This window comes from Lotus japonicus, chromosome 2 (assembly GCF_012489685.1).
Source record: "Lotus japonicus ecotype B-129 chromosome 2, LjGifu_v1.2".
Taxonomy (NCBI): Eukaryota; Viridiplantae; Streptophyta; class Magnoliopsida; order Fabales; family Fabaceae; genus Lotus; species Lotus japonicus.
In genome coordinates this window covers 62,860,806-62,928,597 of record NC_080042.1, presented here as the reverse complement: position 1 = coordinate 62,928,597, position 67,792 = coordinate 62,860,806, and the positions used below count along the sequence as shown (strand labels likewise).

Below are 67,792 nucleotides of genomic sequence, written 5' to 3'. Positions count from 1 at the left end.
CTAATTGAGCTATAATTTATGGAGTATTTGCCATAACTGTGAACTTGATTAGTTATGTTAAAATTACATAATTTATTATTTGTTAGTGAATGTGAGTAATTTATGTGGAGCATAGATAAGCTTTTACATTATTTATTATTATGCTTATCCATATGATACGAGTTCTCACCCTTCTGTTGGAATGATGTTCTATGCGACATCGCTCAGGTACCGAAGATAGTGGAGCTTCTCGCGAGGGTTAGTTGGAGGAGCTAGTCTTTCATTTACGGTTTAGTTAGGGGAGTCATGCTCTGTTATGTAACACCGGGAAACGTTTAGTTTTGTACCTTGATGTTAAGAGTTACCTATGAACTCTCTTTATGTTAAATTTTGGAGTTGAAATAAATCCGATGTGCTATGCATATGTTGTTGCGACATTAAAGTTGGAAAATTTATATATTTATTATGAGCATGACAGGTGTTTTGATTTATGTTTCTGGAGAATAAGTGTGACACCCTCTGTGTTATGCATTTTACTCTGATTTATGATATATTATTATGCGGGGTTTAGAGGGTGTTACACATTCAAGATCAACTTTGATATTCATACCTCTGTGCAATTGGTTCCCAACAAGGATATCAACTTAAGCCCTTACTCTTTTGTGCCAATCTCTGATATAATGTTTAAGGACCTTGATAATATTTAATATGTAAGTGGTGATTTATCTTACAATTAATTTCAATTTTCATTTTATTAATAGGAAAACTGATATGGTTATTCTTTTAATTGTTGACAGCATAAAAATATGTCAAGCAGTTTATTGATCATCTAATTTGAAGGTTTATTGGCGTTTCTATAAGGTCTGTTTAACATTTTCAAAGTATACACAATTTATATTTGTATTGGTTACTGATTATTACACATATATAATTTTTTTCCTTTGTAGGTTCTATAGCTCAAATATGCTTGATTAACAACAAGATCGGTTATGAAGTTTTTATCATTAATCATGGACTACAACTTCTAATAAGGGTTCATGTTGTTGTCATTGTTATGTTTATCTTATTTCAATTTCAATGTAATTCATTCCTTAAAAACTTGGTTCTTAAGACTGGATTGGGCGAGACCCCAGGGTCCCTCGCCCAGGGACGCTGGCTTAAGGCGAGGAGTGCATCAGGGACTTGGACCTTTGTCCCGGAGGCCCAACTGGCCCATTAGGACGATTTAGAGGCGCTAGGCCCAACTCCCCCACCTATAAATAGGGGACGGTTACCAATTGTAAGGGACTCTTGGCTCATTTGTGAAATAACAAGATTGAAATTCAGTTACTCTTTCTCTCTCCAGCGGTTAGAACTTCACTCTCTAAGCATTTATATCACTTTCCTCACACATTGGGTACCGTACCCCTATTGTATGTTCTTGGATAGAACATTTGGCGCTGTCCGTGGGGATCGGTAGATTTCGATTCCCGGACTACGTGGATCATGATTTAATTGAGTGAAGCTCGTTTTTCTGTGCGATTTTTCTTCAGTTTTCTTTGTGGATCGTGACTTGGTTCCCGCATGATTGCAATTTGATTTCGAGAAGTTTGATTTTCTGTGATATTTTCTGCGATTCGAAGACTTTTGGTTGAATTCTCAAATCATCAACAGAGCCTGATGGAGCCGTCTCGCCAACGACGTAGCAAGGAACCGGAACGAAGCTACGTTTCTTCCCCGTGCACCGCGAGGTTAGATAGGCATCCCCGTGCAGAAGCACGTCGTGCTCTAAGTGGCGACTTAAGATTGCAAAATGAGTGTCTACATGAGCAATTGAGGTACTATCACCTTCGGCAGTGGAATCAAGAGAAGGAGGAAGCTGAGGCAGCTGCCGAGGTTAAACCTTTCTCGGCGGCAGTACGAGAGGTGACCGTACCGGACGGTATGCCAAACCTCGTGTTGGAAACGTATAACGGGAAAACCGATCCGAAGGATCATTTGCTTCGTTTCATTGCGAAGATGGCGATGAGCGCGGTTTTCGACGCTGTAAAGTGTAGAATGCTTCCATCCACATTCCGAGGTGCAGCTATGGACTGGTTTATGGCTTTGCCTCAGGGATCCATAGCCAGGTTCCGCGACCTCTCATCAAAATTCCTCGACCATTTCTCCGCGAGAGCGATCGAAGATCTGTTTGATATTCGGCAGGGGGAGCGTGAAACCTTGAAACAGTATATAAAGCGATGCAGTGCCACGCCCGCGAGGTTCGAAGAATTGGAGCCACGCGTGTGTGTGCGCTTTCAAAGGCGGTCTGTCCCGAGGAAATTTTAGCTGCGAAATGAGTAGGGAGCTAGCATGCTCAATGACGGAAGTCCGCGCCCGAGCGCAAGACTACAGCCTAGAAGAGGAAATCGAGGCGCACAAGAGGAAGCACGAGAGGGCAGCGAAGGTGTCGCTGGCGAGGAAACAGATACATGATGAGGAAGCGAGTCACGAGCAGAGGGTCAAGGAAGCTGGTCGATTTGTTAAGAAAAACAGGGGAGGGCTATCCAGTTCGGGAAGAAAAAACGTAGGGTACCAGCGCTCTCGGCGAACAGCTGAAACGAGCCGGCGAATGAGAGCGAAGGGGCGCTCAAGTAAGGAGTTGGCAAAATTACTTTTGGAAGCAGGGATTGAGGACATGGACAGGGAAGGCAAGTGCAGAATGGATCCAGGGCACGTGGCGAAGGATCAGCCCAAGTGATGTGAGTACCACAACTTGGAAGGCCATAGCACCACTTACTGTTTCATGCTGAAGGGTCAAATCAGGCAGCTAATCAAGGCGAGACAACCACAGGCGGCGAGGAGGAAGGAGGCTGAGGAAACTGACAGCGGCGAGAGCAAAGGGACGGTTGAAACAGCTAACACAATTGTTGGGGGTTTCGAGGGTGGCGACGGCATATCGACTGCAGCACGAAGGCAAGTAAGGGTAACAACATCGGTGCAAGAGTATCAAGCCCCATTTGGGTGCCAACACCCAGACATAGTAGTATCGTCCGCGGATTTTGAGGGAATCAAGGCCCATATAAATGACCTGTTGGTGGTAATGGTGAGAATTAAAGGTTTCAATGTGCAAAGGGTGCTCTTGGACCAAGGCAGCTCGACAGATATAATATACGGGGACGCATTCGAGCAGTTGGGACTGACGGACAAGGATTTAAAGCCATACACAGGAAACCTGGTAGGTTTCTCGGGAAAGCAAGTTCGGGTACGCGACTGTGTGAAGTTGGACACAATTTTTGGAGTGGCCGAGGACGCCGAGCTTTTGAGGATTAGATATCTGATCCTACAGGTTGTGGCAGTTTATAACGTCATCATAGGACGAAATACTTTAAATCGCCTCCATGCAGTGATATCCACGGCTCACCTTGCGGTAAAGTATCCGCTGCTCTGCGGAAGGGTAGGGAAAATAACGGTAGACCAAAAGGGGGCGAGGAAATGCTACAACCATTGCCTTAACTTGTACGATAGGAGGGGAGCTGGCGACGGACACAGGTGCCATGAAATTGAGGTAGCCGAAGGCGAGCAAGAACACCTACATTTAGCAACACAGAGCCAGGGCGACGCGGGCGAACAAAGAAGGCAGGTCGGCAAGCAGGTGAATGGGACGAGGAAAGGGAGAAGTCAGGACGAGGAACCCCGAGAGGCGAGGGAGAGCGGATCCATTACTCGAACAGATAGTGAGTGGTATGGCGAGAGTCGGGACATGAATGCAACCAGTAGAGGCATATTGGCGATCGAGCCCAGGCTCACCATTGAGCAGGAGCGACGCCTAAGTGAGCTGGTAGGGGACAACATCGACCTCTTTAGTTGGGAGCAAAAAGGAGCCACTTCCAGGGGGCTACCCACATTTAACTGGCCCTCTTGGAAGGTTAAAGGAAAGGATAAACAGTGGCAGAGTCGTCAGGATAAGAGGAAATGCGAGCAACTAGTGGATGGGAGTAAGAGGCCAACGAAGTCAGCCCGGCACGCCGAGCGGGAAGATGAACAAGGATGGATTCCTTTTTACGACAAGGGGGTCAAGCAGGGCGACGATGATGGAATACCGGGTGTGATACTTTGACCAAGGAAACAACCAAAAAGCTAGGACTAAAAATAAAGATGCACTCTTTTTCTCCGACACGGGAGTTTTTTAACGAGGCATCCTTCGATGTAAAAATGTATGCAAATCAAATACAAAAAGGATATTCTCAGCAATACTCCTAACTATTAAGACCGAGACGGCAGCCTGGTGGGAAAAATTCTTTGAAGGTGGCGATCCCAACACGACCTTGATGTCTAGGGATCGCTCCGGAAAGTCCGGCGCTGACCGTAGCCCCTGCAGGCGACGTGTGCGGATGAGCTTCCCGTCGCCACCCGTTGGCGGCGTGCACGAATAAGCTCTTTATCCAAAGAACCTCCCCGAAATATGGGCGAGTCGAGTCTTCCTGAAACGCGGGAAGCATTTTTAACTAGGCAAAAAGTCTCGGGTAAACTCATATGGTCATTGGGCCCCGAGCAACTGTAAGTCCTCACCTAATAAGGCTGGTGGGGCCACACCTGCTCTTACGGAAAATATGCGTGTGAACAAAAGCCTCGGTCAAATACCGAGCGGAAGTCCTAGTTATACGCAGCACACTCTCGAAAAATTACTCACGCAAAACTCGGAATCCAGCACTGAAAACACGTGCTAAGCGTCGAACAACGGAAGGCAAGATAAGTAGCGGGCCGCCCGCCTCGCCCGCTTATCTATCCTTCGCTTATTTAATTATTCATTTATTTGCTCCGCATCATTTTACTGATTTGTTGCTTGCTTGCTTAACACATTCACGATGGCACATTTCTAAATCATTCAGGAAACAAAACTTTTATTAATATCATTGCATTACATTTTAAAATGGAGGATTTCTCCTTATAAGCCTACATTGACGACGAAACTCCCTTTTCTCAAGTTCCAGGCGGTGCTGTTTGTACTCCAGTCGGGCCAGGTTCCGGCGAACCCCCTGCTTCTCAGAACTCTTCTCCATGGCCTCCAAAGAAGCCTCCACCGCATATATCTCGGCGTAATTATCCAGCTCCCGCTGGAAGAGATCCTGTAGTTCCTCCACAAAGCTGAGGAACCATCTGAGGATGTTGTCCATCTCTGGACTCAGATCCATCCCCAGTAGCTGATTGATCAGCTGGTAGATTCCAGGATCCTCTGGATGCCTAACATTGGTGTAAAGATCTTCATCAAAGGCTTTTGTCCTTAGTTCTTCGATGAGGGATATGTAGGATGTCATTGCAACATAGATTTAAGAAGCAAATTTGATGTGAGGACTATTATACTTTAGTCACTATTTATAAGCCCAGTTCAGTCTCTGGAAGTTATTGCTGAAGCAGTTTCTCGAGGAGTTTTCCTTGAAAAGGATGTGACTCGCAATAAAGGCTTAAGTACTCATGGCCGGTGGTCAACGATAACCGTTGGAATTTGGAGGGAAGCACTTAAGCAAACGTCAGGATTCTCTGGGGAAAACAACTCGCATGATTTACAGCCTAGAGCCTTCTTGGCGGGGAGCTTATACCTGAAGTTCGTGACAAGAACAACGTCGGCGGAGATGAAGGACATAAGCTTGATTGGATTTTCAAGAGAAAAATAGAATAAACATAGAACGCAAAAAGAATTTGGAGTTCTCATTTAAAAACAACAGGGAAATCAATCATTAAGTACAAAGTTGATCTAAGAATCGCTAGCATTTTTCGGTTTGCTCTACATCTTCTCCGGTCAGGAAACGCTTGGCGATGAAGCCTGGAGGATCGTCGATCCCAACCAACCCTGTGGGGGTAACCTTTTTGATCGCCCCCATTTGGTCAAGATCGATCTGGGGATAGAGGTGCTGAACTTCGGCATTGGCGAGGAAAAAGCCACGGCCACGCTAAAAAACGGCGGAAGCAGCGGCGTCTGACCTCATTTTTTCCTCCAAGTCCTTCGCGTCGAGCTGAGTTTGTGTCCTCATCATGGATAAAGCTTCATCCTTCTTCGCCAGTTCAGCACGAAGGTGTTCGAGTTCAGTCTCCATTGAGGAAAGGGCTTGATCTTTGGAGGCCACCAGCTCCACTTTTGCTTCAGATTCCTCCTGAGCCTCCTGCCGAAGCTTCGCAAGGGCCTTCTCCAAATAAGAGATTCTTCTGTCTCGGAACTCCAGGCTGACTTCAGCACGGCTAGTTTGTTCGGCCAACTCTTTGGCAAACGAGGTCTCGTTGGCGTTTAATTGGCGAGGGACGCCTTACGCTCCTCAACAAATCCAGCGTTGAGGGCGCGGAGGCGCGCCACCTTTGATCGCAACACCTCGGCACCCTGGGCGGACCGCTTATAATGACGAAAAGCGTGGAACGCCATCGCCAATGCACCTTCTGAAACCCTGTCCAAGCCTTGCTACTTGACCACTTCGTCCATCCTCGCAATCTGCGCTGGTGTCAGGGACAAGGAATATGGAGGCTCTCGATTTACAAAGCCCTGGGGCGGGGCGGAGCTATGATTGGGCGGTGAAGCACTAGCAGATAGCATTGAGTTTTGACCAGAAGGCGGTAGGATAACTTTTGCACTGAGGACAGGCTTGACGAATGAATCACCTCGGGTGCGAGGCGAGGAAACCGGAGTCGCCAGTAAAGGCTCGCCGGGCTGGTTCGGCTTGGGAGTCTCCTCAGGCCCGCGAAAAGCTGCAGAGATGACATGGGTTCTTTCCCCGCCGGAAGACGACGTAGCGGCCGCGGAGTGTGGACTGTTTGAGGATGGGCGAGAGGCCTCCTCGGCGAGAGGCCTCTTCCCACTCACTTTTAACAAGGACGTTTTGTCGCCCTTCAGGTTGACTCGGGGGGGGGATGAGATGTTTCCTTTCTTCTCAAAGGCGGTCAGAAGGCTCTCGCTGACTTGGCGTATTTTTCCTGAAGCAAAGAGCGGCAAGGGTAAGCTAGCAGAAAGCGGGAAAGACGGAGTAGGTAGTGCAAAAAGATTTACCGATTACACGAGTGCAGTCCAAAACCGGGAGTCTAGCCAGGAAGCTGATGACAGTTTTTTCCTCAGGGGTCATGGAGTCCTCGGGCACGTCAATTACTTGGCGCACTTCCTGGGTCCAGTAGAGGGGAAATCGGGCGGTGCCGTCCCTATGGGTGAAAACCTCGGGATACTCGTGGGACACCACGACCCTGAAGAACTTCCGAGCCAAATCGACAGCAATGCTGGGCCAAAAAGGGTTGAAGCGCTGACGCCCGGGTCTGGCTTCCAGGGAAACCCAGTTACGTGGCGGCGACGGCTGGGCGGACACGCGATAGAAATAGAAGAAGTGGGAAGGTTCAGGCTCTTGCTGAATCACGTCGCAAAGGATTTCAAAGCATCGTAGGAAAGCCCAACTGTTGGGGTGAAGTTGGCTGGAAGCGACATTGATGTTGTGAAGCAGGGAGCATATGAAGGAGGAAAAGGGAAACCTAATTCCCAAACTGGTGAACATGTATCCATACACATAGAAGAAGTGGGGAACACCCACGTGGTTGTCTTGGGGACGGAGCCAAGGACGTTCGGCGGTTGTGCACACGCCTTAACTCATGAGGTTGTCAAGAGGTTTCTCATGGCAAAACCCACCGGATTCCGAAGAAATATCGCAAATGGATGACCACTGATCCAAGCTGGATGGTTGGTTGGGCATCGTCCCGGCGGGCAGAGCCCTAACGGCGGGAACCGACAAGGATTCCCAGGTTCTCGTTTGGAAGGCAACGATGTCTTTCTCTTCAAGCGGAGCTCCCTCTGGGGGGGGCAGATCAACAGAAGGAACGCACCGCAGAGGAGTGGCGACGGTGACATTACGCTTGGAATTTCTGGTTTGGCGCTTTGGCGTCATTATGAAAAGGGTGCAAGAAGTGAAGGTTACTCTGATGCTGTGAAGGTTCGCCGGAAGAAAGGCGGTGCGCAGGAAGTCGCAAAAGCTAAAGCAATTAACTGTGGAAAAGGTTCGCGCAAGACGGGAAGCAAGATTGTAATCGTGAAAGGCTTAAAAGAATGAGTAGGACAACGCCTTTGTAAACGGGAAATATCGTTTGGAAGGAAACGTGTGAAGAAAAGCTAAGGGAGGTTGTTGTAAAATGTGGAGGAAAAGTGGGGAATCATGCCCCATGACGTCAGGAAATGATATGATGGAAGTTGCGGGATTTTGGGGAATGGAGAGGACGCATTAAATGAAAAGGTACAACGGTTGAAGCTGATTGGTTTAAATTCAAATTGTTAGGCTCAACCATGATTTGAAGGGACGTTTCAGGGGAGCAGTTGAGATTTTGTAGACCTAGGCTGCCACGTGTCGTAGGCCCAAAGGCATCAAGATCTCAAGGTGCAAGACGCGTGCGTGGCCACGACGGGGCGGGCAAATCACGTGTCATCGCCACAAGCTGGCTTGTGGACTCAAGCCGCCACTAGACTCAAGCTGCCAAGGGAACGCGACGAGGCGTTCGAAATTTCAAATTTTTAGGCCTTAGATTACCAAGCCATGTTGGCAATTGCTCTTTACTTTTGTGCCGTATGTTTAGCGTTAGTTAGTTTCTTACGTCTATCGCCTTGTCTCTTTTGTTTAAAGACACACTTATCTCTCATGCTTTGAGCTCGGTGTCTTGTGGACTGGGCGAGACCCCAGGGTCCCTCGCCCAGGGACGCTGGCTTAAGGCGAGGAGTGCATCAGGGACTTGGGCCTTTGTCCCGGAGGCCCAACTGGCCCATTAGGACGATTTAAAGGCGCTAGGCCCAACTCCCCCACCTATAAATAGGGGACAGTTACCAATTGTAAGGGACTCTTGGCTCATTTATGAAATAACAAGATTGAAATTCAATTACTCTTTCTCTCTCTAGCGGTTAAAACTTCACTCTCTAAGCATTCATATCACTTTCCTCATACTTTGGGTACCGTACCCCTATTGTATGTTCTTGGATAGAACAATTACTATTTAAATGTTGACATTGTGAGGTCTATACAACCTCATCAAATCAATATATTTACTATGGTCCATTCATCTACATGTTTGTAACACATGTTCGGTTCCATATCTGTTCTACTTACTAAAAAGAGTCTAAACTAAGTCAAAACATATTGCTACTGATTTATCTTTACAATAAATTTAATCGTCGTGCAACGCACGGGTAAAGAACACTAGTACTTAATAAGTTGAACTAGTATTGCCCATAAATTATAAAATTTGACCTAATAGTAAGTAAATTGGACTTGTCACTAAAGCGGTGTAAGCACTAATGAGGTTCGATTTTCAAATCGTGGCTGGATTGGTAATTATAGTTAAATAATATTTTTAAAATTATTTACTCGATCTAATATGTACTCTACACCCGGAGCCAATCTCCTATCGATCCTGCCACCACGCCGCATAACAGGAGCTCGTGTGGAACCTTTGATTTCTGGCATAACAGCGGTCGAACGTAAAAAAGATTACGGTCGCGTAACATAAGGGCCGGAGGTACGGTAAACTCGGCCAAAATATGACGCCCGAAGGGAGGGCCCGGCGCGCGCAATCCTATCCTCGTCCGAGTTTACCCCTTGCACTTCGGACACCTTCGTTCCTATTTATGAGAAAAAAAAGTTTAATTCACACAATTTAAGAAATTTAGTAAAAGTAATTTAGTGCATTAATTTTTTTTCAATTAATATTGAATTTTCGAAATTGCCCTTAGTTCACTTAATTTTCATGCATTATGCTTATGATAGTGAAAAGAGAGAGAAAATTCAATTAAATAAGGGTATTATTGTCAAAACGTAATTAAGTGCAGTTGAGTTATGGATATGAATGAATTTTCATATAGAATCATAGGATGCTAAGTAGTTCATTAGTGAACTCCAATTCCAACATTTTTCTCTCTTTGATATCACTCCTTTTTCATCTCACTTTGTTTACTTTATATGTGCATGTGATCACCAAACAAACATCAATCTTCTGAAAATTCATTGTTTGAGTAGTCTAACTAGAGAATGACATTTTGTTAGTAATTCCTTGCGGATACAACAAAAATCCTTTACTATACTAAAATTGAGTCTTGAGAGATTCAAAACTAGAGTGGTATAAAATCCTTTCAACATAAGCCTAATGTCTAGGAATAGAATTAGGATTTGCTAGTCATAGAACACTTAAACTTCAAGATAATGATCTTTCTTAATTATGTGAGGAATCCATATTTATGAGTAGAGAGTTATTGCTATCCACTCATGTGAGGAACCTATGAAGCAGGGTCGAACTGGTGTAGATGAATCATATGCTTAGGCTTTGTTTGTATTTGAATCACTAGAACGCAAAGAGATCATTCAATGAAATCTAATCCCAGCAAATTCTCACACATGTTTCTCCATCATGTTACTTGTTTTCCACTTATTTTCATGTATAAACAAACAAACAATGTCTAGTGAAACCATCATTTAAGTTTGTTAGATATTGAACGAGATAATTATTACACCTTTTAGAGGACGATAAAACTCATATCTACTTACTATAATTGAACCTTAAGAGTTTATCTCCAGAGCAATACAAACAAGAAAAAAACCTTTATCACGCCGCTAATATTTTCTCATGCAAATCATCACATTACTTGTACTGTTATTTATTAAGTTTAGTGTCTATTTATGATATACCATTTATTTCTTATTGCAAGGTTACTTATCATTTTAATTTTAAACACAACTTTTTCAATAGAACTCATTCATCAATTGTATCTTTCATTATAAAAGAAAATATAGATTCCATAATAGTTTCATTTATTTCTTTACTCACTAATATGACCCTTATCATAATGGTCAAATTAAAATATTATATAACTAATGACTTTGATATTAGAATGCAAGTGTTAAATAATTATATAATCCATTGGATGAGAAACGCTAACAATACTTTCTTTTTGAATGGTTAAAATTCAAGTAGATCCCACCACATTAAGAGTGATGTCATATAATTTGACCCTACATAAATTTTGATCTATTAAAGAGAGTGTTAAAAAAAGTGTGTGAAAGAGAGCGTTTGTTAGCATTTCTCATCAATCTGTTTTCCATTTTGATTAAACAACATGCATGCTATATACTTGTATACTCTTCAAAACTTATTTTCATTTTCCAGTCCTTCGGTTGGTAGCTTAACACACAGAAAACATAAGGATGAACATGTAGCTAGCCCTCTCATAATCGATGTATTGTTGGTACTCTCTAATATGTCTTTATAATTTTAAGAGGTCCTCGCCCAGAGCATAAACTTAGCTATAGAGTTAACTAAGTTTTTGAATTGATGTCTTTGAAGTCTCAATCAACTTTTAAAAGATTAATATGTTATCATCAACAGACCTTAAACCAACTCTGTCTCACTGTGCAACACATTCATGCACCCTTACAAGTTGCAGGTGTTTTTTCCAAATCCATCAGTCCTACAATTTTTCTTGAGCATATATAGGGACATGCTCATCAAACTTGAAGTAAATCCTCCTTGAACTTGCAAGAGGTTTGATAAAGTAGCGTGTTGGTTAAGAAATTATAGTAATAATTAATTATCATGTAAACTATTATTTAGTCAGTTACTTAGTACTAGCACCCAATGAATTTTCTTATAAAGTCTAACGAACTTCAGTTAGGATGTTATATTTACATTTGTGTGTATGAACCCAAGTAATTGTAATTAGTATTATTATCAATGAAAATCACTTTCTATCTCTTTTGAAATTACTTTAATTGTTTTCTTTCGTCCCCAAATGATAGCGTAAGTGGTAAGAGCTAGAGACATATGAGTTAGGAATGAGAAGTTTCATGGATCAATCCTTGAAAAACTAATTTAAATATTTTCTGGTTTAAAAAAAATTGTTTTCTTTCAATCTATACAAAGAATTAATGGATTTTCTAGAAATAATCAAACATTAGTTCAATGGAAAAATATGATAGAAATGCATGGTATGAAACGAAAGTTCTTGAAATAGATTCATAATTCTAATTAACTTGAGTGATAATACAAATATGCTATAGTGAGTTGTAGTTGAAACTTATAACGTATCTCAGAGATTGGAAATATATAATATCTCCCTTATTTTTTAATCCAAAACTAAATGAATGTTCTCCCATGTTTTTTCAACTTGAAATGTTGAAGAGAGATTAAAACTAAAACTTAAGAAGACCTTCTAGCACGTCCGGAAGGAATGTTGTGGTAACGAATACAAAAACAAGAGAAAGCAATTTGTTGATGCCTTATTTAATCTTAGAACTTCATTTATAAACAAATGCATAAGTATGCACTAAATGAGCTTCTTTTGTGATTACTCGAAGCTTACCCGTGCATCATAGATAGGTAAAATGTGAAATGTATGATAAATAAATCACCATAGATTACCAATTTATTGTTGAGCGGATCATACAAAAATGATTATTGAAAAAGTTCACTTAAATAGTTTAAAAGGTTGAAGCTTTTACCCTCTGATGCATGGGTACGGCCAAATTGGCCGCGTACCCGTACCGGGTACGTACCCGGTACGCATACGCGTCGGGTACGCATACGGTACGTACCCAGTACGTACCCGTTACCAAAAAAAAAAGGGGGGGTTACGGGCCAAAACGACGTCGTTTTGGCCTTTAAAAAAAAAAAAAAAAGAGAAGCAGAACCCTAAATCGCGTGAAAAGAAGGAAGAAAAGAGAAGCAGCCACGGCTTTAGTAAATAAAGAAACCCTAAACTGGATTGCTTGTTGCTTGATTTCTCCCTTCAGTCTTCACGGCTTCCTACTCGAATCAATTGCTCCCTTTCTCTTTCTCTTTCTCTCTGAGGTAAACTTTCTTTGACTATGTCCTCTGGCTCTGTTGATCGATTGTGACTTTGTCCTCTAGCTCTGTTGATCAATTGTGACTCTGAGTGTTTGAGTGAAGAGGGTTGTGTAATACTGTGAGGGCAATGGGTAATCACCTGAGTGAAGAGGGTTGAGGGACGCTGTGGGTGAGGGGGTGAGGCGGTGCCCGGTGGGTGAGTCAGGAGTGAGTGAGTGAGTGAGTGAAGAGTGGGTGATGCGGTGGGTGAGTGAAGACTGAATTTGAGTGTGTGATGTGTGGCTGTGAGTTTGAGGGCGTGAGGTGAGTGAGTGAGTGAAGGCTTGAAAGAGGAAAAAGTGACAGAGACAGAACCCTGAAGGATGAGTGTGTGAGTGAAAAAGTGGGTATGGCATATGTGGCATTAAGATGAGGTTGCCCACTTGCCCTGTATTCAATTTGGTAGCAAACAACCAAAATTGACTTCAAATCTGAAGAAATAATTAAGATAGGATACACATGTATCTAACGTACCCGTACCCCTGTTTTTTCAAAAATCGCGTACCGCGTACCCAATACCGTACCCGTACCGGGTACCGTACCCGTACCCGTACCGGGTACCGTACCCGTACCCGTGCAACACAGCTTTTACCTGCTATTACACAAACAAGATTTGATTTGTATAATAGAATAGAATAGTAAATAAACAATACGTTGCTACAAATTTTTTCGAATGAACCTGTAATATAGACCTCAAGATCAGGGCCAAAAATGTCTTCTACAAAATGAGCTACAACTTCAATAAGCTTCTTTCTCTTTCTTTTTTCATATCATCCTGCCTTGCGTCATTAATAATGCATAATGTTTTGAAGTTGAGGCTGTAAATCTATAATTCAAAAAAGATCTCATTAGATTGCAGAATGAAAAAATAAACATAAAGGAAAAAGAAATGCATAATTTTGAAAGGTGCTACCTGGTCCCTTCTTAAAACAGGAAGAAAGAAATTAATTTACCATGACTGAAGCATGTATAATATGTGACATGAGTGCTTTATTATTAAAATTAAGATTAGGGAATTGTTATTCAGACCCCATAACTATTCAGACCCCCTTAAATGTGTAAAAATACTAAAATGCTCTTAATGAAAAAAAATATAAAAAATTCTCACTCACATTCTCTCTCCTCTCTCCTTACCTCTTTCTTCCACCACCACCACCACCACCACCGCCCACCACCACCTACCAGCTCCGCCGCCACCACCACCGTCACCACCACCACCACCATCACCACAACAACAACCTCCATATTCTCCTCTTTCCTCCACCACCACCACCACCGTCACCACCACCTCTGTCACCACCACCGTCACCACCACCACAACAACAACCTCCATCTTCTCCTCTCTCTCTCTCTTCTTTTCTACTGTTAAAGTGTCGTTTTTAGAATTGCTGTTTTTTTCTGCAACCTAACCCACTTTGAAAGTGAGACAACACTTTCACGTGTCGCACTTTGAAAGTGAGACAACACTTTCACCTGTCGCACTTTGAAAGTGAGACACAAAGTGAGACAACTGTCGCACTTTTAAAGTGAGGGATGGGTCGCACTTTCAAAGTGCGTTCGACAAGGGTATTTTTGGATTTCTGAAAATGTTTTGGGTCTGAATAGCTGTGTGGGGGGTCTGAATAACAATTCCCTTAAGATTATGTACCTATATCACTCAGGTATCGAAATAAAAAAACAAACTCCTAATTTGAGGAACCTAAATAAGTTTGAATGTGTTTGAATCATATCAATTGAAAAAAAAAAATCAAATCAAGAAGAATATCCAATATATATCATTTTTGTGAGCTCATCTTTAAGCTTATATATTATACGAAGATAACTGAGTTCTACACATGGTAATAAGACCACTTTGTTTACTCAATATATTATCTACAGTAAAATTTTGGAGCAAATGAAACTAACATAAATTGGAAGAAGTAAAATAATTATAATACTACTTTTTCTACATATCTATAAATATATCTACAGATATAATAAATTTTCCCAAATTTACTCGTATGTATAACTTGCTCATAAACTTGTTTCTAACTTCCACCTCTAAAGGCGTCATATTTATGTTTTTATCTTACATTTGAACTTTATATAATGTATCGTCTTAATAATTGAGAACTATTTATTTTATTCTTTTACATTTTCATGTTGTTATACAAGGTCTCTAATCTTGGTTTATTTAAAATGTTCTAAAGACCAACCCAATAAAGTGTTAAGTTCAAACATATATTTATATCGTTTATCATATTTTGAATGTTAACAATTCAAAGGCATAAGTGTAATAGTTAAAAATTTCATAAGACTTGTATTTCAGGAAATAATACTTATCGTGTATGACCTCTATCGTCCATCAAAGTTGAAAGTCAATTTCTCTAGACAGTTTAAACAAGAGAAGAATCTATTGACTGAGTGTTTCTATCATCTAGCTCCAACTGACTAAAAAAAGACATTGTCTAGAGAATTGGCGCCATCTTCTATTTAGGATCTCTGACAAGCTTGAAGAGAAAGTCAAGTGCAAAAATCATGTGATTTTCTACAAAGCACATTGACCAAAGAAACAAATACAACATTGTCACAATCAAGTTTTCATTCTCTCTCTTCAGAAGAAAGGAACAAAGTTCAAGTGCTATCTACCAGCTGACAAGATACACCTTTATGGCAACAAGTCTTCGTCAAACAGTACCATACATTAAATGCATCTGTCACAAGGATCGCTTGATCAAACAGCTAGAACATGTTATGCTCTACACGCTCCAACGACTATCAACACTCTTACAAGCACTTGAAGTATAAAAGGAGGACTTGAAGATTTTTCAGAACAAGGTTGGCCAACGCAACAACTCACATTCTGATTCAAAAATCTTCATCAAGCAAAAAGGGAAATTTCCTCACATCGTTTGAGAGATCAAAATCTAAACAGTCACATCTCTTAATCTTTTCTCTCTAGATCTAGAACTAAAATTATATCTTAGAATCAGATCAACATCAATACTTTATAGTTTCCGAGCTTAGAAACTTTATACTATCACTCTTATGAGAAGAGAACCTTGTAGAAGCAAACGATATTGAAAAAAGATTGTAGGAGAAGTCCTTGATAATACTTGTAAATGAGAAGTCATTGAGAATACTTGTTAAGGAGAAGTCCTTGATACTTGGTGGATAGAAAAATCTTGGTAAAGTCAATGACTAGATGTAACCCTATCGTTTAAGGGGTGAACCAGGATAAACGATTGTGTCTCTATATCGTTTACTTACACTGTTTACTTACCTGCTGCACTAAACGATTGTGAAAAAAAATTATAACTAATAATCTTTTGAAAAACCATGTTTTGAAACAACACAATTCAAACCTCCATTACTTGTGTTATTTCATTACATCTCATAAAGAACATTCATGAAATAGTGCATTTTCTATTAGGAGAATCATTATAGCTGATTACTTTTGAAAAAAAATGTGTTTATCTTCTAGCTTACAATAAATATAAAATCAAAGCAAAATTCATTCAACACAAAGTTTGTCCAACCATTAACAACAACCAATAACAAATAGATAATCATTCAACAGTACAATCAACCTAAGTCATCTTAAAACATAATCAAATAATGTATCATATATAGATTTTTGTATGAAATGGAAATGAATTCAAGAAACATGATTTAACACAAATTCATATCAGTAATTTGTTGTTGAAGAACTTACTCTTACTGAGGAGAAACCAAGGTTTCAACGTAATTCACAGTAGAGGACCAGCATATTTTATTTGTAATCCTAGCTTCCTCTGCTGTATTATCTCTCATATTAAAGAGTATTGCTCGATCATCATCAGAGTCTACCAATATCAGTGTATGACCATTATAAAGTGTAATTCAGGTTCCCTCTGATACGATTGTCCTACACGATGCTGGGACAAGAGGTTCGACAATCGCTTAACAATAAACAAAACTTAACAACAAAACAATAACACTCAGAAGTTGTTAACCCAGTTCAGTGAAAACTTTCACCTACGTCTGGAGGGTTTGCACCCAAAGAAAGGAAATCCATTATCTCAAGATTCAGGAATTACAGACACTCATGAACACCTCAGTTCATAGTTCACTTCCTAATCTACCCAGTGTATTTCTACTTAGAATCTCAACCTAAGTATGAGAGCCCCTCTCACTTTCTCTCAATCACTGCCACAGTGATTGGTAAACACAATGAACAATCAGAGTTTGAATGTAATCAAACAACACAGAACCCTTCTTTGCTTTATAGAATCAGTGAGCAAAGAGGATTCACAAATAACAAAGAACGAAGCACACTAACAAATCCTAAAACACACGATCTCTCTCTATCAGCTTCGGTAGACTTCACGTTTTAGGTCTTCATCCTTTTATAGACTTCAGCAGCGGTAGCATGGGCTTTAGGGTTAGCACGGGCTGAAGAAACAGATTCCAATAACAGCAATTTGAAAACGCAATCTTGATAGATTCGGTTTCTTACTGCACAAGTAAAGATAGAAATCAATCTTTTAACAAAGATTGTTTCAACAAATAACAACCCAACAACTAAACCCCTTCTGAGATAGTTACTTGCTCCTCAAGTAACTCAAAACATATCTTCAACAAATCTTCAGAAGGCCCATAACAGAAACACAAGCTGAGGACTGATGTCCTAGCCTCACGAGGTCAGATGCCACGACATCTGCTTCGACAATCAGTTGTTTTGACAAAATGCAAGGCAACATGTTCCAACAATCTCCCCCTTTGTCAAATTTTGTCTAAAACAACTCACAATCAGAGAGGATAAAAAACTAGAGAGACAATTCTCCCCCTTAGTCAGAGCTCCCCCTCAAACTGATGCATCTACACAACCAACTACCATACTTCAGAAGACATAGTCGGAACAACCACTTAGCAGCACAAACACAAAACCAAAGGTACAATCAGCCTTAGCACATGATGACACCAAAATAGATTAGCTTGAACATCATCGTATCAGAAATACTACCATCTGAAGCTGGCAGCACATACCCAGAAGTACAGCTAACAGAAATACTGCTTATCAGAAGCACCGTCAGAAATACCGCTCATCAGAAGTAACATTTCAGAAAACAAACATAGCCATCGTCTTGAACTTGTCTTCAGACCAGAGCTAACACTTTCAGAACACACATAGCACAGTAGAAACAGAAGCAACTTCACCTAACTTCTGAGAACATGAACATCTGAACCAAAACAAACTTCTGGAGGGTTGTAATCTGCGAACATCTGAACAGAACCAACTTCCACTAACTTCTGAACATAAACAACTTCTGAACCACAAACTTCTGAACATAAACAACTTCTGAACCACAATAAACAACTTCTGAACCACAAACTTCTGAACATAAACAACTTCTGAACCACAAACTTCTGAAAATAAACAACTTCTGAACCACAAACTTCTGAAAACTCAAACATCTGAAAACACTGTTCACACACTTCTGAAACTTCAAAAACAGCTGAAAAAATCTGTCACTTAAACATCTGAACAAAACACATGCATACTAGCAACTACTCCCCCTTTTTAGCACAAATTTGCAAAGGGTGCACGAATACAGCAGAAACAAAACAAACTAGTCTTCAGAACTGGAGTCCTTTCCTGCACTACACTCTTCAGATCCTTCCTCCTCTTCATTACTCACATTCGGAGCAGCAGCACGGTGTTCACCATCTTGACGTTCTTCTTCCTGTAGCTTGAGTAGCAACGCATCAACTCTGAGCTTCCTGGCAGTGCTCACCCTAATTGTCTCCTGCAAGGCCTTGGAAACCTTCAGTAATTCAGCAATGATGGCCTTAGCGTCAGATTCAGTCACAGGAGGAGCAGATGTCCTGCTGGTTGGTAAGGCAATGTCTAGAACATGTGACTCCATAAACAAACGGTGATCCAAAGTGATTGGAACTCCACGAGACATAGCCACATCATCTGCCCTCAGAATCTGAGGATGTTGCTTTAAGATTATCTCAGTAAGAAGTGAAGGAAATGAAACAGGCAGCTTCACAGCACAAGTATCAGCATGCTTCAATGTCTGCTCAAACACAAAAGTTCCAAAGTCAAAAGCCATAGACTTGCCAATCCTATAGATCAATTTGGCAAGCGTTGCAGAAACACCAGAAGTATGTTGAGTAGGAACCCAATTCACAGCACCAATCCGGTTAAGAATAGCATACTTCACACTCAGATTTCCAGTGGACAACAACTTTTTGCTGGGCCACTTCTTCACATGACCGGCAGTAAGCTCCTTGGCAACATCATCCATGGACACTTCTTCATCAACAAATTCAATAGCACTCCGTCCAAGTGCTTGATTGATCACAGCAGGGGAAAACAATACACATTCAGCCCGTACATAGACTTTTCTGAACTCTGCACTATCAGGAAGTCCCACATCAACAGAGAGATTCACCAGGAACTCTCTCACAAGCTTCTCATAGCACCTTCCAACATTCTGAATAGTCTTCATCAGACCTGCTTTCTCAATAAGTGCAATAACATCTCTGCATTCAAGAACATCAGAACCAACATCCCTTTCCTTGGCCATTCTTCTCTTGCAAACAAACTTCCACTTCTGAACATTCTCTTCTAAGTGGAAGGACACTCTATCAATAGGGACAGCAGGAACATTCTGAGGAACACGCTTACTAGAAAACTTCTTTTTATCAGAAGATCGAATGTCCTGAACACCGACTTCAACATCTGACTCAGAGTCTTCAACGTCAACTGGAATCTTCCTCTGCTTCTTCTCAGTGGGAGCCTTTGCTTCCTTTTGCTTCCCCTTACTCTTCACACTGGCCTGTCTGGATTTCTTTGATGGAGTAGGTGTGATCTCAGGAGAAGAAATCCTTCTTTTCTTCTTCATTCTCGCAGCAACACTATCAGCAAAAGTCTCAGTCAGAGGAACATCATCAGAAGCATCATCAGAGATGTTCTGAACAGAGGCTGGATTAGCATCCTTCGACGAGGATGAAACAGAGATATTAGGCGTGGTAGCATCGCCTGAATTTTCATGAGAAGTGGAATCCTTTCCAGGAGTTTCTTGAGCAGAACTTCCCTTAGACCCAGTTGTCTCAACATCAGCCACAACATCAGGCACAACATCAGGAGGCGATTTCACTGGAGAATCTTCATCATTGATTTCTTCTTCGTCAAGAACATCCTCAAGGATAGGAACATTTGGAGCTTTGCTATTCTTGACCTGTGATTTGTAGACCTTACACGTTGGGTTTCTTGATCGCATCTTCTTGGAGGCTTTCTTGGACACAGAAGACGGTTGAGAAGGATCACTCTTCAAACCCATACACTTGACTCCTTTAGCAGTTCTTTCAATCTTGGCCTTGACAGATTCCTTCTTTCCTGAACTTTGAGACATGACGAATCGAGAGGAAATACAAGCAAAGTACAGAACAATGAAACAGATTTGCAAATCAGAGATGATGAGTCTTGAAGAAGATAGATGCACAAGCGGTTGAGAGAACACAATTTTCCCGTTGGAGGTAGTTATAGGAAATGTGAACCATGAAGTAACTTTCTCTCTGCTGATGTCACAACGGCTGTTAATGATGACCAAGAATAAACTAGCCGTTGACACACTAGGGCACGCTAATTGCTATGCATCAGAAAGACAAATCCCTAGACTTCCTCTTAATTTTTCAAAAGTGATAGCATCAAGGGGTTTTGTGAAAATATCAGCCAACTGCTTGTCAGTTGTCACATGCTCCAAGTTGACAATTTTATCCTCCACCAAGTCTCTAATGAAATGATGTCTAATATCAATATGCTTGGTCCTGCTATGCTGTATGGGATTCTTGGAAATATTGATTGCACTGAGATTGTCGCAGTACAATGTCATGACATCCTGTTCAACATCATACTCTTTCAACATTTGCTTCATCCACATGAGTTGAGTACAACTACTTCCGGCTGCAATATACTCTGCTTCAGCTGTAGAAAATGAGACACAGTTCTGCTTCTTGCTAAACCATGAAATCAAATTATTCCTAGGAAGAAACATCCACCAGATGTGCTCTTTCTATCATCTGCACTACCGGCCCAATCTGCATCACAGAAACCAACTAAAGAAGAATTTGTATCATGAGTATAGAGAATACCATAGTCACTCGTGCCATTGATGTACTTGATAATTCTCTTGACTTGTAGCAGATGACTAGCCTTAGGAGCTGCTTGAAATCTTGCACATACACCAACTGCAAAGGTGATATCTGGTCTGCTAGCAGTGAGATACAACAAGCTTCCAATCATGCTTCTATAGAGACTTTGATCAACATCTTCTCCTTGCTCATCTTTGGACATCTTGATGTGTGTAGCAGCAGGAGTTCTCTTGTGACCAGCCTTTTCAAGACCAAATTTCTTGACTAGGCCTTTAGCATACTTACTCTGAGATATGAACATAGAATCCTCCATTTGTTTGACTTGTAGTCCTAGAAAATAGTTCAATTCACCAACTAGGCTCATCTCAAATTCAGATTTCATTTGTCGGACGAAATGCTCCACCATTGAGTTTGACATTCCTCCAAAGACAATGTCATCCACATAAATCTGTGCTATCATGAGCTTACCTCTGTCATTCTTCACAAACAGAGTTTTATCAATTCCACCCTTGTTGTACCCATTGCTTACAAGAAATTCAGTTAACCTTTCATACCAAGCCCTAGGTGCTTGCTTCAAACCATACAAGGCCTTCCTCAACTTGTACACATGATCTGGATGATGCGGATCTGTAAATCCTTTAGGTTGTTCAACATAGACTTCTTCATTCAAATAACCATTCAGAAAAGCACTCTTCACATCCATCTGATAAAGTCTGAACTTCAAAAGACAAGCAACACCTAACAAGAGTCTTATAGATTCCAGTCTAGCTACTGGAGCAAAGGTCTCATCAAAATCAACTCCTTCTATCAGAGTATATCCTTGAGCAACAAGCCTTGCTTTATTCCTTGTGACTGTTCCAGCTTCATCTGATTTGTTCTTGAAGATCCACTTAGTGCCAATGATGTTTACTTCTTCAGGTCTAGGCACTAACTCCCACACTTCATTTCTTCTGAACTGCTCTAGCTCTTCTTGCATAGCATTTATCCAGTATTCATCAGTGAGAGCTTCATTAACATTCTTGGGTTCTATCTTAGAGATGAAACAACTGTGAGCAATTATACTTCTGGATCTGGTAGTCACCCCTTCTTGAAGATTACCAATAATGTTTTCTTGAGGATGATTCTTCTGAACCCTGATTGATGGAGCTTTGTTTGTTGTGATATCTTTGTCTTCCTTTTCATCAGCACTTGTTTCTGACTCATTGTCGAGGGCGGTTGCTGGAGCATTAGCTGGAACATCAGCACCATCATCATCTTCATTCAGAACTGCTTCTTCCTTCTTGCTTGGTTCATCATCCACAGTCACATTCACAGATTCCATCATGGTCCTTGTGCGAGAGTTAAAAACTCTATAAGCTTTGCTGTTCATAGAATACCCCATGAAAATTCCTTCATCACTTCTAGGATCAAGCTTCCTCTTAGGATCACGATCTGCAAGAATATAACATTTACTTCCAAATATGTGAAAGTATTTTACAGACGGCTTTCTACCTTTCCATAGCTCATATTGTGTAGAGGATGTCCCTGCCCTGATGGTGACTCTATTATGTATGTAACAAGCAGTACTCATGGCTTCAGCCCAGAATTGGTGTGGAATCTTCTTAGCATGTAACATTACTCTAGCTGATTCCTGGAGAGTTCTATTTTTCCTTTCAACAATTCCATTCTGCTGTGGAGTGATGGGGGCAGAAAATTCATGGCTAATACCTTCAGTTCCACAGAACTCCAAGAATTTTGAATTCTCAAACTCTCTTCCATGATCACTTCTGATTCTTACAATCACACAGTCCTTCTCATTCTGAAGTCTCAAACATAAATTCTTGCATATTTCAAAAGTCTCTGATTTTTCTCTCATAAATTCAACCCATGTATACCTTGAAAAATCATCTACACAGACAAACACATACCTTTTTCCTCCCAAGCTTTCAACCTGCATGGGACCCATGAGATCCATGTGAAGCAATTCCAGAACCTTCGTCGTGGTCTGATGCTGGAGCATCTTGTGTGGCACCTTGGTTTGCTTACCAATCTGACATTCTCCACATAGCTTTCCTTCTCCCAAGCTCAAATTGGGCAATCCCCTTATTGCTTCATCAGCAATGATCTTTTGCATGCTCCTGTAGTTGAGATGTCCTAGTCTTTGATGCCATACATTCACCTCATCTTCTTTAGTTAACAAACATCTGGAAACATGAGCTTTTTCTTCTGATGTCCACATGTAACAGTTGTCCTTTGATCTGACTCCTCTCATCACAACTCTCTCATCGTCAGTGGTCACAACACATTCTATCTTATTGAACTTCACATCATACCCTTGATCACACAGTTGACTTATGCTGATTAGGTTGGCAGTTAAGCCATTTACAAGTAACACATTGTTCAAGTTAGGAGATTCTGTGCTAACAAGCTTTCCTACTCCCTTGATCTTTCCTTTAGCTCCATCTCCAAAAGTGACATAGTTGGTGGAGTGACTTCTGATATCTTGCAAGAAGCTCTTGTTTCCTGTCATGTGCTTTGAGCAGCCACTATCAAAATACCAATCTTCCTTTGATGATGCTCTGAAGGACGTGTAAGCTACCTGACATCTGACTTCACCCTTGGGCTTCCATTCCTTCCTCATCTGAACAGGTTTTTTATCGTACATCTGAGGATAACCATATAACCTGTAACAGTAGGGCTTTATGTGACCATTCTTACCACAGTAGTGACACTTCCAAGGTACAATCTTCTCAAGCTTGAGCTGGGATTTCACATGTTGAGGTACATGTCTGGGCAATGAATCTGACAACTGATAATTTCTAGGCTTCTTGAATTCAGTTTGTTTCGCAGCAGACACAAATTTCTTTGAACCTTTCTGATTTTCTTTGTTTGCAGTTCTATAGTCAAAGCCAATTCCCTTCAAACTCCCTCCTTGCTTGCTAGTTTCCTTCAGAATTTCATCAAGCATATCAGAACCACTGTTCAACATTCTAACAGATTTGTGAGCAGCTTCAAGCTTTCTTGTCAGAGTTGCCACTTCCTCTTGAAGTCCTGCATTAATCAACACTAGATTAGCCTTTTCCATAACATCAGCATTATTAAACTTACTTTGCCATTCCTCCAGATCTTCCTTCAGCTTTGTGTTGAGCTCTTTCAGCCTTTCATTCTGAGAGACAAGTTGTTCTATCTCACTTTGCTTTTCTCTCACAAGTTTACATGCTTCTTCCCACTTGATGTGTAGCAGCTTGTAAGTCTCAGCCAGTTCCTCATCTGTAATGTCCTCATCACTTGTATCAGACTCATAGACAGTTCCAGAGAAAGCATTGACTTTGTTTGCAGATATCTCCTCCTCATCTTCAGTGTCTTCATCTGACCAAGTTACCATCATACCTTTCTTCTGCTTCTTTAGATAAGTGGCGCATTCAGATCTGATGTGACCATATCCTTCACATTCATGACACTGCACTCCTTTATTCTGACCAGATTTTTCGTCTTCTTTGGTCTTCCTCTGTGAATTAGTAAATTTGGGTTTGTTATCGAACTTCATGTCCTGGACATTAGGCCTGGTTCTTTTATCAATCTTTCTCAATGCTCTGTTGAATTTTCTTGCTAGCATGGCCAGAGCCTCAGTCAGATTTTCACCCTCACAATCTTCATCATCACCTTCATCAGTGTTTGACACAAAAGCAATACTCTTATTCTTCTTCTTAGATTTTCCACTCAGTTTCAACTCAAATGTCTGCAAAGAGCCAATAAGTTCATCAACCTTCATGTTCTCAATGTCTTGAGCCTCCTCAATTGCAGTGACTTTCATAGCAAACTTCTGAGGAAGAGATCTCAGGATCTTCCTTACAAGCTTCTCATCTGACATAGGTTCTCCCAAAGCAAATGAAGCATTAGACAAGTCACGGACACGCATGTGAAATTCTGAAATAGTCTCTTCTTCAGTCATCATCAGATTTTCAAATTGAGTAGTAAGCATCTGAAGCCTTGACATCCTCACTCGAGTAGTTCCTTCATGTGCAGTTTTCAGAATTTCCCAAGCATCCTTTGCCACAGTACACGTATTGATCAGCCTAAACATATTCTTGTCAACTCCATTAAAAATAGCATTTAGAGCCTTTGAATTTCCAAGTGCAGCTTCATCTTCAACACTGGTCCATTCTTCTTCAGGTTTTTCAACAACAGTAGTAGAGGTGCCTTCAACCTCAGCCTTAGTGGGGTGCTTCCAACCCTTGACAATAGCTTTCCAAGTCTTGTTGTCAATCGATTTGAGAAAGGCTGTCATGCGAACCTTCCAGTAGTCATAGTTAGTACCATCCAGAATGGGTGGCCTATTGACTGATCCTCCCTCCTTGTTATCCATGAGAACTTGAATAAACTCCCTGGAGCTCACCCAACCAGAACAGGGTGCCTGCTCTGATGCCAATTGTAATTCAGGTTCCCTCTGATACGATTGTCCTACACGATGCTGGGACAAGAGGTTCGACAATCGCTTAACAATAAACAAAACTTAACAACAAAACAATAACACTCAGAAGTTGTTAACCCAGTTCAGTGAAAACTTTCACCTACGTCTGGAGGGTTTGCACCCAAAGAAAGGAAATCCACTATCTCAAGATTCAGGAATTACAGACACTCATGAACACCTCAGTTCATAGTTCACTTCCTAATCTACCCAGTGTATTTCTACTTAGAATCTCAACCTAAGTATGAGAGCCCCTCTCACTTTCTCTCAATCACTGCCACAGTGATTGGTAAACACAATGAACAATCAGAGTTTGAATGTAATCAAACAACACATAACCCTTCTTTGCTTTATAGAATCAGTGAGCAAAGAGGATTCACAAATAACAAAGAACGAAGCACACTAACAAATCATAAAACACACGATCTCTCTCTATCAGCTTCGGTAGACTTCACGTTTTAGGTCTTCATCCTTTTATAGACTTCAGCAGCGGTAGCATGGGCTTTAGGGTTAGCACGGGCTGAAGAAACAGATTCCAATAACAGCAATTTGAAAACGCAATCTTGATAGATTCGGTTTCTTACTGCACAAGTAAAGATAGAAATCAATCTTTTAACAAAGATTGTTTCAACAAATAACAACCCAACAACTAAACCCCTTCTGAGATAGTTACTTGCTCCTCAAGTAACTCAAAACATATCTTCAACAAATCTTCAGAAGGCCCATAACAGAAACACAAGATGAGGACTGATGTCCTAGCCTCACGAGGTCAGATGCCACGACATCTGCTTCGACAATCATTTGTTTTGACAAAATGCAAGGCAACATGTTCCAACATAAAGGAACAATGGAAACAATTGATGAATATAGCCAGGGACTTGAATTTGGAGATCTTGGTAACTAATCTTCAACAATTGAGTCCAAGAGTTTTCAACCCCAAACTCTTTCATTTGCCAAATAACAAAATGAGTTTTTTTCCAATCATGACAAAAGCACAGGCAGTCCATAAAATCCCCCAGACTTGGCTCCACACAGGGAACTTCATCAAAACCCTTAGGCATTGAAAACTGGGTGTATGTCTCTGTACCCAGATTAAGCGAAAGAATTAAGAAGTTCTCAAGAGTAACAACCATTGGAGCATAAAAAATTATGGGACTATTATGAAGTGCAATCCAGTTAAGAGTACCACTCAAATTCACTCCATTAGATGGTTTCTGGAAGCCATCGTCAAGAGTAACCACATCAACAGGTAAACTTTGAATGTTCCTCCAAAGATTATCACCCAAGGTGAAAGCTTTCACTGGAGCTCCCTGTGATTCATTGCCAATTTTTCTTTTACCATTCTCCAATTCAAAAAACAACACCTTGTAAGTGCCATTTGAATTATCATAACCAAAGGTGAACTTGGAAAATTGGTAATTAGCACGAAAATAACCTAACTTTTTAGATAAAAACCTGGTAGCCGGGTTCCAGAAATAAAGCCAATCCTCTTGGAAACCAATGTTGAAAGAATGGAAGTGTATGCAGATCAAGCCATTACAAGAACCGACCAGCCAGTTGCTCATGATCCCATGATCTGTAATGCGATGATGGGGTTCATCAGGTAGTGTGGTCAATGGGTTCTCAACTAAACGACTTACGGGGAATGATGTGAGATTGCGGTTGTGGCTATAAATGTCATCCCATTTGAACAAAAATTGGGGGTTTTGTGCAGCTGATCTTTGACGGTGCAATTTGATGAAGCGAGCATCAGAGGTAATAAGGGCTTTCCAGATCTTACTCACGCACCTAAGTCTTATGAGGGTTTTCACTGGAAGCCATGACAGGACCTCCGCAATGAGTTCGTCAGGAAGGAGCTGCTGATACAATGACTCCGGTGGAGGAGGGATGTTCATCGGAGCGGAAAGTACCATTGGAGTTAGACAACAGGATGAGTAGATTAGATGAGGTTGAAAATTAAACCTTAAGACAAACAACTATACAACCTTGCTTTTGCCTTTAGCAATAATGCAAAATTAATAAATTGATAATATATATTTCTAATATTATATAATTTATGTATGTATTATTAATTAATAATATTATAAAATTAAATTTTAAAAATGTATATATATTGATAATATCAAATATACAAAATTTATGATTTCAAATTAATACTCTTATTCATGAATTCAAAGTTTCTAAGTTAACTCACTATTAATTCTTTCATTAATATCTATTTAAATAAATTTTACTTCTAAATATATACATATATATATATAGTTAGTACATATAAATATATATATATATAGTAGATAATAATTATATATAAATATGCATGGTGTAATTAACAATAATTAAGTAATCACTACTAAAATACTATTTAAAAATAAAATTAGTTAATATTTTTTAGTGACAAATTTTGGTACTTGAGATTAATACTATATAAAATTTTGTACTTAATAACTCACATTTAATATTTATATTTAATATTTATAGTATCATTGAGTTATTTTCAATTATTTGAGATAAATACTATAAAGAGGAAATATTGTTTGAAAATATTATTAAAGCACTAATCGCCTATTAAAAAAAAATTAAAGCACTAATCATTAATACTATCTTGAATCCTCAATTGTGCTCATTATCATATTATCAAGCTCTCTCTCAGTGAGAAATTATTAGGGCTATTAGCCATCAGTCTTGATACCAATTGTTATAGTGTGATGGGGTATACCTCACGATTATAGCATGAGTTAAAGCTTGGAGTAAACCACGTTGACAAAGTTCACGATATTTATCACCCAAAACTTAAGATGATGAGTGTGTGAGTCATTTCACTTATATATTATTCAACACTCTATATTTGACTTAATATGAGACTTGTTTATTTATTACTTATTTATGGTCACTTATAAAATATAATGGTCAAATTAAAAACTCTCTATGGCACTCTTGTGGGTTTTGGTTGTTGGATCTTTTCTTTTGCTCTTGGCTATGTCTCTGTTTTGTAGGTGTTGTGCAGTTTGGTTGAATTTATTATTGCCGTTGTTTTTTCAACTTCAAATGAGGTCTTTCGTGGTTGTGCAAACACATGGGTTTTGGTTTGGCTTTTAAGCATCTTGTGGGTTTTTTAAAAGGTCTTCAGGAGGTTTTTTGCTGTAGCGGATGAGATTTTTCCAGCTTTTTATTGGTTTAGTTATTGTACTCATATTGAGAGGAGTTATTTCTCAACTTTATATATTTAAATAAATCTTTCTTTTTCCGAAAATAAAAAGTACTTGCTCATTTGGAAAAATATATGTCTAGAAGCACAAATAATTCTATAGAAACAATTCTACTTTGTTAAAATCAATCCTATTCTATTGTAACTATTTAGACGCACTAGAAAAGTTGATCTCATAATTGATTTGAAGGGTCAAGAACTAAATCTATTGGTCACAATAAATAAAACTTTTTTTATAAATAATAAATATAACTATTTATACGTTAAACATAATTAACTTTAATATTTTACCACTAAATTTCATAAACTTAAGTATCCAAACATAAACTAAATCATTTTAAGATGTATATTATGCACAACTTTAATAGAATTAACTCTGCCACACAGAGTCATGGAGGCCTAGGCTTCCGTAGGGCTCCCGATCACAATACAGCTCTCTTAGGGAAAAATGTTTGGCAGCTAATGCATAACCCTTGGAAACTGTGGGTTAGTATCTGCAAGGGAAGTATATTGGGCATTATAATCATATTTTGCATGTGGCTTCAACACCGGGTTCTTATGTGTGGCACTCCATCACTAAGGCGAGGGATGTTCTTCGAGAGGGATTTGGTTTCAAGATTGAAAATGGTCAATCGTCGTTTTGGTACGATACTTGGTTGGGGCAGCCTAAGTTATGTGACAGAGTTGATTTTGTGGCCATCCATGATACTCAGATGAGGATTTGTGATGTGACGGAGGATAGCATCTGGCGGCTGGAGCGTCTCACTACCATCATGCCTAGAGAGCCGGTTGATGTCATTCAAAATGTCCCTGTCACTATTAATGCAGGTGTCCCTGATTGCTTTGTTTGGAAGGGTGATTTATCTGGGGTTTACTCCGTCAAATCCGGCTTTTAGTGGATCACACAAGAGCATCCTATTCAAGCTCAGTCTTGAAGCTGGATTTGGAAGGCTAGGGTGCCATACAAGTATTCCTTCCTTGCATGGCTAGTATGTAATGATGCGATTCCCTAAAATGCTCTCCGATTTCACCGTGGGATGGCTTAGTCCCAGTTGTGTAGTCGGTGCCAGAGTTGCTCGGAGACAACGGTCCACTGCCTGAGAGATTGCGTGTTTGCCAGGAGAGTTTGGGTCCGTGCAGGTCTGCATCCTACTAGTGGAACTTTCTTAGAACATGATCCCTTCATTTGGTTGCGTAAGCTGGTCCACCAGGCCCCGGCGGCGTCGTTGGCAACGCTCTGGTGCATCTGGTGCGATCACAACAAATGATGCATGGAGCAGAAGCAAGTCCCTTTTGAGGTTCTGGTTTCGTAGATGTTTGCTGCTAAGGACGACATCATCCGTTTTCAAGCCAGGTCGTCGCCGCCTCGTGCTCCTCGAAAGGTTTCATGGATACTGCCGGTGGCTCCTTTTGTTGCTGTAAACGTGGAAGGTAGCGTGTGCGAGCAACCGCCTCGTGCCGGGTTTGGAGGGTGCTTCCGAGATCCAAGCGGAGCCTGGCTGCTTGGTTTCTACGGGTTAGGCGGCGATTCAAATATCCTCCACATGGAACTGTTGGGTATTTGGCATGGCTTGTCCATCGCATGGCAGCAAGGGTACCGGAGAGTTGTGTGTTATTCCGACTCTTCTACAGCAGTGGACTTAGTCGAGAGCGCTCCATGATGACCCGAGGTTTATTCTATCTTTGTCGAGTCATTTTTCTTTCTTTCTTTTCCCTTTTTGAGTCCTTTATTGAGTTGTTAGTCAAGTTAAGTCCCTTTTTAGTTCATAATTGCATCTGCATAAGTTTAGTTTTTTTAATCTATTTATTTAGTCTTTTTATTAGTTTCTATTAGTTTTAGTTTGGGATTAATTCTCTGGTCAGGTTTGAACTGAAATTTTGAGAGATTATGAGTGTTGATGAGCTTTTGGGGGTTATTGTTTGGGCAATTGAATGTGAGATTGAGGAAATATCCATTAATGAGAAGTTTTCAGAAGTTACATGGTTGTTATCATAGAGTTTTTGAGATGTTTTTCAGGTTTTGATAGACTCTTGATGGCTAATGATGATGGTTGAAGGCAAAATAATGAGCAATGATGATTGTGGAAAAGGAGGTTACAAAGCTGCTGAAAAACTGCTGAAGACCACGCATGTGCGCCCCTCAGGCCACGCACATGCGTGGTGGTTCTGTATGAGGAAGGGGCTGGAACGTGAAGACCACGCATGTGCGTGGTGGAGACCCCGCACATGCGTAGTAACAGACTCAAAGGCTGAAAACTGACAGATTGACCACGCATGTGCGTGGTGGAGACCCCGCACATGCGTGGTGAACAGACTCAAAGGCTGAAAACTGACAGATTGGCCACGCATGTGCGTGGTGGAGACCCCGCACATGCGTGGATTACCGCTGGAAACTCTATAAATAGGGATTTTGTTATTTCTTTTAGGTATCTTTGTATTTGCTGAGCAAAACTTAGAGTTATAGTTTCTTGGAGCTTGTGGGAGGCTTCTTGGCACTCTTGATTCAGGTTTTTGCTCTCTTAATTTGCATTATAAATTCCATAGCCATGCTTGGCTAGTTTCCTTTGTACTTTGGGTGAAGTGAACCTTAGTTTTGATTATGTTTTGAACTTCTGAGTTTCTTATATGAATAGAGTTTCCTTTCTATGTATCTCTTCTCTGTTTCAATATTCTCTTGAATGCATGCAAGTGTTTGGCTTTCTCCTTGCACAACGGTAGTTGGTAAGGATTAAGGGACCATGAGATTAGATTGATTTGTTTACTACCACTTAGGTATAAGGGTGGGAACTTATTGTGTTGGCCTGAACTTATAAACTTCATTCTTCAATTGAATTGACTAGGCACTAAGGAATTAGGTTTGGCAAATGAAATTGAATGTTTTACTTGATTAAGGAATTAACAAGTAGAGGTAAAGGCTATAACATCATGGATAAGGATTCTGAACTTCATATAAGAATTTGATTTGAGAACCATAATTGGACTAAGTGGAGCTTTGCCCAGGGTACTTCTTTTCTGAATTATAATTCTAAGCTTTTACTCACAAGTGTTATTCACACAACCAAACTTCAAACATATTTTGCTTTTTCTTTTTCACTTTCTGAACACAAAACTCTTAGAAGCAATTGATGAACAACTATCCCTGTGGTTCGACAATCTTTTGTATTACTTCGATCAATCCGTACACTTGCGGAATTGCTATCACTCCACCTCCCCAACATCGGTATGCCTCCCTCCTGGGCAATATCCGCGACTTGCTAGGTCGGGATTGGGTGCTGCATGTTTGTCATACTCTTAGAGAAGGCAATGCTTGTGCGAACTTTCTTGCCAAGCCTAGGGCTTGCGAGGATGCAGCTTTGCAGACCATTCAGGAACCTCCGCCGGAGTTGGAATCTTTGTTGTTTGCCGATGCAACCGGTACCTCATATGTGAGGGAGTAGTTGCGTCGTGTTTTTCCGTTTTTCTTTTTCTTTTTGGGGCCTAGCCCCGCACAAACACCAAAAAAAAACTCTGCCCAAAATCAATTTTGTAACGTTGATCCAAACTCACTCTCATTCTGTTTTGCTTTCAGGTAGATTGCCGCTTTCCTTGTAAGTCCTTTTCAATTCAAGGTGTCCATCGTGCATTAGCTGACTTGTACTTAAAGCATGTCACATTATTAAGAAAAAATTAACTAGAAAAGTTAATAACATATCAACTAATTAAGTAGAGGAACTCATTATTTACCTGGGATAAGAACAAAGATGAATGGGGTAGGAGTTGTAAAATTTGTTCGCGTATTGCATGTTCGTGCATCGCGTCGGTATGTCCACAATGTGCATCCTTTTGTTAAAATCATTTGATTAAATTAAAAATTTAGAAATTAAACCCCAGCGCATCGCGCGGGTATAATCCTAGTTAAATTAAGAAAAAATGATGTTGTTGGTTGTGTGATGAGTTGGGAAGAAGATAGAAATAAAGAAAACAATTAAATGCAAAAAAGAAAAATGGCACATGGATGAGAAAAGGATAGATAAAGAAAGAGAAGAATATATAATTGTCAGGAGGTAGGGACAGAGGCATATGGAGCATGTGATTGGCGAGTCTATTTGACACGCGACGTGAATGTCACTGCTTGCGGCTTGGTCCCCACGTGACGATTATAACTAAATAACAACAACCTCGTGGCCCGTGGGTTCTCCATCATTATGACTTATTATTTATTCACTTATATTTTCTCACTTTTGATGTTGATCCGACCAACTTCATTAGTTTTTTTTTTAAATCGGGCAGATAAATTGCACGTTTTAAGATTATTCATAAACTTATTTTATCTCAACGTATATGTTTCTTAAATCTTACTACTTGAACTATCATTCTGAAATTAACATTATTAAATTAGACTGATTAGTATTATTATTTAATATCTATTATTGAAATGAATTATTATTATTATTTCGAGTAATTATTATTTTTCTCTCTACAATAAATTTTTGACTTAGGTACATTTTTAGTCTCTTATAAGTAATAAGTATTGTAATTGTGTGATTTGACTTCTAATTTGTGAAAACCTTCAAAATGAGTGATTTGAGTCATGACATTTCTAATTTGTGAAAATCAGGTTCTCTATTTAATCTTTGTCAAATTGATAACTGAAATTGCATGTGTGTCACTCATTAAATGACATGAATCTCACATTAGACTCCACATAATGTCATGTAAATAAATAAATAAATAAATAAATAATTAAAACTAACTAAAAAAACCCTAAAATTCCCAAATCAACCCCACCACCTTTCTACTTCATCTATTAGCACTCAGTGGCCCTCCTAACGTTTGGATAAAAGATGGCCAAATGGTTTGATACTAAGATACTAACTTTGTTGCCTCTTTCAAATAAAATAAAATAAAAAACTTTGTAGCCTATTTTGACAACCAATTTGTACTTGCTTTCATTTGTTTAATTTTTCATCTCTAATCGCAAAAATATAAATATAGTTCTGTAAAAACTTAAATTGAATATATTTTTGAAAATGAAACGGTGTACTTTTTAGTTTTTATCATTTTATTTAACAAGGAGGCACAACCCGAATCCCAAGGGATGACACAAGTGATGAATGTGCATTTTCTTAAGGGATTTCGCCTAATCTTCTGGTCCGGATTCGATCTTCTCTAAGGTAAAAAATAATACATTTATGGTCAGGGACATTATTACCGTATCTCGAGTCATATTAGTCACGTAGGACCCTAAAACTCCATGGAGACTAGTGGTCAAAGGAAATAAAAATAAAAAAAGGGAGGGATAACCGCTCGATAGACAATACACTCGTTTTTTTTTTAGGAAGGCAGACAATATAATACGCTAGCTCGTACACTCAATAAACTCAGGCTCAGCAGCAAGTGGACCCATTCTAAAACAGAACCTCAAGCACTGGCCTCTTTCACTATCTCGACAACCAGCTCCATTATTGCTCTTGATATGACCGAGCCATGCATCCACGTCAAATTTGTCCAACCATGATCATGTGGACTATATCCAAGACTTCTATGATAAGGATTAAGCACATGTGAATTAAAACTATCAAACCTAACCCCGATATCAAGTGTTTCCATGCCTTTTGCATAAAAGATAGAACTCCCTACTGCTAAAATCAGCCCAAATTGGTCTACACACTCCATTATGTTCATTTGGGACATTAATCACAAGGATCTCCAAATTAAACCAACCTCCATGGGTAACTAAACATGCTTCTGCACCGACTGCACTCCTTTCATAATCTAACCTGCATGCATATGTCATCCTCTAATTAAAATCCACCGAACCCCCTGCCAGATATATGATTCTATCTGCTTACATCAGGGACGATGCCATTATACTACACAAATAATTGCTTCTTAAAACTCGGAAACATAGGTCATCGGGTTTTTAATAAGTCCCTAGCCAGTCTTCATCAACATAGCTTTATTAAACTCATGAACTAAGTTTTTCTAACAGATTACGGACGATCAAGAATCCATAGGTATAGGCCTCGTCAGTAAAAAAATTCTGTTAGTACTTGAAATAAGCATATGGACACAAGATTAATTGGGGCTTAAATTGTGTCTTAAAAGTATTCGCAAAATTTGAAGGTGTTAGACGATGTAGTAAAGATATTTTCAATAAAACCCTTGTTAATTGCAGCAGAAAAAGTAAATTTAAAGAGAAAGGTTAAGAGAAAAGAAGCAAAAGATTCATACTAATTCACCCTTAATTCTTAGGCTACCTGCAGTCCTTGACCACTACCAAGTGTTTCCACTAATATCAATTATCAACAAGTATTCTTATAAGGACTTCTCCTCACAAGTATTCTTCCAAGCCTTTTTAGGCTCTACAACCTTTACATTGGTCAAAAGATTCCCTATGAAGTTTCTCCATAAGAGCGAGTAGTAGATGGTGTAAGCTCGAGGGTCCTCTTGTGTTTTTTACTAAGTGCTTAAACTCAAGAACAAGATATAGGCTTCTACAAAGATTTTCAAGAAAGAATAAAAGACTTAAAATTGGTTTGCGTGTATGAAAGCTTAAAATGAGTTACTAGTCTTTAATCTTCTTCATCATCACCCTTTTATAGCCCATTTGAAATATTAGCGTTGGGATTAGGATTACGGTTCTTCATCTTCAAGCTTCTTCTTGGTTCAAACAGTCTCCTGCTAAGCATTTTATGCATATGGTCATTTGTTGGACAAAGCAGTCAATCATAAGCAATCATATAAATAACAGAATTCGCAATAAAGCATGCAAGTTTCTTCCGGATCAACTTCGATTATCTTAATCTATTTCCCAAATTCAATCGATCTCATTTAAAGCAATATGTCATCAAATTGGGCTTAGGAGTTGCATCTTAAGGGAAGGCTCTTTGACCAAAGAAAAAAAGCGAAGAAGGTCTTAGGAAGAGAGATTGAAAGTGTCAATGTGATGTTAAAAGTAAAGAAAAACAAAATAAAATTACTTCGCAACCTAAATTCAACTCCATCTTGACCTAAATCTGGAACGATATCAGAATAGAAAAGAGTAAAATAAGAAATATGATGAACTAGAATGGGTATGAACATATAATGGGCATTAGAAATCAAATTTATCCCACAAAATGCTGTCACTTACCATGATTTAATTAATAGATTTATACAGGGGGTGATTAGATACAAAAATGGAAAAATCTAGCTCTTCCATAGAACCATGCAAGCCAAGTGCCTAGAAGAATTCGACTTGTTACCTAAATGATTGAATATGCTAAATATTTCAGCTTTTCAATTTCATTGCTTCAGATTTTATTCTATTCTTTTATTGTATACATGCAACATGAAATTTTGTTGGAGTGATACCTACGCATTATACTAAACTTTCTTTTTTGTGGTATTGCAGGAAACTTCATATTCATGATGTACTTTTTTTGTGGTCAAATGATATATATTTGCAAGTGAACTTTCCATTTGTGGGATTTCGAGGTCGGTCAACTAACCCAAGAGGTTGGTGGACCCATAGAGTCGACTATGTCACCATATTTAATTAAAAATAAGATATTTTTGTAAAAATATAAAGCCCATGTGCTAGTTTTAACCCACAGGGCTTTCTAGGCGTTCAGTCTTGAGTGGGTTTTTGTAGCCCTGTGGGCTTTAGATTTTGTTCATACCAATCAGTCTTTTACAATTTAGTCTTTCATAATAGTGTATAGTTAATACATCAGTACCAAAGAACAGCTTTGCATCACACTATCTAAAGTCAAATAAGAAATTAACATGAGCTGCACCATATCATTCATAGCCACTCTCAATAATGGATAATAAACAAAACTGACAGCATACAAACTAGACCCACAGTTGACACATGAACAGAGGCATGCAATGCAACTTGAGTGTTCTTAACTGGTATCAGACTTGTCCAGAGCTGCAACAAAATGGAAGATCAATACAATCAAAATTATTATCAGAAAATTAATAGGCACAAAATGAATAATAGAGTAATGAGAAATTACTGTTGTAATTCAGCAGCTTCTCAATGAGGTCAACGTGGGTCATAAGCATGCGCCTACAACAGTATCGAACTAGCCCCAAAGCATCCAGTGCATCTCTGTAATCCATCATTATGTTAATACTATGATACTAAAACTAACATTTATCAGGAGGTAGACACTAAAACGCCAGCAATCAAGTATATATACACAATGGTGCCTAATATATCCCTTGAGGGATGCAATTGGAACAGAGCAATATTATGATCACATTTTGAAAAGTTATGCAAAATGCAGATAAATTCTGTCTTGGATCACTTTTTACGCGAAAGAACATGTGCTATCAGTTCATTGAGACATTGGTCATCAGTCCTAAAAAGTTCATTTGCAGCCAAATCAGAAAAGTTGCATGTATAAAAATGCTTGTTGAACTGAGGATTAGATTGAAAAGGTAACTAAGTGTGAATTTCAGCACTCAAGTAATGAATATAGTATCCAGCAATTTCAGTAAACACTTAATAAGTTAATGATCATTGAGTTGCACCTCACACACACAACAAAATTACAACAAGCAAATAACTTCTGAATAGATCAGACATTGAAAAAAGAATTGTCCACCCTCCATTCGTATACCTACAACCTCAAACCAGAGACTAGTGATCATGCTACCACATATGAAAACATAACTAAAGCACGCTAGCCACAATTCAATATGTTAATACTATGATACTGAAACTAATATTTGTCAGGAGATAGACACTAAAGTGCACACAATGATGCCTAATATCCCTTAAGGGATGCAGTTATGACAACGATAGGAGGATCACTTTTTGAAAAGTTATTCCAAATGCAAATAAATTCTTAGTCTTGGATCACTTTTTTCGTGAAAGAACATGTGCTATCAGTTCATTGAGACATTGACCAGTCCTAAAAAGTTTATTTGCGGCCAAATCAGATGAGTTGCATGCATAAAAATGCTTGTTGAACTGAGGATTTGAAAAGGTAATGAGTATGAATTTCAGCCCTCAAGTAATGAATATAATAGTATCCAGCAATTACAGTAAAGACTTATAAGTTAATGATCATTGAGTTGCAACTCACACATACAACAAAATTATGACAAGCAAATAACTTCTGAAATACCTCAGACATTGACAAAATAACAAAAATCGGCAACCCTCCATTCGTATACCAACAACCTCAAACAAGAGACTAGTGATCATCCTACCACATACCAAAACATAACTAAAGCATGCCAGCCACAATTCAATACAAAATACAAGATGGTGAATAAAAAGAACTTAATCATGAAAAACTAACACACAAGACTCCACAAAGTAACTCTCTTTTCAACACCAACAGAAACCCCAGAAAAAATTCCAGTACCATAACTCTTTTCTAGTAAATAAAAGCTATTCAGATTGAAAAACAAGTACAAAACCCAATTCAAATGGATAAACAAGTAAAAAATTGAAACTTTTGACAGAAATTGGAAAAGAGAGGGATTGGGGAAACGGACCCTTCACTGTAATCTGACTGCAGAAGATCCAAATATGGATCCCATTTGTTTCCAATGACCTAAACAAGAGAAATTAGGAAACAGATTAAGCATAAATTAACAAAACCCTAAACCCTAAAACCGTGAAAAAGTGAAGAATTTATTGATTTTTGATTCACGAGATGCAGTGAAAAAGGGGGCGAAATTGAATAGGGAGGTGGGTGCAGAGTGCAGACCTTTCCACAGGTGAAACAACGGACGGGGATAATCATCTTCCTCTGCTCTGGCGCGTTCTCTTCGCTGCTCACAGAGAACTTGGCGCTTTTTTTTTTGGTACAAGGAGAACTTAACCCTTCTTCAGCTTTATATAGAAGTCAAAAATATGAAAAGAAAAATACTACTTATATAACAAGTTTTTTCTATAATATATAGGCTTAATTTCAGTTTGGGTCCCTGATGTTTCACAAATGTGCGGTCTGTACCCCCTGTGTTTAAAATGTGCGGTCAAGGTCCCTCATCTATCTAAAACGTGATAACGAAGCCCTTCCGTTAACTTTCTACTAGTTCTGTCTGTTGACCAAACGGAAGTGTCACTTATTTAATTGGTGACGGAAATAATCCGTCACAAAACCCGTCAACCAACTCATTCGTTCACTCACATCTCTCCCTCTCAATCTCGTGTTTTTCTCCTCTCCCTCACAATATCATCTTCTTCATTATACTTTACCCTTTCCTATGCAACCCAACACACCATGGCAGCACCCTTCTCCTCTATTCATCACCCTCATCATACTACTTCTCCTTCCTTCATTGGCTGAACCACGACCTCCACGCACGCAACAACCACTGTTGGCCACAACCATGAAGCTCTGCCCCTGCAAATGGTCCAACGACCACCACCTGTCAATCGCGTGCTCCTCCCCCTGTCCCAGCGAACACCGGCCTCCAACACCACCTCCCGATTCGAAGAAAATCGACACAAAACAGAGGAGATGAAACCCTAGCCGCCGCCACCTTCTCGTCCCGATTCCGGCGCCATCCGACCTTCAATGGCAAAATCAACACCACGGTTAGACTCCCTTTGAAGCCAGCTTCAAAACCCCTCAACCAATTTGATGATCTGCCGCCGTCACTCCAACGACCGCCGTCGGCGCCGCCACCGGCGTCTTCTCCGGCGACCAATATTATGAAAATCAAGGGCAGGTTCTGGAAGCTTTCGACCTCCTCTTCCTAAATCCAAAGTCAGATCATTGTTTAGAGGTGATTCTCTTTGTCAATTTTGAATTCCCCTTTCAAAACCCTAAATTTCTCCTCTTGTCCACCTCCAAATTTCATACTCGTTATGTGCTTGTAATGAAGAAGATGGCATTGTGAAGTAGAGGAGAAAAACACGAGAGTGAGAGGGAGATTTCTGTGCTTAAATGAAGAAACAAACTAGTCTATGACACAAGCAGGGAGATGACACTGAATATGAAATAGTCAAAAGATGAATAGAAGAAGTTGAAGGAGCTGTTGGGAAATTAGTTGATACCAACGATCAACTGACAAAGGATGTCAATGAGATTGCCCCATGTTGAACAGACTTTAGTTGAGATGAAAAAGAGTATACACTTCCAAAGAAAAAGAGTGACGGAGCAGGTGTCAAAAGGTTTCGAACATATAGGAAGATTGTAGTTTAAAGTGCAGTGCATCCAATATGTTATGTTGAAATTGGCTGACGAAAAGAAGACTGCTGAAATTGGCTGACGAAATAGGGGAAAAGTAGAATGTTTGGACACTGAGAGGTGTTGCTGAGGGACTTCATTCACCATGGTAGGAGAAGTGGGAAAAAGCACAGTAAAAGGTGTTTTTGTGGATGCTCAAGGCCTTCAACTAAGAAAGTCTAGAGTCTTCTTGGAAAAAAATAATCTAGAGTCAGTATGTTGTAAGTACTCTCTTGGGATGTTTCTGATCTAGCATATCAATTTTCTATTTTAGTTGTTAAGAGGTTAGGCTTTATGGGTCATAGTAAACTTATTTCAGATCTATATGCATTAGTTTTCAAAAGACTTTGTACTGTGCCATTTTAGCTTATGAGGGTTTTGTGACGGATTATGTGCTTGTAGTAATGAAGAAGAAGGGTTTTGTGAAGGATTATTTCTGTCACCAATTAGTAGCCTATATTTTATGAATTAAATAAGTGACACGTCAACATTTCTGTTTGGTCAACTGACAGAGATGGACGGTGTAAGACCTGGATTTGCCGAACAAGTTAATTTCCGACTCACGCGTAGAATCAGTGTAAGCGTGACAGGAGTTTGCTGTTTGTGAAAGATTAATGAAGAAGAAAGTTCAGGAATTGCTTGAGGAATGTTGCGTAGTCGCTGTAGGAATTAGTGCGAGTCGTCTGCACACCTGCCTTATGGCGAGCGTGTCCAGAATAGGCTAATTTCGCTTTAGAGCAACGTTTTACGTGAGATTTCGAATCCTTGGAAAATTTAAAGGTTCTCTTTATTTTTCCTTCGACCATCGTTTCATTTCGGAACTCTGGACTGTACGCACGATAGTATTCACTTTTCGGAAGTCCGACGACGCTAATTTCTTTGCTTCGAAACCCTAAATTCAAGCGCTGGATGAAGACTTTTTCTATTCGGGACTTCTAACGAAGTTTCCGTCCGCGTTGCCAGATTTGTTTTGACGTTTCCAATCTTTCTTCAGAAGGAAATTTTCTCATCCGACATCAATTGAAAAAAGTAGTTTTGCGGTATATTTTGAAGCATACTGCGTTCAAGCCATTTTCTCACTTAAATGTGCCCGATGCAAGTATCGCCCTTTCTTGGATCGATACTTAGATTAATTGCATAATATGACAACGTCATATTTGTTGTAATTGTCTAACAGTTATTCTTTAGCTCAGTTTTTACTCATTTTCTAGTCGATGGATCGTTTTATTTTGCCCAAAGTGATCCAAATTTATATTTTATCATTTCATAGAGTTCCTCTTAATTTTTGGGATAATAATATATCACCCCTATATTTTTCTCTTAACTCTATGAGTTAAATCATTCGGTGTCTAAATCAATTTGTACTAATTTTAAAAATATCTTCTCAAAATATCCTGAATAAATATCTCACCATCCTTATCCCTCCACCTCATGATTTCTCTCTCCTCACCCATCAGCAAATCCGTTCCCTTCCTCTCTTATAGCAAGATTCCTTCATTCCATTGTCAATTTTCTCATCCTTTGAACGTTGCTTTCTTTCTTCAAACATTCATTCATTTCTTTTATTTGTCTTTCCTCCTCACTCACCCTCTCTTCGTTCTTCTTGCTGAAGCACACCACCACCAACATGAAACCACGTGGACAGCACCACAACACCACTACAATCATGCCATTTTCTTCTTCTCGGCCAAGGCTATTATTAAGCCTTCTCCGCTTCCAATTATTTCCAAGAAGCCATGCACGCAACCAGCCTTCATTCTCCCCTCTGTTTATCACAGCCGAGAGCTCCTCCATGAAAAAAAGGGGACAATCACTACAAAGAGAAGGAGCCACGATAGCATAGGCACATTACCACCATCATCTTCATCTTCATCTTCTCATTTTATGGTAAAACTCCTCCTAGTTTCTTTGATCATGTTTTTAGTCAATGAAATTTATTCTCTTAGTTTCCACACATAGTGTTTTCATTAAAGTTATGACTATGGAAATGATTCATTAAACTATGGTTTTTGTTTCAAAAAAAAAATGTTGAGTTCTTGTCTTTGTAAAATTTTCAATTAGAGCTTTTTCCAAAGTGCTTTTACAAATGTTATTCCCCATCACCGGATCTATGGATTTCACCATTTAGTTTTCTTAAAACTTGTTTTTTTTAGTTAAGAGATTTTGGGATTTTAAGAGCTTTAATTTAAGTCTTGATTAGTTGTGTTTAAATGTTACAAATGGATTTGGAAGTGATTTGGGGAAAAAGGTGAATTTATACATAGTTATGTAGATGTGGCCGAGCCTATGACATGTGTTTTGGGTTTGGAAAATCAATTATGAAACTTGTTTTTGTTTAGTGAAAATCATAAGTTAAGTTTGAGGACTAAAAGTTTATTGTGGGAAAACTTTAGGATTAAAGCACAAGAGGCTGAGAAGTTTTGGGTTAAACCAGAGTTTTAAAAGTCTTGGGGTTTGTTTGATAAATTTATAAAAGATTGAGGGTTGAAAAAGAACTTACTTTTATGTGAGGACCTTTTCGTGATTATGTGCTTATCAAGGGACTAGGGTTAAATTATTTAAAAATTGAGGAGTTGTTTGCGAAATGTGTTTTTTTAAGGACCTTTCTTTAAAACTCACAAATATTTTATCTTTGGACTTTAGTCCTTGAAACATAAAGTTTGTGCATTTAGCCTAAGTGAGCTAGAATGATTGGCTAAGTTTGTTCTGGAACTTTAGATGTGACTTTAGAGGCTAAGGTTTAGTATGTGAACTTGTGAAGGGTACGAAGGACGGAAGCGCTTGACGACGAAGCCAAAGAACAAACGGAAGTGAGCCAACACGGGAAAGCAAAGATATGACTGGATTTGATTTGAGTCGCAACTTAGTAAGGAAAGCGCCTAAGGTTAGGGCAACTTACATATTAGCTATGACTGCATGATAGGCGTCGATCAACTTGACTTATGCTTTATCTGATGTTGTTTATGATGATGAGTTGATGTTATGATGTTTTTCCATAACTTGTGATACTGTGATATTGTTGGATTGTGCGTTTTGACGCGACTTCGGAGTGGAGATTCATTGATCTGGTGATCTTTGATATTTCGGGTTGGATGAACAACCCTAGGCAAGTCCAAACGAGGGGTTGAGACTTAGCCATTTGTTGGGATTCGTTTGAATACTTAGACTTTCCCCGGGAAACTTCTTTTGGGTGGTTTGTCTTTGGAAAACTTAGAATGATTAGAATTTCGAAAACTAGAGACTTTGGGAGACTTAGATTTTGAGAAATAAACTCATAACCTGACTAATTCAATTCGAAACGTTTTTACTAAATGAATAATCATAGGAGAATTGGAGGGGAAAATATTTACGAAAGACGGGGAAAAGTCGACTTTTGTTGTGGGTTTGGAGAGTTTTGGAATTGGGAAAGCCACTAAGGTGAGCTATGGTGATGATTGAAAGTCACCGAGTACTCTAGTACTCTTGGGAGTGTTGTGGAGCCGTGTTGTATTGACCGACACCTAGTGCTCTTGTTGTTTGGGTTGTGTTGTATTGACCGACACTAGACCCTTGTGTATTCTTGTTGATGGAGTTGTGTTGTATTGACCGACACTTACTCCGAGTTGTGTTGTATTGACCGACACTAACTCATGGTTCTGTTGAGGTTGGGTTGTGAGCTAAACACTTTCGTGGTAAGGGCGATTCGTTGTTTGGCTAACCATATTGCATCAATCGGGTGAATAACGGGAATGGTTCACCTGTGCATCTCATGGTGAATAACGGGAATGGTTCACCTTGCATTAATGATGAATAACGGGAATGGTTCATCATATGGTGAATAACGGGAATGGTTCACCAAGGATGAATAACGGGAATGGTTCATCCAGGATGAATAACGGGAATGGTTCATCCATAGTGAAGAACGGGAATGCTTCACTTGTGGCGAACGGGAACGCGTCACAAATCCGGATTCATGATTGCATATCACGCATACATTCATTCTGACTTGAACTGTGTGCTGTTTGGTTATTGAAGCAATGTTAGAGCCATAACATGCTAGGATTGTTTATATATATATATATCAACATATATCTATACCCCATATCACATGTTGAGTGTATATCTACTTATTTCTGTGAGTTGACCCTAGCGCCTTGGCTTTGGTTGTATGTTTGTGTTTGGGCGGTCGGCCTGCTGCCAGATGTCGACGGTGGATTGGGTTTCGATGGTCTTTCCCTCGGGGGGGATCAGATATGAGTTGGTGGACCGTCATGCCCCACCGCTTGGGTGATCTATCTTGTGGGTCATCGGGCGACGTACCGGGGAAGGGTCATGGAGGACCGGACTGACGAGAGTGGACGTCTGACGAAAGGAGCTTTACGACGCATGGAGCTGAGCTTCAACTTGCCAACTTCAGTTCGCAGTGGACTTGGTACTGGGAGGGTAGGTTTAGGCAGGCGTCATATTTTGTGTAGAGCTCTGATTCGCTTTGCTATTGGGACAGGGTAGGTTCCCAACGCATGACTTTTGTGTGGTTCTCTTACTGAGGGATCACAGTGAGTCAGTCGGACCATAGGGGTCTTTGCTTAGGCCATTTTGAGGCCGACTTTCTCCTAGTGGTTTGTAATTATAATTTTCTCACTTACACTTCTGGGTCTGTATATATTTTCCTAAGGGCACACTACTTGGGAGTCACTGCGGGTTCGCGTGACGTGGAGTGCAGCTGAGGCTGTACATGTGTATATATTGTATATCAGTTAGTTTAGTTGTTTGGTTTTGTCTTTATGTCCTTTATCGCTTTTATTTAAAGGAATCAATCGAAAAAAAAATTACCTGTTTTCCGCGTAAAGTTTATTTTTGGTTACTAAAGTGACACCTGGAAATCGAGGTGTTACAGACGGAAGGGCTTCAATCGCCCGTTTTAGATAGATGAGGGACCTTGACCGCTCGTTTTAAACACAGGGGGTGCATACCGCACATTTGTGAAACATCAGGGGCCCAAACTGGAATTAAGCCTAATATATATAAAGGACAAGTGCGCTGAACGTGGGCGCGAGGGATTAGTCTCACAGTTGTCGGCTGTGGAGATACCTTGATCAAGGCCAAAAAAAGGAGAAGCAACCTTGAGGGCAAAATTGTAATATAAATGAGTGGAAATTCACCCATGGTCATATACGTAAATTTGTGAATCGTTAAATATGAAATCAATATTGGTCATTCATTGCTTCTAATTATAGTCGTTCATCATTTTCTTATGAAACCTTTGTACAACCTTTTTCACATTCTTGGGCGTTCTATTTGTTCTTTTTGTAACTCATGATTATTGATTATGGTTACAAAATCAGAAAGAGTTTCTTCCTTTTTCTCTCATATACAAAACATCTTCTCATTCCCCTTTCAAATTATTTTCACCTCTCCCATATTGATCTTCAGCACATTCATTCATGTGCAAGAAATCTCTCTCGTCTAGATTCTTCAAAAACACCATTCAAGCACAAGAAGATCTTCCATCAGGTTAGAAAAAATTCTTCTTCATCTCTTATTTTCCATTAGCCACTTCTTCTTCATCGCTTTTCATTCTCATGCATCAATGTTCTTCTCTGCTTGAGGTAAAAGAAGTTATTTTCGATATATTGATGAAAATCATGGCAAGGGAGCAGAAGCATCTAAGCCTAATCATTTGGATAGTAACCTATATTTTTTAAAATCATTTCATTTCATGCACATTTCGTACTTTCATACTATTGTACATTTCATACTTACACATTTCAAATTAAGATCAGGGTCCAAACATTGGTATGAAATTAAGCCACAACAGCATAACCCTTTTTGCATGTTTAAGGATTGAGATTTGGTAGAGATGAACAGTATTGAGGTTGAGACCTATTAGGCTAAAGGAAGATGAAATTGTAACTAGCTATAAAGAGGGGAAGAACCACAACTCAACTTGTTGATTTCTTAGGTATCTGATTTGTATATCTAAAAGTGTGCGCATTCTGCAATGTTGTTGTTGAATCTCTTTGGAAGAGATTCTCATAGAATGGTATATTTTTTCCTTGATTCGAGATTGTCTAACAATTGAAGGTCTATTGTTTGTTTCTCAACCGATGTAGTTTGCCTTTTTTTCTCTTATTTATATGTCAATTTATGGATGGAACAAATTGGTGATGCATGAGTAATTATAAGGTTAAAGTTAACATCTTTATGTCTATTTTGACATATTTCTTTTATCTATTTCTTTAAACCTCTTTTTCAAGGAACTAACAAATAAATTTTCCTAATTATATGATTCAAAATTTCTCAGAGAAAGCATGGAATGAGATGCTTGATAGGTGAAAATTTGATGATCCATCATTTATACTTGAACCAACTTCCTATAGGTTTCAATGAAATCATCAAAATCAATCGGCTGAGGTTGCTAATTGTTCCTTTATGATTTGAGATTTGTTACACAACTTCCTATTACATTCAGACTTTTTGAAATATTTGTTTCCAAAAACATTAACCACCTTTTATCCATAAGCTTGACTAAATTATAGGGAAATTAAAAAGATAAAGTCTTTATCCTTTTGTAATGCCCTTCCAAAGGTACACGTGATGTTTGGAGTGAGATTAAATGATAAATGCTGAAATGCGGTGAAAATCGTATATTATTTTATAACAATTTATATTATAGGTTAATGTCCATCTTTAATTATGATAATTTTTTTATGTTTTTGTGCAGGTGTGACATGTTGAAGACCACTCATTAATAATGTAGGCAAGAGGTACCTATTGTAGGTCATAGAAAAGCAAACTTAATTAGTGGTACAACACCGAGTAAAGGAAAAACTACTAGAGTCTATTTAACCATTAGTTTGGGAGCTAAAAAGGTTTGTAGATTTGAATTTTAGGCTGAAGATGTTAATGTAAAATGCGGCAGACTTTATAAAATGACGAATATGATAAAATTATTTTGCAGCGTTTATAACTTTATACAGTGTTTCATATTGCGATATTATTAACTTTTTAGCTTTTGTTATTCTATTAGTTATTTCAGTGATCAAATTAGAGTTGAATGTGTTCTTCATTGTAAAACATAAACATAAAAAAAATTTCAAGGGTAAAACAGTTTTTCTGATTGTGGCTAGAGAAAATTGAGTTAAAAAACACACAAACAAAAATTGCGCACCAACAAATAGTGCACATTAATGAGTAACTAATTATTATCAGTTAAGTAATTGCATATAAGGTGATTAAAATGCAATTTCAAGTGGATGATGATAATAAAGTGTCTTGAATAAACATAAGTAATTATCACTTATAAAATATGTATTATATATGATAGAATTTGAATAAAACTTGCAAGTGTATAATACTAAATTACTAATACACTAGAAATTATACCCGTGCATTGCACGGGTTTATTTATAATTTTTTAAAAATTATATATGATTATTATAGTTTTTATAAATATATAAATATTAAAATATGTGTAATCATAAAATATAATAAATTAAATAATAATGGAGGTGAGACATTTCATTGAATAGAATTCGAGTTTACTCAAATTTAATAATTGATATTTTTTTTAAAAAGAAAACTGTATTGAAACACAATAAAAATGAGAACAACCTTCTCATTTAGATAATTGCATTTGATCACAACATACCCATATCTGTTGTTCCCTACCACACCCTTGATTTGCCAAAAAGTTTGTCAGAGTGACGCAATACATGCACCACACCAACACACTGAATTATAGACATCTAATGATCTATATGATTAAATATATGTTCCAATTTCCTTGACCTCCTATCTTCCCTAGACACTCATCCAACCCTAAGGAGGAATCACTCTCAACCACCACATTTGAAAATTTAAATTGCTGGAAAAATAACAAAGCATGTAACACTACTTGAACCTTTGTCAAAAGCCCACAACATTTTAGTTCCTTTTGCAAAGTAACATGAAACCTCCCCTTCTTGATCCCTCAAAACCATGCCAATACCACTCACCATTGGGTTCCCTTTCGACGCCCCATCCACATTAAACTTCAAAACAGTGGCTGACGGTGACTCCCAATACATTGTTCGTGGCATCTTTTGTTTTCATGGCCATTCAATACGCTCAAAGCCTCTAGCAAACTGTTCCAAATCATATCGACAATCATTCCACTTCCCCTTGACCCACCAAAACACACAAACCAAGCAATAGTCTCATATATGTTGAAGAGAAATAACTTTGTTATTAAACACGCGTGCATTTCTCTCTAGACTCTAGTAATTGATATTAAATAATTAGTATTGAAGTAGTCTTAATATTTTATTCATTTGAAAATATAGAAATTCATTATGTGAATTTGAATGAATTTGAAATATATTCAAGTACTAAGTTTTTAATATCATAAATAATTTATAATGACATATTTTTTACACTTTATATCCACAATAAAATAATTTTAACTTTTTATAATAAGAAATGATTTTTTAGTGTAAAGAATTATTTATTAGACTTAAATTTATTCAACTTTGGTCATAGTTATTTTACTATGTTATTCTTTCTCAAGACATTTCTACTAATATATAATAAATAAAAAATTATATTTTAAGAATTTTTTCAACGAATACACCCACATTATAGTTAACGGTAAATACCGATAGAGTTCCACTTTTTATTTAAAGACTACTTTTTCTTAATTATTTTTAATAAATATTATTTTATTATAATTAATTTTAACTCTCAATATTTTTTGTATATCAAAATATTACTTAGTTTTATATTAATTTTTTCCCCTTCAATTTATGATTGATAACTAATATTCTAATTTTTCTAAATTAATATTGGATAAACTATTTTCTTATAAGTAACTGAAATTTATAATTAATCGATAATACAATTAACACAAACATGAGTTTTTTATTATTTAATGTATTTTCTATTTTTACTATTTAATATATAGTACTGCCATATGATTTAATGTATTTTTTTTATACTTGATGATTTTTTTTCCTGAAATAAAGAAATATTTGTATTATTTAGTATAGGTAGCTAAATAGTCTTTAGTTAATTTCTTTCAGTTTTCAATCTTTATATTTAATGTATTTAATAAAAAAATTATAATTTAATTCAAAGGTTACATCATATTGGTATTTGTAAAGTCAAAAAAAAAAAGATTGAGATGTTTCAAAAGTTACATTATATTGAAAGTTGAATAGAAATTTAATTTTTTTAACTTTATTATTTAATGCATTTAATACTTATAGCTCAAGTGAGCTTTACATATATATATATAGATGAGTTACAGCAAAAGGTTTTTTGAATAAATATATACGAGTTCTCAAAATTTATTTTATATAGACATTCAAGTTTATCTTCTTTATGTTTGAGATGTAAATTTGTAATGATTTACTGATAAATTAATATAGTGAATTCCAATTAGCTATTGTACTCCAATCAGCTTTCAAGGGAAGAATTTATTTCGAAAAAGCTAAGTATTTAAGTGGTGATATTTTCCATAGAGAAAGACTTCTTATGGAATGCAGTGATGAATACATTTTCAATAATATAACACAAATCACAAATCTTGAAAATAATACACAAGATAAACAAAAATGAATAACCCCATACATCACCCGTGTAACCATACTATAGTATAACATATTAAACTGACCTTCAATATTAAAATGGCTATTTAAATTTTTTTACTGGGTAACTAAAAATTTAATGAGAATTTTTTAGTTTATACAAAATGATAACGTCCATTATTTAGTCTTCAGTTTAAGAATAGGATAGTTATATGGAATTTGAGTAAATGTGGCGAATTCATTGAAGATTAATGATTGGAGGTTAATGATGATATTGCAACTCTAAGGGAATATTAGGGTATTAATATTTCAGATTAATAATTTTTTTGTCCATAAACTAATGTTAATTGTCCATAGATCCCTTAAATTGAATTCTAAGTTATTATTTTAGCTCATCCTAAGAAGATTGTTGATAATTTGAATGAATGCATGATGTCGTTGTTACTTGGAGAAGAGAAAACTTATTTCAGTGTCGATAACACATGTTCATCAAACAACAATTATGACAGCCCATATAATATTGATGACGGAATTTAGTCTTGTTTTTAGGGTCATTTCTTTGTAGGTTTTGAGTCTTTTTGTTGAGTCTCATGTAGTGTTTCATGCATTCTCATGCATTTTTATCTTTATTTGTGTTTTTGCTTCATTTAGGTAATTTCATAGTTTTATAAGGACTTTAGTTGCATTTTATGTTAGTTTAAGAGGTTATTGAAAGTTCCACTTGTTTTGAGAGCCTTTGTGCAAAACTGACCTTTAAGTTTCTAGATATTTTCCAAGCTTGTTCATCAAGGTTTCAGGTTGAATCTGATGAAGGAAGAAGGTCAAGAGGCTTGGAGAATTGAAGGGAGGCTTAAAGAGGAGTAAATAGGAGTTTTAAAGGTTTTCCAGCGTGCATAGAGCGCCTAGGCGTGCTCCATTGGCGCCTAGGCGCCAATTGATCTGTTCTAGAGATTTGGAATTGGCGCCCAGGCATGCTTAATTGGCGCCTAGGCGCCAATTGCCTTCCAGAAGCCACTTTTTCACTTTGAATTGGCGCTCAGGCATGCTTTATTGGCGCCTGAGCGCTCAGACTCGTGTCTTTTGCCTATAAATTGGTTTTTAGTGGTTTTCTTTGGTAATTTTTGATATTCATTCCATTTTTACATAAGTTTAGAAGGAGAGGAACATCTAGGAGAGTGAGAAAAGGCTTCCAAGCTTGTAATTCAGGTTCTTAGCCAAGCATGGCTCTTAGCTAATCTCTCTTCCATTGCTTTGGTTTTCTTTGTAAGACTTTTTATATTTGAGTTATAATCTTAAGTTCTTTCCCACATGTTCTTTTTCTTCCCTTGAATCCCATTTTCTAAATTTCAATCTAAGCTTGTATGCATGCTTGTTTTATGCTTTTCTATAATCATAACAGAAGTTTGTTATAGATTAGGGAACCGATTTAGGATTACCCCTTCTATCTTGGCTACTAAGAATAGAGGAAGAGTTGGGGTTTGTTGGCCTGAACTTTATAATATTTATGCTTCAAACAAATGTTTAAGTACACAAGGAATTAGGCTTATCTTTTAGTTTGAAAGAATTATCTATGTGAGACATCGATAGGTAGTTGCTTAGGCTATAACATCAATGAGAGATTCATGAGAACATGTACATAGAATGATGTGCTTGAATTGACTAGTAGAGCAAGAACCCAACACATTTTCTTTTCTGAATTGTCTTTTTATTTTCCTTTTTCCTTTTTACTACTTCGACGTTTCATCATCTCAATAAAACAAACCTTCATACTCAAGGCTTGAACCGAATTCATTCACTCACAATCCTTGTGGTTCGATATTAAAAACCGGGTGGATTCGTACACTTGCTGATTTACCAACAAATATCTACACACCAGAGTTTTAAAGAAAATAAACTCTTCAGGTTTAGCCAATCATCAATTAAAGCTAAAAATTGGTGCTCCAATAATGCATCTAAAAAACATCGACCAATCAGTTGGATTGTGCAATGATATGTTGGATATTTGACGACAAACAACAACCTTGACAACAACAACACCACGGACAGAACCTACAATAAAACAAGCTGAGTCGCGAAAATCAATTCGCTGTCCTTGAAGGTTTTATCCCGAAATATCCAGAACATCTCTGAAGGATTAAACAGCTTCCTTCGGCGAAGTCGGGTAACAAAACTGATGAGAAACAAAATCAAAATGTGATTACTCAGAAACTGGAATAGGTTTGAGATCAAGGAAGAGGGTGAGAAGAGATAATTATGCAGTTTAAATATCAACCCTCTATATATAGGGAAAAATCCGTTAATTCCAAAGTAGTCTTCACAATAAATTTTGGGTGGTAAAAAATTGGCTTTGTAGTTTCAAGATATGCAGGCACAGTCAACAAAAACAGAGATTTCAAGGCTGGACGGTGGTGGACGATGAACATGTGAAAAATAAGGATTTTCAGGTGAGGTTAAAAAATAAAATAAAGTTTCAGCAAAAAAACCAGCTCGGCCCATGTGTGACGTGCGCGCAGGGGGGAAATTCTGCGATTTCCACTACATTGGGCCAACGAGGCCCAATGTCATGCGCGTGAGGGCCTCCTCTTATTATGTTCTTTAACATCCACAAGAGAGGTTTGGTATACAAACCTTTAGAAAGTTTAATGCACAAGTAATGTGGGACTTGGAACTTTTGAAATATCACTATTTTCCCAACAAACCCCCACACATTTCAAAAGTTTCAAGGTAGGGTTAAGGAGAGGTTTTCTGGGCAATCACCGAGAGTGCAATTTTTTCGAATATGGTGCCTTTTGGGCTATGAACCAGACCTAGACCAATAAGACTTAACACACAAGTGAATTCGTGGAGCAAGCTCTATGAACCAAGACGCTTTAGTGTGTGTTAAAGGCCTTATTAATCATCATACCCCCACATTTTCTCTCTGTTATCGCTGTGGTGCGCTAAACGGTCATGCACGTGCCTGGTATTCTTTGAGTGCTCTAGAGATTAGCCAAGTCTCATGCAAGCGGGTCCACTTGACACTCATATAGGTGATTCCATCAAGTATATGCCACACTTCATATACCACCCATAAGTGTAATGGAAATCATTAGAAGCTTAAGAGCTTATCCTCTCTAAATGCAGCACATCACTTACACCCTAGGAATGGACTATACAATAAAAAAATTAGTGTTGTTAGATCAATATGAATAACTTGTTCTTCCCATATGAACCTTCTTCATGGGATTTCCAATCACAAAGTTTGGGTTACCATTATTCGCCGATTCCAATTGGCTCAAGTCCCATTCCCCTCGATGTAGTTAGAGGATCGGCCAAATTTACCTCTGATTTTACATAATCTATGGAGATAACTCCATCTTTTCGCAGTTTCTTTACCACATTGTGTCTCAATCTCAAGATTGGTTATCACAATGCATCGACACTGAGGGTGTGGGTTTCATTCCCAAAGGAATATTAGCTAGTAATTTTTTCAACCACTCAGCTTCACTACCAGCCGATTCCAGAGCAACAAACTCTTAATCCATAGTGGATCTAGCAATAATAGATTGCTTAGCTGATTTCCAAGCAACCGCACCACCACCAAGTGTAAATATATAACTACTAGTGGATTTCGTCTCGTCTTAGCATCACTGTATCCTTCAAGTTCAGAGGGAAATCCACTATATTTGATACCATAATACATGGTACCTCTCAAGTATTTCATTACTCTAGAAAGTGCTTCACAATGATCCTTATTGGGGCTATGAGTATACCTGCTCAATCTGCTAACAGCGTATGCTATATCAGGCCAAGAAAAGTTCATCAGATGTAGCAAGCTCGCAATAATTTTAGCATATTCATATTGAGAAACATGGTCTCCTTTATTTTTCTTCAGTTGAGTGCTGGAATCATAAGGGGTGCTCACATGTTTAACATCATAATGACCAAACTTCCTAAGAAGTTTTTCCACATAGTGTTCTTGGGATAGTGTGATACTATCTTCCTTCCTTATGATTTTTACACCCAATATAACACTTGCTTCTCTCATGTCCTTCGTGTCAAATTTCGATGAGAGGAATTTTTTTGTCTTAATTATAATATCAATGCAAGTACCAAAAATAAGCATATCGTCTACATACAAAGAAATAATGACACATTCACCATCCACAGTTTTAGCATAAACACAATTATCAACATCAAATGAGTAAAAACCATCACCAAGCAAAGTCTGGTCAAATTTCTCATGCCATTGTTTTGGAGCCTGCTTTAAACCATAAAAAGATTTGAGAAGTTTGCAAACCTTATTTTCTTTTCCCTTAATTTCACAACCTTCAGGTTGGGTCATATAAATTTCTTCTTCGATATCACCATTTAAAAACGCGGTTTTCACATCCATTTGATGAATCACAAATTTGTAGACAGAAGCTATAGCAATTAAAACATGGGTAGAAAAAATTTCTCGCAACATGAGCAAAGGTATCAAAATAATAATATTTTCTTTTTGTGTAAAACATTTTGCAACCAATCTAGCTTTATATTTATCAATAGAGCCATCAGGATGATATTTTCATTTAAAGATTCATTTGCATCCAATTGGTTTTGTTCCCGTAGGCAAATCAACTAAAGTCCAAGTATTGTTTTTCATGATAGAATCAATTTCAGTTTTAATAGCCTCTTTCCAAAAACATGAAACAGAACATGAAATAGCATCAAAAAAATGTTAAAGGATCATTATCAGTTAAATAGACGTAAAAATCATTTCCAAATGAGGTTGTTTTTCTTTGTCTCTTACTGCTTCTAAAATCTTCCTCTTCATGTTCATGCTCATCATCTGCAGAGTCATTGTTAGCATTTTGAAAAGGTACATGAACAAAATCATCAAAATTAATCAATTCAGAATGAGAATAAGAGACATATTTAGATTTCAAAGTAATCACGTTCAAAAAATTCAGCATTCTTTTTTTCTAAAATAGTATCACAATCATGTCCATTACTCTTTAAAACAAGGAATCCATATGCAGCACTATGCTCAGCATAACCAATAAACATGCAATCAGAAGTTTTAGAACCGAATTTCTTTTTATTAGGATCAGGAAACATGACCTTAGCAATACACCTCCACACTTTCAAATATTTCAGATTGGGTTTATAACATTTCCAAAGTTCATAGGGTGTCTTACCAATTTTCTTATGGGGAATCCTATTTTGAAGAAAGCATGCAGTCAACAAAGCCTCACCCATCAGTTGCAGAAGAGCTAACAAGCAAATAATTCATCATATTTTTCATGGTCCTATTTTTTCGTTCAGCTACACCAATTGATTCAAGAGAATAAGGGGGAGTTACTTCATGTATAATACCTTCCTCTTTACATAAATCATTAAAGATTGTATATTCTCCTCCTCTCTATCAGATCAAACTCTCTTAATCTTTCTATCCAGTTGATTTTCTACTTCAGCTTTATAAGAAAGAAACATGTCAAAGGCTTCATTTTTATTTCTAATGAGATAAACCTTGGTATATCTAGAGAAGTCATCTATAGAAGTTATGTAGTATTTCTTTCCTCCTCTAGTTTCAGTATGTTTCAAATCACTTAGGTCTGTATGAATACAACCAAGAAGTTCACTTTCACGTTCAAAAACAGATGGACAAGATTTCTTAGTCAATTTAGTTTCAACGTAGATTTCACATTTATCGCAAGGTTTATATGAGCCATCAATTAATCCTAGGTTATGCATTTTCTGGATATATGAAATATTCACATGACCCAGTCTAGCATGGCACACATCAACACAGTCAAACAAGTAAGCAGAAGAAGATGCATTATTCATTATTTCAAAAACACTCACTACAAAGAGACCTTGGTCATAATATATGAAGGTATGAAAAACGGTAGAAAAGGGGGGTTTGAATAACGTTTTCAGAATAAAACTTCCACCTTAAGGATTTTAACAAATCTTTCGAGAACAAAGTGCTTAAGATAAGAGATAGAAAAGCACACAAGGATTTTTATCCTGGTTCACTTGATAAATCCCTCAAGCTAATCCAGTCCACCCGTTAAGGTGATTTCTTCCTTCTTAGAATGAAGGAAATCCACTAATCAGGTAAATGTTACAACTGCACTTGAAACCTACAAGTGACTAACAATTACACTGACTTAGCTCACACTAAGATTCACTCTCTTAGTCTTCTCTAGGACCCGATCAAACTTGATCTCCTAAAGGTAACTAAACAACTGTTTAAGAAAGAATGTTTACAAAGAGTTTGCTTCTGAAAAGCTAATAGTAAACACAATGAATTCAGATGAAAGAATGCTTAGAAGGTTTTTGAATTTAGCTTGCGCGTGTGATTTTTTTTTTTTTTTTAACCGCATCTTTCAATCTTCAGCCTCTATTTATACTCCAAGGATTAGGGTTTGAACGCTGCATGGAAATGCTACCATTGGAGGGCAGTTCTGGAAATTCCAGCTTCTGCTATGGCTGAGAATGTTAGGTAGGTCGTCAGGATAGTACATTTGCTTTTGTACTTGGATAGTGACTTGACCTTTAAACCTAGTAGACTTCTAATCAGGGGAATGCTTCATGTTGGAACTTGTGAAGCCAGTTGATCAGAGTCAGAGGGAAGCACAGATCCTCTGACCGTTGTATCTTCTGATTCTGAACTCAGAGGGAAGTACATGGTCTTCAGAGTCATCTTGCTTCTGGACATCAGAGATTTCACTTTTCAGCTTCTGGATCTTCAGAGTCTTCTACACCATCAGAACATCTGAACCTTCAGAGTTTCTTGGTTGTCAGAACGTCTGGATCTTCAGAACTTCAAGTGACTGAGTCCATATCATAGCTTTGTGTGGCTTCAGATCTTCTGAAGCGTTTCTACTGTTCATAGTGAACATAGATGTTGCGGAAGCGTTGCTTGGGTCACTCTTTATGCACAGTGCTTCTGATTTGTGTGAGATTGAATTGAGGTCAGAGCCTGTAAATAACACACTCAGAAAAAACACGTTAGAGTACCATAATTGTTCATACTAAAATGTTAACTTGTAATCATCAAAACATAGAGTTGTACTACTCGATCAAAACTTGATCTTACAATCTCCCCCTTTTTGATGATGACAAAACCAAGTATTTTGATGAACAATTCTTAAACAATAAACTGAATTCACTCAGAGTTTAGAGATATAGAAATAGACTTATCCTGATGTGAATAGTTTATTTTGCTCATCCTGAATCCAAGTCACAGCTTGATTCTGAGCATAGCTCCCCCTGAATCTAAGACTTAATGAAAAACGTTAGAAATGTCTAGATTATGAGCTAAATAATGTAAGAGTTCAGAGTGAAGGCGCATGACATAGATGAAATAAAATAATCAGAGCGCATAAGTATTCAGAGTCAACGATAAGTGGTATCAGAGTCAAATAGAATCACTTCAGAAGAAGTGAAATGTATTCCTTGTATTTGCCCAGTGACACATCTATGGTCATAAAGGTGGAACTCTTAAATTCTCCAAAGGGAAAAAATAAATCACACTAACACAGCTTACACATCAAAAACTGGGTGTACTCCCCCTTTTTGTCATAAGCAAAAAGTATGGGGTGTGAAAAAACTTAGCTTGAAGTACGAGGTACTCCCCCTTAGAGAAGGCCTAAGTTTAAAAAAATGGAGAAAGAAACGATGCATGAATGAGAGTTAAGCGAACTAAAGAAGGGAGTTAATGAAAAAGAGGAACGTTTACCACCGGCCACGGGAGTAAATAGAAGCTTCAGTTACCAAGGACTTAACCTCGAGAAACTGTAGGAGCAATAACTTCCAAGGAGAGAATGAAGCTTATATAAGGCGATTTAGAAGAGGGTAAGCTTCACAACTCGATCAATACCATAAAAAGAAATGGCTTCATACATGGTCGCACTGGAAGAGCTCAGAAGGAAGGCCTTCGAGGAAGACATGTTCCTTAACATCCGACACCCTAATGGTACATGAACGATACACGAGCTGACGAAGACACTGCTTGACGAAGACCTTTGTCCAGAGCTGGAGAAGGATTTGAAAGAATTCCTTGCCTTCGTGGAGGAAATTCAGGAACTCAGCCAGCTTGAGCTGAATTTGCTGGAAGAGAAGGAAGCTATGGAAAAGAGACTCAAGACGACAGAAGTTAGTCTGGAGAGGGATGAGCTGAACAACAAACTCAACAACATCCAGTATTCATTGGATCGTCTGGAGAAAGAGAGGGTAGAGCAGCGCCAAGAATGCAGAAGAATGAGGAAGGATCCTCCATTCTAGATTTAGGGACAAAATGTATGATGTAATAAACAGAAATTATTATGAATAAGGAAAAGATTTTGCAAACACAAGGTCATTTATATATATATGCAATGATAAACTACTAGTAAGCAAAACATAGCAAGTAATGCAAAGAAAATAGAAATAAAGAGAAATTAAATTAAGAAAAACGAAAGAAATCCTAAAACTAAGGTTTATCAGAGCGACGCAGGAGTTCTTGAAGAATTTGCTTCATGTCCATCAGCAGAGTCTCATGAGAATTGAGACGTTGTTCCATGATATCAAGTCTGGAAGAACTTGGCTGTGTAGAGCTAGAAGGAACATTCTGAGAAAATTGATGAGCTTGAGTGGAATCAGAAGCAGCAGGAGTGAAGACCACTGGTGCAAGAGCTTGACATCTAAGAGCTTCAGCTTCAGCTTCTAATCTTGCATTTTCAGCTTGTACAGCCGCTTGACGTGCAACTTCTTCTGCTTGCTCTTTCTTTCTTCTGGCCTCTTCAACAGCTTCAAGCAACTTAGTTCTTTGTTGTTGTTCATGCAGAGCCACTCTTCTTATAAGCCGCTGCCTAGCAGCCTCAATCCTCTGATCCCTTTCTGCAGTGAGATGACTCATCATAACAGGAACTGAGCAACTAACCAAGTACTCAGACGATTCCATTCTTCAGCAACAAAGTCAGCGTTCTCACTCAGGTCAGTGTGACCTTGCACATTGCGTAACATCAGTGAAGCTTCATGATTAAAAACACTGATGCACTCAGAGAGAGAGGTTGGTCTGAGATATGTGTAGGGAACAATGGAGAGGTTGGTTTCAGGAGAGGTTGGGCGGTTGCTGCTGTTTGCCTCAGAGGCACCTTGAGGAGAGCCAATATCAAAAGTTTGGACATTTGGCTCAGAGGCTCCAAGGTTTGGTTCAGAGGTTTCAACCTGAGGATGTGGTGATCTAACCGAAGAGTGGTTAGACACAGAGTTTTCTGGTTCTGGTTGAATAGGCTCTTGATGAACTTGGTCAGGTTGGACTTGTTGGGTTAAAGGGTCTGCTTCATTCAAGGGGTCAGCCTGGATAGGATCATCTGGGTCAACTAGACGTTCTGGTCTAGGTCCAGGGTATCTCCTAGGGCTTGGTACTGTGAGGTAGTACTCTGGAATGGCAGACACTTTTTCTTTCCTGACGTCCAGAAATTTACGAAGTGACTCAGAGTTGTTGGAAGGTAAGGAGTCAGCAACGTTGGTAGGAAAGGATACAGAAGTATAGGGAGTGGAAGAATCTGTATCAGCAGTTCTATGATCAGGACGTTCTGATGCTCTGGGAACAGAGTGATCAGACGTTCTGGGTTCAGGTTCTGGTTGTTCAAGTTCTGGTTGTTCAAGAATGATGGGTTCAGAGGTTAGTGGGTTGTATTGGATGGTAATGGGAGAGGTTGGTTCAGAGGGACGTGGAGTCTGAAGCATATTCCACAGAGGTGCTTCTTCTTGGGAAGGTTGGAAAAATGAAGACCTTGGGGAATTAGGTGGAGATGTGGTTTGGGCAGCTGGTTGAGACTCTGAGATAGGAGTGAGTTGGGTGGAGGTGCGGTTAAGAAGTGTTGAGATGGGGAGTGCATCAAGTGAATTTAAATCATCATCAGATGGGGAGTGCATCAAGTGACCTACTACCATATGAGGAGACTTGATGAACGCACGGCAGACCGAGTCACTCTGGCAGAAGTCTCCATTCTGATGACTGCAGCAGCAGGTTCCACACGGGTAGGCTTCTCCACAATTCTGACTTGCTTCTTCTTTTTCTTTGGAGGAGAAGGACCATCATCATTATCACCATCATCAGGCTTGGTGGTTTCATCATGCTTCCTCTTAGGCTTGTCAGCCTTCTTCTTCTTCAGAGGAACATCAGACTCCTCAGAAGATTCCTCCAAGACCATTTTTCTCTGAACTTTCCTCTTGGGAGGAGAGTCAAACTCTGGAGCTGGTAGCAATCGCCTGAAGAACTCGTCTACATCAATCTCAAACCCTTGTTGCTTCAGATCATCAATGTAGCACAAAATAGCTTCTGGGTTGTCTGCTTGGGTCCACAAAGGGAAATCATTCAGAGGCACCCTTCTTTGGCTTACTTCATCAGAAGTATCTTCATGAGCAGGGGCTATCTTCTTCTTGACCAATCTCATCGTCTTCAAAGATGTGGATGTGAAGACATCACTGACAATTGTAGACAGATCCTCTGTGCATCCTGCCTTGATCAGATCTTCTACGAATTTACTCTCAATGAAGAGATCTGAAAGCAGTCTCCCAAAGGGGATGTACTTGATGGCAGACTTGATGGAGGCAGTGGTTCTGGACTTCCTGATGCATTCTTTCAGGTAAGAGAACAAGAAGAAAGGAAGGCAGATCTTCCTCTTATCCTGAATGAAGAATAGCATTGCCTTCTAGCAGAAGTTGATGTAATCAGGAGAGCTACCCTTTGGCCTCTGGTTGATGCAGTTAAGCAGAATCTTGTGCCAGATTTTGAGCTTGGGATGAAGATCCATCACCTTGTAGTCGCTCTTGCCAGGTTTGTAGTTGGTGTAAAGAGCCTTGTTGGTTTCTTCCTTTGTTCTGGGTTTCAACTTCGATTATGTCTGTTGGAATCTATACCCAGTTCCAGTGTGTGCACCCAACAGATTCACAATGGACTTCTTAGTGATGATTATCCTCCTTCCAGCAATGTAGGAGACAACTTGTGTATCATCACAGTCCGCGTGTTTCCAGAATTCCTTGACCAATTTGTCATAAATTGGACCTCTAAGCCTGTTGAAATACTCTTCCCATCCCTGAACTTGAACTTCAGGACGAAGATCATACCCATTTGCAGCTATATTATCCAGGTCGAATCTCCATTCAGCAAGCACTTGGAGTTCTTCTAGAGCATAAACACAGTGAACGACACAGCCCCGTTCTGCAATCGGAATAATCTTCTCTGAAGCTTGACCTTGATTTGGAGCTTCAGGACCCAATTGGCCTGTAGCTTGACCTACTACCATATGAGGAAACCTGGTTGCATCTGCAGCTACGTTTCTGTTTTGTCTCACCATTTTGAAGTCGGTTGAAGGTTTTGGGTAGAAGGAGAAAGATGTACAGAGAGAGAGAGAGATCGTGGGGATAAGTTTTTGAAAAACTGAAGAGAGATGAGGTAAAACCGTAAGTGTAGGAGAACGTGTGTGTATAGTGGGTTTTGACAAATAACCGTTGTTGATCAAAAAGCAATTTAAAATCAACGGTTAGAAATTAAAGACATGATAGTAACAGTAAATACACCTATCACACGCAGGAGATAAGCACATCAACACTCATTACAACAGATTGTCAGCACGGGCACAAGGAACTATGTATTAGAGATACTGACACACGTTTACTATCTCAGCTTCAGAGTCAGCACCAATGGGTACATAAACTCTGATAGAGTTACCTTCTGGACTAGACAACTTCTGATAAAGAAGCATCATAGTCAGAGGTTCTGATCCATCTTCATGCTGGACAAAAGTCCATATTCAGATTTTTCAGAATGAAATTAAATCTATCCTCTGCTAAGGGCTTTGTAAAGATATCTGCCCATTGATGGTCAGTATCAACAAACTTCAGAAGAAGTACGCCCTTCTGTACATAATCTCTAATAAAGTGATACTTTACCTCAATGTGCTTTGCCCTTGAATGTAAGATAGGATTCTTACTCAATGAGATTGCAGCAGTGTTATCACAATAGATTGGGATATTGCTCTCAAGGATTTGATAATCCTCCAGCTGATGTTTCATCCAGAGCATCTGAGTGCTGCATATTGCTGCTGAGATATATTCTGCCTCTGCAGTAGATAGTGCAATGGTTGATTGCCTCTTGCTTGCCCATGAGACTAAGTTGCTTCCCAGAAATTGACAATTTCCATAAGTGTTTTTTCTCTCTGTTCTATCTCCAGCATAATCAGCATCACAATAACGTGAAAGCTTATACTCTAATGTTTTCTTATACATCAAGCCAAGGTTAGTGGTACCTTTCAGATACCTTAGGATCCTCTTAACAGCAGTTAAGTGGGTTTCCCTTGGATCTGATTGAAAACGAGCACATAAATGAACACTAAACAATATATCTGGCCTAGATGTAGTTAAGTATAGAAGTGATCCTATCATACCACGATAGAGCTTCTGACAAACTTTACCACTTGCATCTTCTTTCTCCAGAATGCATGTAGGATGCATTGGAGTCTTGGCAACTGTAGATTCCAGCATATTGAACTTCTTCAGAAGTTCTTTAGTGTACTTGCTCTGATGAATATATGTTCCTTCTGGTGTTTGATCAACTTGTATTCCCATAAAGTACTTGAGTTCTCCCATCATACTCATCTCAAATTCAGCCTGCATGATCTTAGAAAATTCTTTGCATAGAGATTGATTAGCAGAACCAAATATAATATCATCAACATAAATTTGCACAATTAAGATATTATCTTTGTAAGTTTTGCAAAAGAGAGTTGTATCTACTTTACCCCTTACAAACTCATTCTCCAGAAGGAATGAGCTGAGTCTCTCATACTATGCTCTGGGAGCTTGCTTCAGACCATAGAGTGATTTCTTCAATTTGAAAACATGGTATGGGTTCTTTTCATCCTCAAAACCTGAGGGTTGATGAACGTAGACTTCCTCTGATATGTATCCATTTAGGAAGGCATTCTTAACATCCATCTGATGTAGAATTATGTTGTGATTCACTGAGAAGGATATCAACAGTCTGATTGCTTCTAGTCTTGCTACTGGAGCAAATGTTTCTGTGTAGTCTATTCCTTCCTGCTGGCTGTAGCCTTGAGCAACTAGCCTTGCCTTGTTTCTGACTACATCTCCTTTCTCATTCAACTTGTTTCTGAATACCCATTTTGTTCCAATTACATGAACACTTTGAGGCTTCTTCACTAGGCTCCAAACATCATTCTTGGAAAATTGATTCAATTCTTCTTCCATGGCCAGAATCCAGTCCTTGTCCTGAAGAGCTTCATCAATTGACTTGGGTTCAATTAAGGACACCAATCCTTTCAGACTGAGCAGGGTCTCTTCAGAGGGTCTGAAGGCTGATCTGGTTCTGACTGGTTCGTCTTTGTTGCCCAGAATCAATTCCTTAGGATGAGCTGCAGTGATTCTGCTCTTCTTCTGAGTTTGTGAATCAGAGGGACCAGCTTCTTCTGGTTCATCTTCCTCTGGCTCAGCTTCCTCTGGAGCTTTGCCTTTGTCAGAAACACTTATACTTAAATCTGCAAATTTCTCAACTAGCTTTGACTGGTCAGAGTCAAGTTTATCGTCAAATCTAACATGAATAGATTCTTCAATTGTTTTAGCATCAGCATTATAGAATCTGAAACCTTTAGATCTCTCAGAGTAACCAAGTAATAGACATTTAGAAGACTTAGCATCAAATTTATGCAATCTATCCTTAGTATTAAGAACATAACAAACACAACCAAAAGGATGAAAGTAAGAAATGTTGGGTTTTATATTCTTCCACAATTCATAGGGAGCCTTATTCAGAATTGGTCTCACAGATATTCTGTTCTTAATGTAACACGCTGTGTTTACTGCCTCTGCCCAAAAGTGCTTAGCCATGCCAGTTTCTTGGAGCATGGTTCTAGCCATCTCCTGAAGAGTTCTGTTCTTCCTCTCAACAACACCATTTTGTTGAGGAGTTCTGGGACAAGAGAAATCATGTTCAATTCCATAGGAATCAAACAGACTCTCAAACTTGTCATTCTCAAACTCTCCACCGTGGTCACTTCTGACACGCACAATCCTACAAGCCTTCTCGTTTTGCACTTGGGCTATGAAGATAGAGAACACAGCATGAGACTCATCCTTGCGGGTTAGAAATTTTACCCATGTCCAGCGGCTATAGTCGTCAACAATGACCATCTCATATCTCTTGCCACCTATAGACTCAGTTTTCACTGGTCCAAATAGGTCGATATGCAGAAGTTCCAACGGCCTTGAGGTTGAGACAACATTCTTTGCCTTGAAAGTGACTTTTGTGAATTTGCCTTTCTGACATGCTTCACAAAGAGCGTCTGAAGAGAACTTCAGAGTGGGCAAGCCCCTGACAAGGTTTAGCTTGCTCAGCTGAGAAATCTTTCTCATACTAGCATGCCCTAACCGTCTATGCCATACCCATTGCTCTTCATTAACAGACAGAAGGCACTTCACATTCTGAGCCTCCAACTCAGATAATCTGATCTTATAAATATTGTTCTTCCTCTTGCTGTTAAATAAAACAGAGCCATCGATCTGACTTACAGCCCGGCAGGACTTTTGATTAAAGATAACATCATAACCCTTGTTAGCTAATTGACTTATAGACAATAAGTTATGAGTTAAGCCGTCTACCAATAAAACATTGTCAATGCATGGACTACTATCTACACAAATAGTACCAGTACCAACAATTTTACCCTTTTCGTTGCCACCAAAGCCAACTTCGCCTCCAGGCTTAAGTTTTAGCTCTTGGAACATACGCCTTTCTCCCGTCATGTGACGCAAGCATCCACTATCCAGATACCATGATTGGTGTTTCAATGGAGCTATCAAGGATATCTGCAACATAGATAATCTTATCCTTAGGTACCCACTTTCTGGGTCCTCTCTTGTTAGTTACCCCAGAGGTTCTGATCACCTTGGGTTTCTCAACATGGTAATGTAAATGAATTTTTGCATGATATTTAGACCTGGAGAAGGATCCATTTTTAAGAGGAGGTTTAGCAACTTCAGTAGGTAAAGAATCAGGTAAAATGGTACCAGAGGGAACAAAGCATTCATACAAAGATTTAGCTTTAGGCATAGAAGGCTCATTTCTAATTGGTTTAGAATAGCCAATGCCATGCATTCCATTTCTGCTTACGCCATAGATCATTGAAGCCATTAAGCTTCTATCTACGCTTTTAACCAGGAATCTTTGAAAAGATTTTTCATACTTAGATTCATGCTTACTATCAGAGGCATCGCAAGCAATAACTTCTTCTAACTTAGCAATTTGATTCTTAAGCACAAAGTTAGTATTCACTAAAGCATGGTTATCATTTTTCAAATCAGAAATGATTTTCTCATGTTCAGAAGGAGTCTTAGAAACAGCAGATAAGTTCTTTTTCAGCTTCTTATGCTTAGACAATAAAGATTTATACTTATCCATGATATCAGACAAAGCATGTTTCAGTTCAGAGGTTGAGAAAGAAGCGAATACCTCATTTTCATCGTCTGAGTTAGGATCTCCTTCTGATTCTGAGTCAGAGTCAACAGCATCCTTTGACTCTGCTCCTTTGTCTTTGACAATGGCCATGAGTCCTTGGACTTCTCCATCAGAGTCAACATCCTCTGACTCTGATTCATCAAAGGTCACCATCAGACTTTTCTTGGTCTTGAAGTGCTTCTTCGGCCTCTTGTCCTTCTTCAATTTTGGACAGTCACTTTTGTAGTGCCCTGATTCTTTGCACTCAAAGCATGTGACTTCCTTAATTGAGGACTTCTTCTGACCTGAGGATTCAGACTTTCCTTTGGCCTTTCCAGAGCCTTTGTACTTGCTCTACCTGTGCTTCCAGATACGGTTGAGTCTTTTAGAGATCAGAGTCAGCTCATCTTCATCAGAATCTTCTGATGCTTCTTCAGATTCTTTTGCTTCAGCTTGAAGAGCTTTTGACTTTTCTGCTTTAGCCTTCTCAGATTTGGATTTTAAGGCTATTGACTTCTTCCTCAGATCTTGCATCTCTGAGCGCTTCAGCTCATGGCACTTCAGTATGCTAATGAGTTCTTCTAAACTCATACGCTCAACATCTCTCGTAAGCTCTATTGAAGTCACCAAGGGCATCCAGCTTTCAGGAAGACTTCTGATGACCCTTATGACATGATCTTTTGTTGTGTAGCTCTTGTTGAGAGGTCGTATTCCAGCTACAAGCAACTGAAATCTGGAGAACATTTCTTCAATGGACTTGTTTGGCTCCATGATGAAGGATTCATACTTTTGGATCAAAGACAATGCCTTTGATTCTTTGAATTTCTTGTTTCCTTCATGAGACATCTTCAGGGATTCAAAGATGCCTTTTGCATACTCACGATCTGTAATCTTCTGGTACTCTTCATAAGAGATAGCACTTAGAAGAATTGCTCTAGCTTTGTGATGTTGTGAGTAAAGCTTCTTTTGATCTGCAGTCATCTCTGACCTTGGGATCTTCTTGCCTTCTTCATCAACTGGACTCTCATAGCCATCCACAATAATATCCCAGAGATCTGCATCAAAACCCAGAAAGAAACTTTCAAGTCTATCTTTCCAATATTCGAACCTTTGACCGTCGAACGTGGGAGGCTTTGCATTGTAACCATCTTTTTGTGTTTCACTGGTGGTAGCCATTGTTTTTCACACCGGCCCGGATCACTGAACACTGTTAGGTGTGGTAATCAGAACTTGCGCTCTGATACCAATTGAAGGTATGAAAAATGGTAGAAAGGGGGGGGGGTTTGAATAACATTTTCAGAATAAAACTTCCACCTTAAGGATTTTAACAAATCTTTCGAGAACAAAGTGCTTAAGATAAGAGATAGAAAAGCACACAAGGATTTTTATCCTGGTTCACTTGATAAATCCCTCAAGCTAATCCAGTCCACCCGTTAAGGTGATTTCTTCCTTCTTAGAATGAAGGCAATCCACTAATCAGGTAAATGTTACAACTGCACTTGAAACCTACAAGTGACTAACAATTACACTGACTTAGCTCACACTAAGATTCACTCTCTTAGTCTTCTCTAGGACCCGATCAAACTTGATCTCCTAAAGGTAACTAAACAACTGTTTAAGAAAGAATGTTTACAAAGAGTTTGCTTCTGAAAAGCTAATAGTAAACACAATGAATTCAGATGAAAGAATGCTTAGAAGGTTTTTGAATTTAGCTTGCGCGTGTGATATTTTTTTTTTTAACCGCATCTTTCAATCTTCAGCCTCTATTTATACTCCAAGGATTAGGGTTTGAACGCTGCATGGAAATGCTACCGTTGGAGGGCAGTTCTGGAAATTCCAGCTTCTGCTATGGCTGAGAATGTTAGGTAGGTCGTCAGGATAGTACATTTGCTTTTGTACTTGGATAGTGACTTGACCTTTAAACCTAGTAGACTTCTAATCAGGGGAATGCTTCATGTTGGAACTTGTGAAGCCAGTTGATCAGAGTCAGAGGGAAGCACAGATCCTCTGACCGTTGTATCTTCTGATTCTGAACTCAGAGGGAAGTACATGGTCTTCAGAGTCATCTTGCTTCTGGACATCAGAGATTTCACTTTTCAGCTTCTGGATCTTCAGAGTCTTCTACACCATCAGAACATCTGAACCTTCAGAGTTTCTTGGTTGTCAGAACGTCCGGATCTTCAGAACTTCAAGTGACTGAGTCCATATCAGAGCTTTGTGTGGCTTCAGATCTTCTGAAGCGTTTCTACTGTTCATAGTGAACATAGATGTTGCGGAAGCGTTGCTTGGGTCACTCTTTATGCACAGTGCTTCTGATTTGTGTGAGATTGAATTGAGGTCAGAGCCTGTAAATAACACACTCAGAAAAAACACGTTAGAGTACCATAATTGTTCATACTAAAATGTTAACTTGTAATCATCAAAACATAGAGTTGTACTACTCGATCAAAACTTGATCTTACAATATACCCTCCCTACGAATACATTATCTTTGGTCATTACCATTTTGTTGGATTCAAATGAAATCTTCACACCAGCCTTCCCCAGATGACCAGCATAAATCATATTTGATCTGATCCTTGGAACATGAAGAACATCCAACAAAGTAAGGGTCTTTCCAAATGTGAGCTTGAGATGAACATTCCATTTTCCATGGACTCGAGAGATCCGAAAGTCGCCCATATATACCAATTCTTCTCCTTCCTCTATAGGAGAGTATGAGGAAAAATCATATATGTCTCCACATATGTGTTTGGTAGCACTAGAGTCTACCACCTAGATCTTCACATCTGAAACCATGTCTACTAGTGAAATCACCCCAGCAACATCATATCCTTTAACTTGCTTTGAATCTGGTTTAGGAGGATTACCATTTTGCTAGCGGCGTCTGCATTGATTCGCAAAATGACCCGGCTTTCCACAGACAAAACAATTTCTTTTGTTTGTATCTTTAATGTTCCTTTTGAAGGTGGTGTTTGAAGGTTTAGGGATAAAGTGACCAGGTTTCTTATTTGCATATCTGTT

The 67,792-nt window shown here is 38.7% G+C and overlaps 2 protein-coding genes and 1 long non-coding RNA gene across 4 annotated transcripts; 1 reads left to right on the top strand and 2 right to left on the bottom strand.

Annotated features, from left to right (window-relative positions):
- Nucleotides 1-18,407: 18,407 nt before the first annotated feature.
- LOC130736813 (F-box/kelch-repeat protein At3g23880-like) lies at nucleotides 18,408-27,300 on the bottom strand. Its single transcript, XM_057588595.1, has 2 exons — nucleotides 26,518-27,300; nucleotides 18,408-18,602 (listed from the first exon to the last, which is right to left on the bottom strand). The coding sequence occupies exons 1-2, from the start codon at nucleotides 27,298-27,300 to the stop codon at nucleotides 18,408-18,410; spliced, it is 978 nt and encodes a 325-aa protein (XP_057444578.1).
- An 8,944-nt stretch (nucleotides 27,301-36,244) lies between these two features.
- On the bottom strand, nucleotides 36,245-38,425 carry LOC130738770 (DNA-directed RNA polymerases I, II, and III subunit RPABC5). The gene is made up of 4 exons (XM_057590914.1): nucleotides 38,288-38,425; nucleotides 38,073-38,131; nucleotides 36,578-36,672; nucleotides 36,245-36,489 (listed from the first exon to the last, which is right to left on the bottom strand). Exons 1-4 carry the CDS (start codon nucleotides 38,321-38,323, stop codon nucleotides 36,464-36,466), a joined length of 216 nt encoding a protein of 71 aa, XP_057446897.1. The 5' UTR covers nucleotides 38,324-38,425; the 3' UTR covers nucleotides 36,245-36,463.
- A 2,789-nt stretch (nucleotides 38,426-41,214) lies between these two features.
- LOC130738769 (uncharacterized) lies at nucleotides 41,215-46,757 on the top strand. 2 transcript variants are annotated; one of them, XR_009019576.1, is made up of 4 exons: nucleotides 41,215-41,641; nucleotides 42,516-42,638; nucleotides 43,935-45,247; nucleotides 46,458-46,757. It is a non-coding gene; the product is annotated as an uncharacterized LOC130738769 (long non-coding RNA). The 2 variants fall into 2 exon arrangements; XR_009019577.1 differs by having other exon boundaries at nucleotides 42,516-45,247.
- Nucleotides 46,758-67,792: the final 21,035 nt, after the last annotated feature.

Bases quoted from the DNA above. Each gene is read 5' to 3' on its own strand.
- LOC130736813 (XM_057588595.1), bottom strand. From the start codon at position 27,300: ATGGTACTTTCCGCTCCGATGAACATCCCTCCTCCACCGGAGTCATTG. The intron at 18,603-26,517 runs GTTGTTACTCTT...GAATTACTGAAG, and splicing joins TAATTTTTTATGCTCCAATG to GTTTCCAAGGCCTTGCAGGA.
- LOC130738770 (XM_057590914.1), bottom strand. From the start codon at position 38,323: ATGATTATCCCCGTCCGTTGTTTCACCTGTGGAAAG. The intron at 38,132-38,287 runs GTCTGCACTCTG...TCTCTTGTTTAG, and splicing joins GTTGTTTCACCTGTGGAAAG to GTCATTGGAAACAAATGGGA. The intron at 36,673-38,072 runs GTCCGTTTCCCC...GATGGATTACAG, and splicing joins CAGTCAGATTACAGTGAAGG to AGATGCACTGGATGCTTTGG.